The sequence below is a fragment of the Ranitomeya imitator genome, chromosome 4, assembly GCF_032444005.1.
Source record: "Ranitomeya imitator isolate aRanImi1 chromosome 4, aRanImi1.pri, whole genome shotgun sequence".
Classification (NCBI taxonomy): Eukaryota; Metazoa; Chordata; class Amphibia; order Anura; family Dendrobatidae; genus Ranitomeya; species Ranitomeya imitator.
Window position 1 is genome coordinate 716,782,999 of NC_091285.1, and position 72,089 is coordinate 716,855,087.

The window sequence follows — 72,089 nt, forward strand, 5'->3', positions numbered from 1 at the left end:
GGCACAGATAAATTAAACAGACGGCCCTTAGGAAACTTACTACCAGGAATCAAATCAATAGCACAGTCGCAATCCCTATGAGGAGGTAGGGCACCAGATTTGGGCTCTTCAAATACATCCCGGTAATCTGATAAAATCTCAGGGACTTCAGAAGGAGTGGAAGGTGAAATTGAGAGCAATGGAACATCACCATGTACCCCCTGACAACCCCAGCTGGACACAGACATAGATTTCCAATCCAACACTGGATTACAGACCTGTAGCCATGGCAACCCCAAAACGACCACATCATGCAGATTATGCAACACCAAAAAGCGAATATCCTCCTGATGTGCAGGAGCCATGCACATGGTCAATTGAGTCCAGTACTGAGGCTTATTCTTGTCCAAAGGCGTAGCATCAATTCCTCTCAATGGAATAGGATACTGCAAGGGCTCCAAGAAAAACCACAGCGCCTGGCAAACTCCAAGTCCATCAAATTCAGGGCAGCGCCTGAATCCACAAATGCCATTACAGAGTAGGACGACAGAGAGCAAATCAGAGTAACGGACAAAAGAAATTTAGACTGTACCGTACCAATGGTGGCAGACCTAGCGAACCGCTTAGTGCGCTTAGGACAATCGGAGATAGCATGAGTGGATTCACCACAGTAAAAACACAGCCCATTCCGACGTCTGTGTTCTTGCCGTTCAGCTCTGGTCAAAGTCCTATCACACTGCATAGGCTCAGGCCTATGCTCAGAGAATACCGCCAGATGGTGCACAGCTTTGCGCTCATGCATGCGCCGATCGATCTGAATGGCCAAAGACATAGACTCATTCAGACCAGCAGGCGTGGGAAATCCCACCATGACATCCTTAAGGGCTTCAGAAAGACCCTTTCTGAAAATTGCCGCCAGGGCACATTCATTCCACTGAGTAAGCACAGACCACTTTCTAAACTTCTGACAGTACACCTCCGCTTCATCCTGACCCTGACACAAAGCCAGCAAGATTTTCTCTGCCTGATCCACTGAATTTGGTTCATCATAAAGCAATCCAAGCGCCAGAAAAAACGCATCAACATCACGCAATGCCGGATCTCCTGGCGCAAGGGAAAATGCCCAGTCTTGAGGGTCACCACGCAACAAAGAAATAATGATTTTTACCTGTTGAACGGGGTCACCAGAGGAGCGGGGTTTCAAAGCTAGAAACAGTTTACAATTATTTTTGAAATTCAAGAACCTAGATCTATCCCCAGAAAATAAGTCAGGAATAGGAATTTTAGGCTCTAACATAGGATTCTGAACCACAAAATCTTGAATATTTTGTACCCTTGCAGAGAGATGATCCATACAAGAGGACAGACCTTGAATGTCCATATCTACACGTGTGTCCTGAACCACCCAAAGGTCTAGGGGAAAAGACAAAACACAGTGCAAAGAAAAAAAAATGGTCTCAGAAGTTCTCTTATTCCTCTATTGAGATGCATTAATACTTTGGGCCAGCTGTACTGTTATGACCTGGTGGTTAGGAGCACCCGGAATGACCTGATAGTTAAACCTCATACAGGACGAGCTCTGGGATGTGGGAGCTCTGCTGACCGCAAGCCCTAATCCTATCACACACACTAGAAATAGCCGTGGAGCGCTCCTGATCAGACCTAGGCGCCTCGTCACAGCCTAAGAACTATCTAGCCCTAGAGATAGAGATAGAGATCCAGAACCAATGCAAAAACATTGACAGCTGGCATGGAGTAACGATCTGAGAAGAGTTAAATAGAGCAGTCAACCAAAGGATAAACCACGTCACCTGTGTAAGGAACCTCAGAAGCAGCAGCTTCACTCACAGCCACCAGAGGGAGCCCATAGACAGAACTCGCCGAAGTACCATTCACGACCACAGGAGGGAGTTCGACAACAGAATTCACAACAGGATTTATTCAAAATTGAAGGCATACTGAACCAGCATGGCTACCACAGCATCTTGCAGCGGCATGCTATTCCATCCGGTTTGCGTTTAGTTGGACCATCATTTATTTTTCAACAGGGCAATGACCCCAAACACACCTCCAGGCTGTGTAAGGGCTATTTGACCAAGAAGGAGAGTGATGGGGTGCTACGCCAGATGACCTGGCCTCCACGGTCACCAGACCTGAACCCAATCGAGATGGTTTAGGGTGAGCTGGAACGCAGAGTGAAAGCAAAAGGGCCAACAAGTGCTAAGCATCTCTGGGAACTCCTTCAAGATTGTGGGAAGACCTTTCCCGGTGACTACTTCTTGAAGCTCATCAAGAGAATGCCAAGAGTGTGCAAAGCAGTCATCAAAGCAACAGGTGGCTACTTTGAAGAACCTAGAATATAAGACATAATTTCAGTTGTTTCACACTTTTTTGTTAAGTATATAATTCCATGTGTGTTAATTGATAGTTTTCATAGTCATGAAAATACAGAAAAATCTTTAAATGAGAAGGTGTGTCCAAACTTTTGGTCTGTACTGTATATAGCTGATGACTTGGCGGTCTGTCTCTTCAATTAATGTGTGATTGATTCACGAGTGATCACTCTGCATTCACAGTAAATCACTGATCTATTTTTGATCTCTCTGTATCTTCGTTTAGATTGATCCCTTTGTGATCTGTATCTTTAAATTGTATCTCGGAATCCTGAGTGATTTATCTGTGTCTATAGCACAACATCGGTCAGTAGGGAAACCGCACAAGAGAGAAAAAGATGGCGTTCAGCAATGTAAAATAAGAGCAGTCATGGGCAGAAGTGGAATGTGATGAGCCCTTCACACAGAAAGAGCGGCAGATAGAGTGGAGTTTAGAGAGACTGGTGGAAAAGTAGCTAAGACCTCCAGGCTCTCAAGCCCATCAGATGGCTTCCTAGTCAATCCTTACACTGCAAAAATGACAAGGACAAATTATCGCCATTCTGGTGGCTCATTGAGCCACTGGGTGCAAACAATCAAAAAAGATGTATCTCTGTTGTGAATTTTGTGGCAGAGCTCCCTCCTGTGGTCACAAGTGGTACTTCGGCTGGTTCTCTCTGTGAGCTTCCGTTGGTGGAGGAAAGTGGTACTACGGCTTCTGAGTTTCCTTCCTCAGGTGATGTGGTGAAGTCGTTGGGTGCTGCTCTATTTAACTCCACCTAGTGCTTTGATCCTGGCCTCCAGTCAATGTTCTAGTATTGGACCTGTTTCCTCCTGGATCGTTCCTGTGGCCTGCTGCTCTGCATAGCTAAGTTCCTCTTTGCTATTTGTTTGCTGTTTTTTTCTGTCCAGCTTGTCAATTTGTTTTTTACGCTTGCTGGAAGCTCTGGGACGCAGAGGGTGTACCTCCGTGCCGTTAGTTCGGTACGGAGGGTCTTTTTGCCCCCTTTGCGTGGTGTTTGTAGGGTTTTGTGTTGACCGCAAAGTTACCTTTCCTATCCTCGCTCTGTTCAGAAAGTTGGGCCTCACTTTGCTAAATCTATTTCATCTCTACGTTTGTCTTTTCATCTTAACTCACAGTCATTATATGTGGGGGCTGCCTTTTCCTTTGGGGTATTTCTCTGAGGCAAGGTAGGCTTATTTTCTATCTTCAGGCTAGCTAGTTTCTCAGGCCGTGCCGAGTTGCATAGGGAGCGTTAGGCGCAATCCACGGCTGCCTTTAGTGTGGTTTGAGAGGATTAGGGATTGCGGTCAACAGAGTTCCGACGTCTCAGAGCTCGTTCTTGTTTTTTGGGTTATTGCCAGGTCACTGTATGTGCGCTGACCTCTATGTCCATTGTGGTACTGAATTACCTTTCACAACATATCTCCCTGCTTCACAGACAGAACTGACCTATTGGTGGGATATCTAACCATAAGGTCGGCCCTGATGACTCCACTGCTAGTTATCCTAGACAATGCCCACTGATCGCACACCATACCTAGATTACTCTATCTGTCTCAAAGTTGAAATTTCAGTTCAGTGATAGTACCGGATAGACACGAAATGTCCCATATGCGGCTGCTTTAGTGTCCCAGTTGGCAGATGGTGGTCCCTGTAAGGCATGAAAGTTATGATATATGTCTGTCAAAGCACAGACAGACTCTGGTTCAAACTCCTGTGGTGGTCCATATCACAAAGCCTTAGGACGGCCCCATGGTACTACCGAGACTCAATTCCAACAATTGTAACCTTCTGTTTAACATGAAGATATTCTGTGATTGAAGAGTTAAAGGGGCTGTCCGGCAGGTCCAAAATGTAAAAAGCTCATTCTGATGCTGACCAGTCCCCCATCTCTCCTCTCCAATTCTGATGCTGACCAGTCTCTCGTCTCTCTTCTCCCATTCTGACTCTGCCCAATCCTCCATCTCTCCTCTTCGAATCTGATGCTGACCAGTCCCGCATCACTCCCAGTCTCCCCTAGTATCTACTTCCTACTATAGCAATGATGTCCTGGTCCTGTTAACCAATCCCCCATCTTGCTTCTCCTATTCGGATTGCGACAAATACCCCGTCTCTTCTCTCCCATTATGAGGCTGACCAGTCTCCTGTATCTCCTCTCCCATTCTGATGCTGATCAGTCCCCCATCTCCCCTCTCGCATTCTCATACTGACCAGTCCCATCTCTTCTCTCACTTTCTGATGCTGACCAGTCGACCTGTCTCTCCTATCCCATTTTGATGCTCACCAGTCCCCCATCTCTCACTCTGATGCTGACCAGTCCCCCATGTCTACTCTCCCATTCTGAAGCTGGCAAGTCCCCCATCTCTCTTCTCCCATTCTGATGCTGACCAGGCCCCCATCTCTCCTCTCCCATTCTGATGCTGACCAGTCCCCATCTCTCCTCTCTCATTGTGATGCTGACCAGTCCCTGTCTCTCCTCTCCCATTCTGATGCTGACCAGTCCCCATCTCTCCTCTCCCATTGTGATGCTGACCAGTCCCTGTCTCTCCTCTCCCATTCTGATGCTGACCAGTCCTTGTCTCTTCTCTCCCATTCTGATGCTGACCAGTCCCCGTCTCTCCTCTCCCATTCTGATGCTGACCAGTCCCCCATATGTCACTTTGATGCTGACCAGTCCCTCGTCTCGTCTCTCCCACTCTGATGCTGAGCAGTCCCGTGTCTCCTCTCCCATTCTAATGCTGACCAGTCCCCGTCTCTCCGCTTCTATTTTGATGCTGACCAGTCCCCATCTCTCCTCTCCCATTGTGTTCCTCATCAGTCCCCCATCTCTCCTCTCATTCTGATGCTCACCAGTCCCCCATCTCTCCTCCCATTCTGATGCTAACCAGTCTCCTGTCTCTCCTCTCCCATTCTGACTCTGCCCAATCCCCCATCTATCCTCTCCCATTGAGGCTGATCAGTCTCCTGTCTATCCTCTCCCATTCTGATGCTGACCAGTCCCTCGTCTCTCCTTTCTAATTCTGATGCTGACCAGTCCCCCGTCTCTCCACTCCCATTCTGATGCTGACCAGTCCGGCGTCTCTCCTCTCCCATTCTGATGCTGACCAGTCCACCGTGTCTCCTCTCCCATTCTGATGCTGACCAGTCCCCGTTTCTCACTCTGATGCTGACCAGTCCCCATGTCTCCTCTTCCATTCAGATGCTGACCAGTCCCCCATCTCTCCTCTCTCATTCTGAGGCTGACCAGTCCCGTCTCTCCTCTCCCATTCTGATGCTGACCAGTCATCAGTCTCTCCTCTCCCTTTCTGATTCTGACCAGTCCCCGTCTCTCCTCTCCCAGTCTCCCCTGGTATCTACTTCTTGCTATTGCAATGATGTCCAGGTCCTCTTGACCAATCCCCCATTTCGCCTCTCCCATTCTGACTATGCCCAATGCACCGTCTCTCCTTTCCCATTATGGGGCTGACCAGTCTCCCGTCTCTCCTCTCCCATTCTGATACTGACCAGTTCCCAGTCTCTCCTCTCCCATTCTGATGCTGACCAGTCATCAGTCTCTCCTCTCCCTTTCTGAATCTGACCAGTCCCTGTCTCTCCTCTCCCATTTTGATGCTGACTAATCCGTCTCTCCTCTCCCACTCTGATGCTGACCAGTCCCCAATCTCTCTTCTCCCATTTTGATGCTTACCATTCCCTCGTCTCGCCTCTCCCATTCTGATGCGGTCTAGTCCACTGTCTCTCCTTTCCCATTTTGATGCTGACTAATCCCGTATCTCCACTCCCATTCTGATGCTGACCAGTCCCTCATCTCTTCTCTCCCTCTGATGCTGACTAATCTGTCTCTCCTCTCCCATTCTGATGCTGACAAGTCCCTTGTCTCTCCTCTCCCACTCTCATGATGACCAATCCCCCATCACGCCTCTCCAATGCTGATGCTGAGCATTGCCCGATCTCTCCTCTATTTTGATGCTGACCAGTCCCCCATTTCCTCTCCCATTCTGATGCTGACCAGTCCCCCGTCTCCCTCTCTGATACTGACCAGTCCCCCATGTCTCCTCTCCCACTCTGATGCTGACTAGTCCCGTCTCTCCTGTCCCATTCTGATGCTGACCAGTCCCCCGTCTCTACTCTCCCATTCTGATGCTGACCAATCCTCTGTCTCTCCTTTTCCATTCTGACTCTGCCCAATCCCCCGTCTCCTCTCCCATTATAAGGCTGAACAGTCTCCCATCTATCCAGTTTGTCTCTCCGCTCCCATTCTGATGCTGATCAGTCTCTCCTCTCCCACTCTGATGCTGACCAGTCCCGTCTCTCCTGTCCCATTCTGATGCTGACCAGTCCCCCGTCTCTACTCTCCCATTCTGATGCTGACCAATCCTCTGTCTCTCCTTTTCCATTCTGACTCTGCCCAATCCCCCGTCTCCTCTCCCATTATAAGGCTGAACAGTCTCCCATCTATCCAGTTTGTCTCTCCGCTCCCATTCTGATGCTGATCAGTCTCTCCTCTCTCATTCTGACTCTGCCCAATCCCCTATTTCTCGTCTTCGAATCTGATGCTGACCAGTCCTGAATCACTCCCGGTCTCCCCTGGTATCTACATCCCTATATAGCAACGATGTCCTGATTCAGGACCGTTTCAGCCAGTTGCTGGCCCCGGTAGCTGATTACTCTGGTCAGTGATCCATTCTGAACATTTTATGAAAAAGTTTTACTTGACACAGAACAATCTTTGGCTAAAAATACAGCATAGAAGAGCGTGTCCATAATGCCACGAGATCATCACAGATCTCTTGACCACTCGGTCTCCTTAATCAGATATCTCTACAGATCCATGATCGGATTGTAACACTGACCATGTGTTGTGATGCCCACATATATCAGATAATTAACCATTGGTTTCAGTGTGGGTTATCCCGACTCTTCATCAAAGGCACATCAGATTGAGATGTTTGATGTCAACATGCACAATCTCTTGTTCTCATGAGAGATAAGCTGCCGCCATATTACTACCCGACTGTGAGTGATATCTCTCCCAGGTAGTATTTAACACCACCCAGAATGTTCTGTTCTTGTAGATTACGCCCTGAACATATTTGCTTAATGTGAGAAGACTATTAAATAACGCGGGAGCTCGAACAGCTGTGTCCTCCCTTCCTCCCCATCATAAAGCCACCGCACTGCCAAGCCCAGGTACACCGCCCTCCAGGGACGTGACAATAAATACAAAGATCAGTATTATATCTGTAAAAGTCGATTTTATTCTTTATTTCGATAACACATTCTTCTTTTTTTAAGCTCTTAACGTTACAGGTAATTTTCCTTCTAGAGAAACAGAAAATCATGATAAAAAAAAATCCTGATAAAACTAAACAAAAATATTTCTGTTCAATTTACCAACAGAGAAATTTACCACAGACACAAATATAGATATATTCAGCTAGAAGAATATAAAAAGTCAAAAAAAAACACAAACTTGGGCGGAGAAGACTAAAATGTTCAAAGGGCGATGAAAATGTGAAACAAATATAAATAAAAAAGGAAAAAAGATTGAGATTACATTCAGAATTAAGGATTTTCTGCATCGATTCAAGGTGCTTACCAATAATTACATTCATTAAATATGGTGTAAGAAAAACAAAATCGTAAAAAAAAAAAAACTTTTGTAAGATGAAAAGGCGTAACAAATAAAAAATGTGTTAAAAATACAATAAAAAAATTACGTAAAAAAGGGAAATGACAATTTCTTCCACTATAAATACAACATAAATGAAAAATCAATTTATGGAAATAACAAAAACTAAAATTTGTCAAATGTAAAAAGAAAAATGTGAAATAAATAAAAATATGCTAAACTAGAACATAAGATACGGTATATATATATATATATATATATAAACACAAATATATACACAAATAATTAAAAAATGCAAACATATCAGATACAAAACTGATAAATAAATCAAAATAAATTAAATTTGAAATGTTCTGCAAAGTAAATAAAAAAGTTAAATATTAAAAATGCATAAAAAATGTGAAATAAATATAATAAAATAATGAAAATTGCTTAAAAATGAATGAAAATATTTGAAAATATTAAAAATGCAAGTGTTAAATACAACAAAATGAGAAATAAATAAAAATAAAACATTTCTACAAATTAATAAAAGGACATGTAAAAAATGCAACTGTGTCAAACCTAAAAGGTAAAATTACAATTTCCTGTTAAATAAACAAAATACAAATATACAAAAATGATAAAAATTCAAATGTGTCAACAATAACATGAAAAATTTAAAACAAATAAAAAATAAATAAAAATCCCTCTAATTTAATACAAAATAAATAAAAAATAAAATATCTGAAAATAAAATAAATGAAAATATTTCGCGTTTAAAGAAAAAAAAAAGCAAAATAACTAAAAATTAATGATTAATGGATATTTCGGTTAATTTGTTAAATACAAAATAAAAAAATAGATAATCTAATAAATGGACTGTTCCACTAATAAAAGAATTTTAAAAATTAGGAAATTAAAATGCATCTTTCCTCTAATGTCTGAAATAAACGCATGTAAAATAGAATATAAATATTCTGTGAGAAGACTAAAATGTGGAGATCATTCCAATGTCAGAATCATGGCCTGTGATAAGGCTGGAAATCAAAAAAAGGTAAAAATATATTCTGATATTTAACAATAAATAAAAATGAAAAAGTAGAGGTGAAAAATACAGATGAAAATCAATAGATCTATAAATACATTTATGGAAATTTTCCCGAAAAATTTGTTAAAATAAATAATTTTGGAAAAGTTAAACGCATTTCGAAAGAAAAAGAAAAAATGTCAACTTTTTTTTAAAGAAATGATAAAATCTATCAGAGAGAACAGGAAACAATAAAGTGGAGCACAATAATGCACTTGATTTAATTTTTTTAAGTGTAAACTGATAAATAAATAAATCCTAAAAATGATCTGAAAAAAAGACGAGGTGAAGAGTTAACTACGAGAATGACACTGAAGCTACAATCGTTACGATCTCTTCTGCCTTCCATGTCCTCCTATATACAAAAAATGTTTATATACACCAATAAATATCTGAAATTTCATTATTACAGTTCAGAAAAATCACCCTAGAAAGTAAATGCGGCTTTTATGTGTCGATTGTTGGATTACGTGGAGATTCTGCATAAAAACTTCCAATTTTCCCCCTAAAGATTAACACATTAATGTTCTCGACAGTTTGGGGATTTTTACACTTTTTGTAATTAGTCAGCTGCCCGGTCATGGGGGTAATCGCTGATCTGTACGATCTGTCACCACCCCTAGTGGATGAACGTGTGCTCATCCAGTTTCTTAGTTGCCCATACACAAAGGATTCCTATTGGAATATCCCATTTTTGAGAAGGTGGGTTGGGGGGGCTAACCTACCGCTGAGTTTCCAGAACTTGACTTTGGTGACATCATGGACCAACATAACATTATAACCATTGCTCCAACCCAGAGCACATGATGTTATAAGGAAGACCTGGAACGGGAAAATGGGAGACTCGGTGGCCAAGAGGAAAAAGTTGGCAAACTCCAATTGTTTGTGGTTCTGTATTGTGAGGCGGAGAGACTCTGCATCTTACTATCATCCCTACTATAATGATGTGAGATTAGCGGAGCCAGTCATGAATCCCGTCTCTATAGGAAATGTCATGTCAACCGCTGATGATCTAGTGTGCACCATGACGGGCTTGAGGCTTGGTCACCACCTGGATCGTATAGTAACCACCAAATAGTATAGACAGCCCTTAAGAGTAGCTCCACCGAAAATGTGTCATCCCTCTCTGGAGTCAGCCATGTCCAGTGACGTAGCTTGGGTCGCCAGCGCCCGGGGCAAGTATTCTGCGCCTCTTCCATGGAAAATTAGCACTCCCTGATATCCTTCCAATATTCAAGTATTGAACCCCTTAACCCCCCCAAGTACATGTACTAAGAAAATAATTTTTGTCCATTGACTCTAGTTATTTTCTGTTGAACGATGATGTATTTTTAAAAATAAATTGATATACGTTGTTATATGTTTTTCACTTTTTACACATCTTTGTGTTTTTCATATGTAACTAATACATTTCCTTGACCTCAATCCTAACTTGAGCCCTAACCCTAATTCAAGCCTGCAGCATATTCTAGCCCTAACTATAAATCTAACCCTATCTCTTAGCCTAACGCTAATTCTAGCCCTAAATCTACCCCTAGCCCAAACTGTAAATCTAGCCCTAACCCTAATTCAAGTCTTCACTCCAACTCTAGCCGTAAACCTAATTCTAGCCCTAACTATAAATCTAGCCCTAACTCTTGGCCTAACCCTAATTCTAGCCCTAAAGCTACCCCTAGCCCTAAATATAAATCTAGCCCTAACCCTAATTCAAGTCTTCACTCCAACTCCAGCCGTAAACCTAATTCTAGCCCTAACTATAAATCTAGCCCTAACTCTTGACCTAACCCTAATTCTAGCCCTAAAGCTACCCCTAGCCCTAACTATAAATCTAGCCCTAACTCTTGGTCTAATGCTAATTCTAGCCCTAAATCTACTCCTAGCCCAAACTGTAAATCTAGCCCTAACCCTAATTCAAGTCTTCACTCCAACTCTAGCCGTAATCCTAATTCAAGCCCTAACTATAAATCTAGCCCTAACTCTTGGCCTAACCCTAATTCTAGCCCTAACTATAAATCTAGCTGTAACCCTAATTCAAGCCTGCACCCTAACTCTAGCTCTAAGCCTAATTCTAGCCCTAACTATAAATCTAGCCCTACCTCTTGGTCTAATGCTAATTCTAGCCCCAACTATAAATCTACCCCTAACCCTAATTCTAACCTGCACCCTAACTCTAACCCTAAAACTAATTTTATCCCTAATTATAAATCTAGCCTTTACCCTAAATCTAGCCTGCACCCTAACTCTAGCCCTAACCCTAATTCTAGCCCTGACTATAAATCTAACCGTTACCCTAACGTCAACTCTAGTCCTCAGTTTAGCTCTCGATAGAATTTGGCCCAAGGGGCGAGCACCCTGTGGCTTCCCCCACACTATGCCACTGGCTATATTTCCTTGTGATCAGGAGATCCAAGTTCACACACTGAAATAATAATGTATGAGTGGTGCCCACCATGCTCGGATGGAGAGCGTGTCACAGCCCCGTCTCCATCCATAGCAGTAGGTAGATAAATCTTTTAGGTCCCGCGGCCCACAGGACGGCAGCTGACTACTTGCATGGACTCGCCAATTGGATTTGGATGAATTGCCCTCGGATATGGGTGGGAAGTGTGAGCGGAGCCGCTCCGGTGGGCACGTGGACGGCTCAGCACAGTTCTGCCTGGTTAGCCCTTGCTGGCGAAGTGACCCTAATATTCCGGAGGATGGGGGGCTACTTCCGAAAGTAGAAACTCAATACCAACCATTGCTGCGGTCGACAAGAACGAGGTTGGACTATCACCCTCATCATCTTTTCTCTTCGCCCCCTACCGCCTTCATTCGCTCGTCCAGTCCCACTTTGCTGCAGATGATTGCCTCTTCCATGGCTGCAGACTATCCCTTTCCCACCATCCCCCACACCTCCTCTCCCACCCACCTCCACCTCAGGGTTTCGGCCAGCGCCCCTGGGAATATAGAGGGGGTGAGGATTTTCAGATGGCAGTGTCCCACAACACAGCCTGTTGCCGATGGCAAGGTGGAGTCCCCCCCTTCCGAACTTCAGACCCCCGCCTCCAGCTGGGCAGGATGGGCAGGCTTTCCTGTTTGCAGAGCCCCCTCTCCGCCCTTGGCTGACGTGACTTGATCTCGTGGCACAGAAATCTCTTCCTCTCGATCACCTCCTGTAATTTCCCATCACGCTCTCGGCCACCAGAGGGCAGCGTTGGGGTGGGGGATAAAACAGCCTGATGGAAGGAGAGAGAGGAGGTCAGGAGGTGGCGGTCAGAAGCCAAGGGTAATGAGCTGCCATGCATGCGGGAGTGATGCTCTGCAGGGTGGTCAGGTCATACGCATGAAGGTGTAATGCTCTGCAAGGTGAATGATATGCATGCAGTAGTAATGCTCTGCGGTATGATTAACTGATATGGATGCAGAAGTAATGCTCTGCAGATGGTTATTTGATATGCATGCAGTGGTAATGCTCTGCAGATGGTCTTTCATTTGATATGCATGCAGAGGTAATGTCTTGCTGTCTGAATTATTGATCTACATGCAGGAGTAATGTTCTGCAGTAGGCCTTAAACATGCATGCAGGAGTAATGCTCTGCAGTAGGCCTTAAACATGCATGCAGGAGTAATGCTCTGCAGTAGGCCTTAAAGATGCATGCAGGAGTAATGTTCTGCAGGCCTTAAACATGCATGCAGGAGTAATGTTCTGCAGGCCTTAAACATGCATGCAGGAGTAATGCACTGCAGTAGGCCTTAAACATGCATGCAGGAATAATGCTCTGCAGTAGGCCTTAAACATGCATGCAGGAGTAATGTTCTGCAGGCCTTAAACATGCATGCAGGAGTAATGCACTGCAGTAGGCCTTAAACATGCATGCAGGAGTAATGCACTGCAGTAGGCCTTAAACATGCATGCAGGAGTAATGCTCTGCAGTAGGCCTTAAACATGCATGCAGGAGTAATGCTCTGCAGTAGGCCTTAAACATGCATGCAGGAGTAATGCACTGCAGTAGGCCTTAAACATGCATGCAGGAATAATGCTCTGCAGTAGGCCTTAAACATGCATGCAGGAGTAATGCTCTGCAGTAGGCCTTAAACATGCATGCAGGAGTAATGCACTGCAGTAGGCCTTAAACATGCATGCAGGAGTAATGCACTGCAGTAGGCCTTAAACATGCATGCAGGAGTAATGCTCTGCAGTAGGCCTTAAACATGCATGCAGGAATAATGCTCTGCAGTAGGGCTTAAACATGCATGCAGGAGTAATGCTCTGCAGTAGGCCTTAAACATGCATGCAGGAGTAATGCTCTGCAGTAGGCCTTAAAGATGCATGCAGGAGTAATGTTCTGCAGGCCTTAAACATGCATGCAGGAGTAATGCTCTGCAGTAGGCCTTAAACATGCATGCAGGAATAATGCTCTGCAGTAGGGCTTAAACATGCATGCAGGAGTAATGCTCTGCAGCGCTTCCAGCTGATACAAATTCAGAGGTAATACTCTGCAGATTAGTGGACATGCACGCAGTTATTCTCTGCAGGGATGATATGAACGTGGGAGTAATACCCTGCAGAGTGCTGAGATAGTCTGTATGCAGGAGTAAAGGGCAGAGGAATGCCCCGAAAGGAAAAGATCTGACTTCAGTGACAGTGAGAGGACGGCCATGCGAGGGTCATGCTCTACAGACAGGCAAGATCATCTGCACACTTGGGGAGAGGGAAAAACAGCCAGAAAGAGTAATGCTCTGCAGAAACGCAGAATGGGTTTTGCTCTGCAGGGAGTAAAAGAATCTTAAAAGGAAATGAGGTCAGAAAACTGCACAAAGTAATCTGCATGGAGGCGTAGTGCTCTGCGGAGATGATCGCAATGCTCTGCAGAGAGGTGAGTGAACTCCATTTGGAAATAATGTTCTGCAGAGAGAGAGAATGATAAAATGATGTGATGAGTTTTGCACAATGGCAAGCTGGGCACATCTGCATGTAGTAGCAATGCTCTGCACAGAGGTGAGCGATCTGCATGCAGGAGTAATGCTCTGCAGCGTCGTGATCTGATGTGCACATACAGTAATGCTCTGCATGCCTCAATGTCTGGGCAGAACATGTGCAGTACCTGATTCTGCCTGGTGGAGGATGTCTGGCGCACCCCAGAGGTGGAGGCTGAGCGGCCCAGGCGATATCCACTTCCGAAATCTGCAGAAAGGACACAGGAAAACATCATCATCAGCCATGAACTTCTATCCACCCACCACCGGGGGCAGCAGAGCACAACGGTAATGATCGGAGTGAAGATCGATCGGCACGATTATCATCAGATTTATCATATAAATCAGGAAACATCATCATCAGCCATGAACTTCTATCCACCCACCACCGGGGGCAGCAGAGAACAGAACGGTAATGATCGGAGAGAAGATCGATCGGCACGATTATCATCAGATTTATCATACTAAGCATCATATAAATCAGGAAACACAATCATCAGCCATGAACTTCTATCCACCCACCACCGGGGGCAGCAGAGAACAGAACGGTAATGATCGGAGAGAAGATCGATCGGCATGATTATCATCAGATTTATCATATAAATCAGGAAACATCATCATCAGCCATGAACTTCTATCCACCCACCACCGGGGGCAGCAGAGAACAGAACGATAATGATCGGAGAGAAGATCGATCGGCACGATTATCATCAGATTTATCATATAAATCAGGAAACATCATCATCAGCCATGAACTTCTATCCACCCACCACCGGGAGCAGCAGAGCACAGAACGGTAATGATCGGAGAGAAGATCGATCGGCATGATTATCATCAGATTTATCATATAAATCAGGAAACATCATCATCAGCCATGAACTTCTATCCACCCACCACCGGGGGCAGCAGAGAACAGAACGATAATGATCGGAGAGAAGATCGATCGGCATGATTATCATCAGATTTATCATACTAAGCATCATATAAATCAGGAAACATCATCATCAGCCATGAACTTCTATCCACCCACCACCGGGAGCAGCAGAGCACAGAACGGTAATGATCGGAGAGAAGATCGATCGGCACGATTATCATCAGATTTATCATATAAATCAGGAAACATCATCATCAGCCATGAACTTCTATCCACCCACCACCGGGAGCAGCAGAGCACAGAACGGTAATGATCGGAGAGAAGATCGATCGGCATGATTATCATCAGATTTATCATATAAATCAGGAAACATCATCATCAGCCATGAACTTCTATCCACCCACCACCGGGGGCAGCAGAGAACAGAACGATAATGATCGGAGAGAAGATCGATCGGCACGATTATCATCAGATTTATCATACTAAGCATCATATAAATCAGGAAACACAATCATCAGCCTGAACTTCTATCCACCCACCACCGGGGGCAGCAGAGAACAGAACGATAATAATCGGAGAGAAGATCGATCGGCACGATTATCATCAGATTTATCATATAAATCAGGAAACATCATCATCAGCCATGAACTTCTATCCACCCACCACCGGGGGCAGCAGAGAACAGAACGGTAATGATCGGAGAGAAGATCGATCGGCATGATTATCATCAGATTTATCATATAAATCAGGAAACATCATCATCAGCCATGAACTTCTATCCACCCACCACCGGGGGCAGCAGAGAACAGAACGGTAATGATCGGAGAGAAGATCGATCGGCATGATTATCATCAGATTTATCATATAAATCAGGAAACATCATCATCAGCCATGAACTTCTATCCACCCACCACCGGGGGCAGCAGAGCACAGAACGGTAATGATCGGAGAGAATATCGATCGGCATGATTATCATCAGATTTATCATACTAAGCATCATATAAATCAGGAAACACAATCATCAGCCTGAACTTCTATCCACCCACCACCGGGGGCAGCAGAGAACAGAACGATAATGATCGGAGAGAAGATCGATCGGCATGATTATCATCAGATTTATCATATAAATCAGGAAACATCATCATCAGCCATGAACTTCTATCCACCCACCACCGGGGGTAGCAGAGCACAGAACGGTAATGATCGGAGAGAAGATCGATCGGCATGATTGCCATCAGATTTATCATACATCATACTGGCCTCCACCATTAGCATACTGGACGCCAAGTGTGGAGATACCATAGCAATAGCTATACGTTCAGTATAAAATGTATGTGATGTACCTGTACTCCTATGACATGCTGGAAATGTTTGGCATGGCACTGGAAGACTGGTCCGTCCCACCCCACGAGCAAGGGCACTGTCCAAGCTTTGTTGGCTCCGAACAGGGATCCCGGACACAGCTGTTCCATGACTGGTCTTTTCTGCTCTTCCTGGATTCCCGTTCCAAACACGGGGCACGTCGGTCAATGCTGGGAAAGGGAAGAAAGTTATAACTACATTAGTTGCTTACATGGTGGCACATTAGCTCCATGCTAACATAGACCAGATCATAGACAGCTGGCAGATAGACAATGCCACAAAAGTTGACTTACGTTCCCCGAGTTGGCTCCGTCGGCCACATGACATCCTTCTCTGTAATTCATATACAGACCCGGGCCTCTCCTCTTCTGCTGAACCTGCCCCACAACCTACACGATTATCGGAAGCCTGAACGACTGGTGGTCTTGAGCCCTTTATGCTGGTCTCATATGCTGGTGGTCTCTTGCCTGTAGGGTATGTCCAGATGACTGGAGAAGCCTGCTCCACTTGGACCTGATGGAGATGTGCTGAAGGAGGTCGACTTGGGAGTTGTGTGCCCGCCACACGGGATGTTGGGCAGATAAGACCAGCCAAGACTGAGATCTCCCTCTCTGTTTTCTCCTCAACCTGTGAGGCTGGTAAGAGAGAATGTGTCACCTTGACGGAAGAGTACACCATAGTATAAGAAAGGGCTTTGTCCCGATTATGTCCATGGGGAATAGGTAACATCGATGCCCCTTTTTCCTGTGAAAATGTTGACCCTCTTGGGGTTTCAGACTCTGGTCTGCGCTGGGCAGAGGTCTGTGGGGGTAATGGTGTTGAGTGACTGCGGGCACGACCAGACGGAGGAAGATGAACTGACGATGAGGAAGCTGCACTTGGCATCTCCTTGTGAGGAACCGGCAACTTAGATGATGAGGCCGACTGTGAAGGCTTTGTGACTTTTTGGCCCTTTCCGGATGGTGCCCCTAGAAGAGGAGGTCGATGCTGTAGGAGGTTAGGAAAAGGTGAAGGAATATCAACCTCCGGAGTTCTAGGTGGTGGAAGTCGGCGACGTTGAGGATGTCGTAGATGGGATGGATGCTCTTCATGAAGAGGGTATTTCATTTCCTCATAAATTGCCTCTTCTTCACCATCTGACTCTTCCTCTGGTGGGGCTGGGGTGGATGGGGGTGGGGGCCTTCTTGACGCATTGCCTACCATCTCTATGTAGACAGGCTCCTCTGGGGAGGGTGAAGATGCGCGTGTGCTGGAAGTGAGTATGGCAGATGTTGAGGCAGGTCGGTTCGCATAGGCTTCATCAAAGGAGGCAGAGAGATGTGTATGGGGGCTGCGTTGTGGCTTCTGTGGGGGCATCCGGCGAGAGTCAGAGGCACTTTTTATGGACCCTGTAAAACAAAAATAAGAGTTTGGCTTTTGGTGCAAAAGATGGACTGAGTTATTGCTATGACCAATGGTTGTGGTTCCATGAGGCACTTCTTACCTTCCTTCCTGATCCTACGTTCCTCTGCTGTCCTTCCCTCTCCACCAAGGCTGAGTTTTGTGCTGGGGTTTCTCTTAGGTTTAGCAGGGGGTCTCCTCCCCGGAGGACCCCCTTCATTTCCACTATCCTCTGGTGCACTGCCTACTGAGTGACAGGAAAGAGACCGAGGAGCCATAGCACTGGCACATGGGAGAGGGGCCCGCTCCTGAGAGGCTGGCATCGTCATGAAACCCATACGGAAGTGGCGACGGAACGAAGCCATGTCCCGAACTTTTCCCGAGCTATGGAAAGAAAGACATGCAGAATACAGAATTGTCCATTTATGATGCCATGCTTCTGCTCTTTTCGTGTATATATTTTATACCATGCCTGATGCAGAGACCTAAGAAGTCTTGAAAACTTATTTTGTAACATCATTTATTTTATTTTTGTTAGCCATTAAAAGGTATCTGCTGGAGCAAAATCTGACAACATGGAGGAACTGATAAAGCAACTCGTGCAGGCTAATCTCCAGCAACAACACCAGCAACAGATACAGCAGGAGACAAATAAACTCCTGATGCAACAAATTCAACAGCAGCAGAAGCATATGGAACTCCTGGAGGGAGATGTCCACAGCAGAGAGACCGCTCCAACCCCAAATCCAGGTGATGACTCTCACGTGAGGAAGATGTTAAGAAGAGCATTGCAAAAGATAACCCCGGGTGACGACTTCGAGGCGTTCCTGGCGGTGTTTGAAAGGGTGGCGGAGCGGGAGAAATTGCCTCTGGAGCAGTGGGCGGAGGTTTTGGCACCATATTTAACAGGTGAACCACAGAAGGCCTATTATGACTTGGCGATGCAGGACGCAAAAGAGAACGCCAAGTTAAAGGCTGAGATTTTGGCATACTTAGGAGTGACTCTGTCAAGGCGCAACGGCTGCACGAGTGGGCGTATCGCGGTGACAAACCTTCCCAGTCCCAAATGTTTGATCTCCTACACCTGGTCCAAAAATTGTTGCAACCTGAATCCTCCTCCCCAGCACAGATAATGGAGAAGGTAGTCAGGGACAGGTTAATACACTCCCTACCAAGGCCGATGCAATCCTGGGTTGCCCAGGGCGATCCCCGTAATGCCAATGACCAAGTGTGCCTGGTGGAGAGGTACCAAGAGGTTGAGAGGTAAGTGGGGAAGCAAGGGGGTGAAGCCTCCCCATACTGGAGGTCACAAAAGGGGCGGACACCAAAAAGGGGGTGGGATGTCCACGAACTCAGGAGGTATCTGAGTCAAGAGCCCCGTCCAGTACTATAATTTGTTGGAGGTGTCATACCCCAAGTCACAATTTTCACAATATCTCAAAAAATGAATTAATAAGAGTATTATCTGAAAAGGTCACCGCTGAACTCTTATGCATCAAATATAAAAAATAAAACTTTATTCGGATGTATTTAAAATATTAAAAAGTGAATACTACACCAACGCCAACACAAAAGACACCAAGGGGAGGTGCCTGTCCCTGAATACAGCCTGTTTTCACCCTGCTTAACAGCGGAGGTTGGCACCCTAGAACCTGCGCAGTGGCGCCCCCACTCGTTGGCGGCTCACCCTATCTGCCCTATATGTCTCTATCAATGGCAGAGGAGTGAGAAAAAATGAAAAAAGGGGTGAAAACGTAAAGTTTAGAGAATCTAGAGTATATGGAAATTATTTAAGTGGATCTTTATTAATCATATGAATAAACTGATCTCTATTAGTTGAAGATTCTTCCTTTTGTTGCTATGTTGCAAACTAAATCTCTCTCTAATTATGAGATTGCGGCGGTAAACACCCTGGAAAAAAGATAGATGTCTCCGCAACTAGATTATCGATTCCTTTCACCGAAAAGTGTATTAAGGTGCTCTGATATTTTAGCTTACACCTTAGGAATAAATGGAGAGATGGACGATTATTACAGGGTACAGTAAAACATGTATAGTGGTTCATGAAATGGAGCTAAAGGAGAGCAATAAAGACAGTATAGTCTATTTTCAAAACGAGAGATGCACTAATCAAGATATTTGGAAGATGCGGTTTAAATAATGATTCATGCAACAGAGCCAGAGAATAACAATCCCTGTACCTTTAAGAAATGTGTATCTTTTATTAATGAGCACATTAATGAGCACATTTCCCTGGTTGAACACAGTACATTGTGCATTGATTGTTATTCTCAGAGAATGCCCCCTTATGACCATCACCTTCCTTGGTATAAACAGAACCTCGGAGACATATTTGTATTGCCCCCTTATATATTTATACAATGGTCCTCTGGTACCGTTGCCCATCATCAAGGGGCCATTCGAGCGAATAGTGATGGACCTGTTGGGACCCCTTGTAAAATCCGCAAGAGGACATCAGAATATATTGGTGGTCCTGGATTATGTTACCCAGTACCCAGAGACGGTACCCTTAAGAAATGCCTCTGCCAAGTGTATCTCTGATCCATATCTTCTCCCGAACCGGGCTGCCAAAGGAGATACTAACGGATCAAGGGACCCCCTTCATGTCGAAAGTCAAGAGGGAGCCGTGGAAGTCCCTACAAATTTCCCAGCTCAGAACCTCAGTATACCATCCCCAGACGGATCGACTTGTCGAGAGGTTTAACAAAACCTTGAAGGTGATGCTAAAAAAAGCAGTGGAAAAGGACGACTGGGACTGTGTGCTTCCTTACCTGTTGTTATCCATCAGGGAAGTTCCCCAAGCGTCCACCGGCTTCTCTCCATTTGAACTGCTCTATGGATGCCACCCTCGAGGTCTCCTGGATGTGGCGAAGGAATCTTGGAAACCACCCCCTATACAAGCATGGTAGAGGATGTTACCCAGATGCAAGAGAGGATCGCCAACGTGATGCCAATTGTGAAGGAGCATCTCCTCAAAGGTCAGGAAGCACAATCTAGGGTGTATAAGAGGTCAGCCAGGGTGAGTCAGTTCAACCCAAGGGATTGAGTACTGGTGCCCACGATGGAGACTAAATTCCTGGCCAAGGAGCAGGGTCCCTAAAGTTGGTGGAGAAAGTTGGTGATGTCAACTACAATGCCTACCAACTGGGGAAGCGGAAGCCCCACCAGGTGTACCACGTGAACCTGATGAAGCCATGGCGAGATAGGGAGCCCATAGAAGCTCCGTGCTTGAAAGCAGATGTGGAAAAAGTTAAGGTGGCAGAGGTGCTGTCATGTGCCCAAAAGCAACAGTCTAGGGAACAGGAACCACTTCTCAGAACTTCCAGGTTGTACGAAGGTCATAGAGCATGACGTCCTGAAGGAGCCTCATGTCCGGGTTAACTTGAAGTCACACCGGATTCCCGAAGCACGTCGAAAGGTGATCTCAAAGGAGGTGAAGCGGATGCTGAGCCTGGGGGTCATCGAGGAAACCAATAGAGTGGCTGGTCCAGTCCGATAGTCCTAGTGCCGAAACCAGATGGGGAATGGCGATTTTGCAATGACAATCGGAAGCTGAATGAGGTTTTGAAAACCGATGCCTACCCTATGCTCCGGGTCGACGAATTACCTGAGAGGCTAGGGCCGGCTCGGTACATGACTAATCTTGACCTCACAAAAGGGTATTGGCAAATCCCCATGTCCCAAATGCCAAAGACAAGACTGCGTTCTCAACCCCCGATGGATGATTCCATACACTAGGATGCTGTTTGGGCTACAAGGAGCTCCACCAACGTACCAGAGAGCCATGGACCGAATCCTAGCTCCCCACAAGATGTATGCAGTATCCTACCTGGACGAAATTGTGATCTTCAGCCAGGATTGGGGAAGCCATCTGAGCAAGGTCCAGGCAATATTTGATGCTCTACGGAAGGCGGGTTTTCCATAAACCCAAAGAAGTGTGCCTTGGGAATGGAGGAAGCATGATACTTGGGCTATGTTGTAGACAGGGTCGAAATAAAGCCCCAGATAAATAAAGTTGAGGCATTCCAGTACTGGCCACAACCCCTCTCAAAGAAGCAGGTCAGGACATTCCTGGGCATTGTGGGCTATTACTGCCAGTTTATCCCAAACTTTGCCATGGTAGCTGCCTCTCTGACAGACCTCCTTAAAGGGACAAAGTCGGCTATGGCTAAATGGTCTCCAGAAGCTGAGACGGCCTTCCAGGAACTGAAGCTGACCCCGTGCAAACAACCGGTGCTGGTAGCACCAGATTTCTCCAAGGAGTTTGTGGTCCAGAGGGACGTGTTGGATGTCGGGCTGGGCACGGTCTTATCTCAAGAGGTGAACGGGGAAGAGCACCCCATCATGTATCTTAGCCGGAAGTTGTCATCCTGCGAGAAAAACTATTCCATAGTGGAAAAGGAACGTTTAGCCATCAAGTGGGCATTAGACACTCTAAGATACTACCTCTTGGGCAGGAAGTTTAGACTGGTGTCAGACCATGCACCACTGAAGTGGATGAGTGAGGAAAAGGGAACAATGCTCGAGTGACCAGGTGGTTCCTAGCACTTCAGGATTTTAACTTCCATGTGGAGCATAGGCCAGGAAAACTGCATGACAATGCTGATGCTCTGTCGAGAGTCCACTGTTTGTTGGTAGAAGGTGCCAAGCCCCCGGCTTTGGGAAGAGGGGGAGGGTATGTAAGATGGCCACCAGACGAGCCCTTGAGGGGAGATATAAGTCATAGCAGCTATTAGCTGCGGTGATGTGAGCTCGGAAGCATGCTCCAGCACATATGGTGCTGAGAGAGTTATGTGGCCATTCCAGTGTCGGGTTTTACGAGCGGTTATAAGAGATAGGTGGGCTTGACAGCTCACATATCCCAAGCCCCAGGGGCGTGGTTTGGCAGATAAAATGAAGGCAGAGTCTCTCTGTGTCTGTGGCTGGAGGTGTGAAGACCACCAGTTTGTGTTGTTGAGACACTGACCTAAGCGGGCGGACCCGCAGGGCTATATGGACTATTTACCTGCAGTTAGTATTTACCTTCAGTGTGTGTTGTGAAGGACGCTGACCTGAGCGGAAGGACCCGCAAAACCATATGGACTATTTATTTTCACTTTGTGCCAGAAAAGTCTCTGTTTTGTTCTGCCACCCTGAGCGGTTTATGAAATTAAAGTTACCTGGACTATTGCATGAAAACCACCTCCTGTGCCCACCTCAAGAGCAGCTGAGTACAAACCCCTATACCTCCCATATTGCTATATCGATGGTGTATGACTGCTGGTAGCATTGTAGGTAGAAGTAGAGCCCTCCTGCACCTATGGGGTTAACTGACGATTCCATGACTGTGGCTGATTAATCACCAGATGGAACCTACATAACCATCCATTTATAGTCGAAAAAGTCCAACCTGTCTGACCTGATGTCTAGTGAAAATCAGAGTGACATGGTCATCAACCACAAAAATACCATCAGCAGGTCTGGGCTAGGCTAATGTATGTGCCCATTACCTCGTGCACCCTCCACAACACACCACATCTCTACCTTTTCTTAGGTTCCTCCTCCTTCTGTCTCCACTCCACCCGACTCTTCCTGTACAGCAGATTCATGGCTCCAGCCTTTTCTATCCCAAGAAATGTCACAGTGTCAGAGGAGCTGGGGGTCATCTTCTGGAGACCAACCTTTAGACCCCGCTGAGGGTGGAGACTGTGTGAGGCAATGTAGAATATGTCATTATGAGGAAAACATGGAGTAAGAAGACAAGAGCCATGACCAGCTCATGGGTGGGATGTGATATAGAAGGGCGCTGACCCCATTTGGGGCCCAATAGAATTTGACCTGGGACCTCTTACATCAAAAGATGTTTAAATACCTGTAAAGTCAGATAAGACTTTTCTGCCCCTCCAGAATGTTCATTCTCATCCACCTTTCTCTACACTCCTGTCCTCTTGCATACTGTTTCCTAAAAATATCTGTTTCCCCCAGACCCCTTTGTCCTCATCAGATTAATCTACCTCCTCTCCAGACCTCTCAATCCCTCTCCAAACTGCACTGCTCCCCATTGTCTTTGTCCTTCCCTATACCTCTGTATCCCAAACCAGGCCACTCTTTCCCCTCTAGGTCACTGTGATTCCCTACAGGCCACTCTTTCCACTGCAGGCCAATCTGGTCCTCTCCAGACCACTCTGTCTCCTTCCATACCACTCTGTAACCCTCCAGACCTCTCAGTCTCCTCTATATTTCCTTTTCCCCAACAGACTCTTATGTCCTTCCAATCTTTCTGTTGTGCTCCAGACACGTCTGTCCCCTCCAGACCAGTTTCCTCCAACAGACCCTTCTATCCTCTCCACACGCCTGTCTCCTTCACATGCTTTTGTCCTTCTCTAAACTCCTCCAGACTCGTGTCTCTTCCATCCTCCTCTATACACCTCTGTCCCCCCAGACTCCTCTGTCCTTTTCCATCTTCATCTGTTTCTGCAGACTCCTTTGTCTTCCACCAGATTCTCTACGCTCTCTAGACTCCTTTGTCCTCCTCACAATTCCTCTGTCATCTTGACAACACCTCTGTTCTCCTCCAGACTCCTCTGTCCTCTTCCAAATGCCCCAGTCCCACACAGTGTCCTGTCCTACTCTAGATGTCGCTGTCCACTCCAGAATTATTTGCCTCCTCTAGACTTCTCTCCTCCTTTAGACTCCTTTGCCCTCTTGTAGACTTGCTCAGTTCCCTTCCCACTCCTGTTTCTCGGTGCCCATCAGTCTAGCTCCAGACCCCTCTGTCCCACTCAAGACCCCTCTGTCCTCTTCCAAATGCCCCAGTCCCCCAATGTCCTCTGTCCTCCTCTAGATGTTGCTGTCCACTCCAGAATTATTTGTCTCCTTGCTCAGTTCCCTTCCCACTCCTGTTTCTAGGTGCCCATCAGTCTAGCTCCAGACCCCTCTGTCCCACTCCAGACCCCTCTGTCCTGCTCTGGGTCCATTTGTCTTGCTCCAGACTCTTCTAGCAACGTTCAGCTCCAATGAGAATAAAAGGCTGGGCATGGAGAATCTTCTGTCCATTAACATCAGAGGTGAGTCTGAACACCTCCATATACAATAGATCGTTGACCTTTCCCACTGAAATCAATAGGTTCTGCTTACGTTAATCTCAAGATAATGAGCATCTTCAGTGTGTAATCTTAAGCCTTCCAGGTCCACCTCCTGGAGATGTAGCAATAGCATAATGTATGTCTGTGGGTAATGATGCCAGAATTTTAACTATTAAAGGGGCTGTCCATAAAAAAAATCCTCTGGTGTGTTGAACTTATTCAGTAAATATTTACAACCAACATACTTATATTAACAAAGGTCCTAAGTGCCGCCCATGTGTCTCAGCAGCACCACTTTGGGTTTGTTTTTGAACCTCTTGTTTTGGTACATCATATGTGCTGTGCGTGAAGGGGTCTTTCTGACTGACAAATTTCAATACGTAAGTCAAACCCCTTCCCTTTCTTCTCTAATTTTATTAGCTTAAGTCTAGGCATCGGTGGTAACCGAAGAGGCATCTGGTTTAGCTACTGGAGAGAGCCTATCAGCCAGCCCCCTTCACACACAGATATGATGCTCTGCTTTATACTGTGTGGAACACAAATCAGAAGTGGAACGGGCGCTAATGTACTGTACAGTAATATTGTACAATAAGATTAGATACCTTAAACATGATCGCCATGCTTTCTATACCATACCTTGGGTTGTCTCACTTCAGTAAGTTCATCCCACAGCCATGTCTTCTGATCTTGCATGTGGGTCAAGTTAAATAAACTGACCTCACGTTGTCTACAATGACTGTCTAGAGACAATCATGTGGGAATCCGCTCCTGTCCCAAGTCAGGAATCAATCCATAAAGTCTGTTCTGAAAACCTCTTCACAAACGTTTCGAGCCTTCGTCCTACATTTCACAGTTAGTGCGGGAAGCTTCCTCTTCCAATGAAGACGTCGCCAGTTTCACATGAATATGACAGCTGACCATATGGAGACGTTAGTTGGCATGCATCTCCTCCACTGAAACACTGTCTCAAAGGATGGAGACAAAATATAATATAGGTGTAATCTACACTGGAAGATGATCCATCAGCAACAAAAGTCATCTACAAAACCTCCAACATGGTTTAACCTCGGAAAGAAAGGTGGGTTACTAGCTATTTTACAGGACAAACAAAAAGAATATGTACAAAGCATAAATCTTAACAGGTCAGTGTTTACGTCTTGTCTTCGGAATAAGGAAGAACTCAATCCTGACACAAGTCAGTTGTGGATGATGTCTTGGCCGCCAGAGGTACGCTGATGAACAGCCCATAGGTAGGTCATACAAACTGCTTCAACACAGAGAAGACGTCCTGAATATGCTGTTGCATCTACTTTTTCCCATAGTAAGGTCATCACAAAGAAACAATGGGCGTCAATATTTTGGGCACAAATTTGCTCATAGAACATGGAGACTGGAAGACATCTTCACAGATAGCTCTCTAGAAGAAAACAAAATAGGAACCTTGGAGCATCAAGATATCCAGAGAGCACATGTAGTAACAGAGAAAGGTAGTAACAATAAAGATGCAGTAAGAGATAAGATGTAGTAACAGAGAAAGGTAGTAACAATGAAGATGCGGAAACAGATAAGATGTAGTGACAGAGAAGATGTAGTGACAGAAAAGATGTAGTAACAGAGAAAGGTAGTAACAATGAAGATGCGGAAACAGATAAGATGTAGTGACAGAGAAGATGTAGTAACAGCGAAAGGTAGTAACAATGAAAATGCGGAAACAGATAAGATGTAGTGACAGAGAAAGGTAGTAACAATGAAGATGCGGAAACAGATAAGATGTAGTGACAGAGAAGATGCAGTAACAGATAAGATGTAGTGACAGAGAAGATGTAGTGACAGAAAAGATGTAGTAACAGCGAAAGGTAGTAACAGAGAAGATGTAGTGACAGAGAAGATGTAGTGACAGAGAAGATGCAGTAACAGATAAGATGTAGTGACAGAGAAAGGTAGTAACAATGAAGATGCGGAAACAGATAAGATGTAGTAAGAGAGAAGATGTAGTAACAGATAAGATGTAGTGAAAGAGCACAGGGAGTAACAGTGAAATGTAGTAACAGAGCACAAGTAGAAATGAAAAGAAGTAGTGACAGAGAAAATGTAGTAACAGCGAGCACAGGTAGTAAGAGAAGGGCAGTAACAGTGAAGATGCAGCAACAGACAGCACAGATATTAAGAGACAGCACAAGAAGTAACATCAGTGAAGGTGTGGTACCAGAAAACACAGGTAGTAACAGACAAAGGTATTAATAAAGAATATGCAGTAGCAAAGAGGAAAGGTAGTAGCACAGGAAGGTAGTAATAAAGGAAATGTAGTAACAGAGCATACAGATAAAGAAGATAAAGTTACAAAGAGCACTAGTAGTAAGAGAGAAAGGTAGTAAACAGCACAGGTAGTAACAGAGGTAATTACAGATAATGTAGTGAAAAAAACAGAAAGATATTAATAGAGAACAAGGAGTAAATGGGAGTACAGGTAGTAACAGAGATGTCAGGTATTAACAGAGAAAAGTGGTAGTAACAGGAAAGAGCAGTAGCAAAAAGATAGAGTGGTATTTACATAAAGTTGATGTAGTAAAAGAGAGGAGATGCAATAAAAGCAAGGAGAGGTAGTATCAGAGAGGAAAGTAACAGAGGGAAAGTAGTACCACAAAGGTGACTTAGCAACAAAGGGAAAGGAGGTAATGGAGATAAAAGGTAGCCATAAGGGTAGCAGGAAGGTAAGGTAGTATCCGGGACATGAGGTAGTAGCAGGGAGGGGAGGTAGTAGCAGGGAGGTGAGGTAGTAGCAGGGAGGGGAGGTAGTAGCAGGGAGGTGAGGTAGTAGCAGGCAGGTGAGGTAATAGCAGAGAGGTGAGGTAGTAGCCGGGAGGTGAGGTAGCAGCAGGGAGGTAATAGCAGGGAGATAAGGTAGTAGCAGGGAGGGGAGGTTGTTACAGAACCCCCCAGCACCAATAATATGTTATGCAGTATATATTATGTATAATAGGTTCCATGTGAAATGCATCAGTCCACAGGCTGCGCCCCTGGTCAGAGGGGACAAGATATTCTCCTTCTGTCCTCCCCCACCTTTGTAATTCCCACAGTAAATATCAGCAGGCTCCGGCCCCCTGCGGCTATTGTAATGTATGTCTGGCCTGCTTTTTCTATTGGCCTGCCCTGTGTATCTGTGTTATATATTCTGTGTGCTGTAAATAAAGGGTGTTCTTTTAGACTGGAAATACGTGGAGTAGCAGTCAGCTTTTATATGCTCTCACGTAATCAAGGAATTCCAGCCAGCGTCCTTCATTCAGAATCCAGCAAAAGCAGAGTGGACCTCCTGAAACACGGGGGGTTCTGAAAGAGGTACTACAGCACAGTAGACCCCGTTACAGAGGTAGTAGCTGGGAGGTGAGGTAGGAGCAGGGAGGGGAGGTAGTAGCCGGGAGGTGAGGTAGTACCTTGGAGGTGAGGTAATAGCAGGGAAATAAGGTAGTAGCAGGGAGGGGAGGTAGTACTTTGGAGGTGAGGTAGTAGCAGGGAGGTGAAGCAGTAGCTGGGAGGTAAGGTAGTACCTTGGAGGTGAGGTAATAGCAGGGAGATAAGGTAGTAGCAGGGGAGGGAGGTAGTAGCCAGGAGGTGAGGTAGGAGCTGGGAGGTGAGGTAGTAGCAGGGAGTTGAGGTAGTAGCAGGGAGGTGAAGCAGTAGCTGGGAGGTAAGGTAGTACCTTGAAGGTGAGGTAATAGCAGGGAGATAAGGTAGTAGCAGGGAGGGGATGTAGTAGCTGGGAGGTGAAGTAGGAGCAGGGAGGGGAGGTAATAGCCGGGAGGTGAGGTAGAACCTTGGAGGTGAGGTAGTAGCAGTGAGGGGAGGTAGTACCTTGGAGGTGAGGTAGTAGCAGGGAGGTGAAGCAGTAGCTGGGAGGTAAGGTAGTACCTTGGAGGTGAGGTAATAGCAGGGAGATAAGGTAGTAGCCGGGAGGTGAGATAGGAGCAGGGAGGGGAGGTAGTAGCCGGGAGGTGAGGTAGGAGCAGGGAGGTGAGGTAGGAGCAGGGAGGTGAGGTAGTAGCCGGGAGGTGAGGTAGGAGCAGGGAGGTGAGGCAGTAGCAGGGAGGTGAGGTAGTAGCAGGGAGGGGAGGTAGTAGCAGGGAGGTGAAGCAGTAGCTGGGTGGTAAGGTAGTACCTTGGAGGTGAGGTAATAGCAGGGAGATAAGGTAGTAGCAGGGGAGGGAGGTAGTAGCCAGGAGGTGAGGTAGGAGCTGGGAGGTGAGGTAGTAGCAGGGAGGTGAGGTAGTAGCAGGGAGGTGAAGCAGTAGCTGGGAGGTAAGGTAGTACCTTGAAGGTGAGGTAATAGCAGGGAGATAAGGTAGTAGCAGGGAGGGAAGGTAGTAGCAGGGAGGGGATGTAGTAGCTGGGAGGTGAAGTAGGAGCAGGGAGGGGAGGTAATAGCCGGGAGGTGAGGTAGTACCTTGGAGGTGAGGTAGTAGCAGGGAGGGGAGGTAGCACCTTGGAGGTGAGGTAGTAGCAGGGAGGTGAAGCAGTAGCTGGGAGGTAAGGTAGTACCTTGGAGGTGAGGTAATAGCAGGGAGATAAGGTAGTAGCCGGGAGGTGAGGTAGGAGCAGGGAGGTGAGGTAGGAGCAGGGAGGGGAGGTAGTAGGCGGGAGGTGAGGTAGGAGCAAGGAGGTGAGGTAGTAGCAGGGAGGGGAGGTAGTAGCAGGGAGGGGAGGTAGTAGCAGGGAGGTGAAGCAGTAGCTGGGTGGTAAGGTAGTACCTTGGAGGTGAGGTAATAGCAGGGAGATAAGGTAGTAACAGGGAGGGAATGTAGTAGCTGGGAGGTGAAGTAGGAGCAGGGAGGGGAGGTAGTAGCCGGGAGGTGAGGTAGTACCTTGGAGGTGAGGTAGTAGCAGGGAGGTGAAGCAGTAGCTGGGAGGTAAGGTAGTACCTTGGAGGTGAGGTAATAGCAGGGAGATAAGGTAGTAGTAGGGAGGGAAGGTAGTAGCCGGGAGGTGAGGTAGGAGCAGGGAGGGGAGGTAGTAGCCGGGAGGTGAGGTAGTACCTTGGAGGTGAGGTAGTAGCAGGGAGGGGAGGTAGCACCTTGGAGGTGAGGTAGTAGCAGGGAGGTGAAGCAGTAGCTGGGAGGTAAGGTAGTACCTTGGAGGTGAGGTAATAGCAGGGAGATAAGGTAGTAGCCGGGAGGTGAGATAGGAGCAGGGAGGGGAGGTAGTAGCCGGGAGGTGAGGTAGGAGCAGGGAGGTGAGGTAGGAGCAGGGAGGGGAGGTAGTAGGCGGGAGGTGAGGTAGGAGCAGGGAGGTGAGGTAGTAGCCGGGAGGTGAGGTAGGAGCAAGGATGTGAGGTAGTAGCAGGGAGGTGAGGTAGTAGCAGGGAGGGGAGGTAGTTGCAGGGAGGTGAAGCAGTAGCTGGGTGGTAAGGTAGTACCTTGGAGGTGAGGTAATAGCAGGGAGATAAGGTAGTAACAGGGAGGGGATGTAGTAGCTGGGAGGTGAAGTAGGAGCAGGGAGGGGAGGTAGTAGCCGGGAGGTGAGGTAGTACCTTGGAGGTGAGGTAGTAGCAGGGAGGGGAGGTAATACCTTGGAGGTGAGGTAGTAGCATGGAGGTGAAGCAGTAGCTGAGAGGTAAGGTAGTACCTTGGAGGTGAGGTAATAGCAGGGAGATAAGGTAGTAGCAGGGAAGGGAGGTAGTAGCCGGGAGGTGAGGTAGGAGCAGGGAGGGGTGGTAGTAGCCGGGAGGTGAGGTAGGAGCTGGGAGGTGAGGTAGTAGCCAGGAGGTGAGGTAGTAGCCGGGAGGTGAGGTAGGAGCAGGGAGGGGAGGTAGTAGCCGGGAGGTGAGGTAGTAGCAGGGAGGTGAGGTAGGAGCAGGGAGGGGAGGTAGTAGGCGGGAGGTGAGGTAGGAGCAGGGAGGTGAGGTAGTAGCCGGGAGGTGAGGTAGGAGCAGGGAGGTGAGGTAGTAGCAGGGAGGTAAGGTAGTAGCAGGGAGGTGAAGCAGTAGCTGGGTGGTAAGGTAGTACCTTGGAGGTGAGGTAGTAGCAGGGAGGGGAGGTAGTAGCCGGGAGGTGAGGTAGGAGCAGGGAGTGGAGGTAGTAGCCGGGAGGTAAGGTAGGAGCAGGGAGGTGAGGTAGTAGCAGGGAGGTGAGGTAGGAGCAGGGAGGTGAGGTAGGAGCATGGAGGTGAGATAGTAGCAGGGAGGTGAGGTAGGAGCAGGGAGGTGAGGTAGGAGCAGGGAGGTGAGGTAGTAGCAGGGAGGTGAGGTAGGAGCAGGGAGGTGAGGTGGTAGCCGGGAGGTGAGGTAGTAGCAGGGAGGTGAGGTAGTAGCCGGGAGGTGAGGTAGTAGCAGGGAGATAAGGTAGTAGCCAGGAGGTGAGGTAGTAGCCGGGAGGTGAGGTAGTAGCAGGGAGGTGAGGTAGTAGCAGGGAGGTGAAGCAGTAGCTGGGAGGTAAGGTAGTATCTTGGAGGTGAGGTAATAGCAGGGAGATAAGGTAGTAGCAGGGAGGGGCGGTAGTAGCAGGGAGGAAAGACTAATAGGAAGTAACAAGGTAGAGGTAGTTATAAAAAGTACAGGTAGTTACACAGAGAAGTATCAGCAAGGCAGTAGCAACAGGAAAGAGACAAGAAGGGAAGTAATATAGAGGGTAGCTAGGAGCAAAGAACTTACACAGAAGTGAGGTAATAACACGGAGAAGGGGTAGTAACAGAGAAGAGAGGTAATAACCGAAAAAAGAGATGACAAATAATGCATAGATGGGTATAGAGAGTAGTAATAGAAAGGTAGTAACCGAAAGAATTAGGAAGTGATACAATAACGGAAAAAAGAGGTAATAAAGAAAAGCAATAGGGAAGAGAGACAGTAAAAGCAATATGAAGTGGTACAAAGAATGGGAAGTAACAGAGAGAAGGTAGTAAAAGGGAGACGACACTATATAAGTGATAGTAACAGAGAGAAGTAGTAAAGGAAAAAAGTAATAACAAAAAAGAAGTAGTGACATAAAAGAGAGGTAGTAACAGAGGAGAAGTAATAACAAGGAGAAGTGATGGGAACAAGGCGTAAAGCTAGTAACAAAGCGGAGAGACAGTGTCAAGAAGAAGAGGAAGCAACAGAGAGAAGTAACAAAGGAGAGATAGAAAGAAAAACAAGGGTAATTAAAGAAACAGAATGAAGAAGCAGGAGGAAATATGGAATGTTGTAGGCAAGACTGGAAAAATGTAGACGAGTGGCCAGAAGAATGGAACAAGGAAGACTGGAAGAAAACTGGAGAATAACAGAAACAGAGAAAAGTAAATAGAATCCAGGAAAGACTGGAAGAAATATAGAGGAGTGGAGGGAAGGTGAGAAAGAAATAAGGAATGTGGATGGAATAAGGGAGATAGAAAAATAAAAGAGTAGCTGCTAAAAAGGAATATAGAAGTGAGGAAGGAAGAGAGGAAGAATATGGAAGTGTGGAAAGAAGAGAGGAACAAATACAGACAGGTCAAAAGAAGTAACACAGATGTGCGAAATTAAGAGAGAAACAATAGGTGGGTAGAATCATAGACATGTGTCATCTATGGAAAATATCACATCTATTATCTATCTATCATCTATCTATCTATTAATTATTTATTTTATCTATTTATTATCTAGCTAGTATCTATCAATTATCTACAGTATCTTAACTATACATCTAAAATCTTTCTATTATCTATGTAAAATATAAGACATAATTTCAGTTGTTTCACACTTTTTTGTTAAGTATATAATTCCACGTGTTAATTCATAGTTTTGATGCCTTCAGTGTGAATGTACAATTTTCAGTCATGAAAATACAGAAAAATCTTTAAATGAGAAGGTGTGTCCAAACTTTTGCTCTGTACTGTATCTATCTATCTATGTAATATTCATCTATTATCTATCTATTATTTATTTATGTTATCCATTATCTATTTATCTAGCAGTATACAGAGCTCCTGTGTATAATGTCCCTGGTGATCACTGTATTACCTGTACACTGACACTATATACAGAGCTCCTGTGTATAATGTCACTGGTGATCACTGTATTACCTGTACACTGACACTATATACAGAGCTCATGTGTATAACGTCACTGGCGATCACTGTATTACCTGTACACAATACATTGTAAACAAAGCTCCTATGTATAATGTCACTGGTGATCACTGTATTACCTGTACACTGACACTATATACAGAGCTCCTGTGTATAATGTCACTGGTGATCACTGTATTACCTGTACACTGACACTATATACAGAGCTCATGTGTATAACGTCACTGGCGATCACTGTATTACCTGTACACAATACATTGTAAACAAAGCTCCTATGTATAATGTCACTGGTGATCATTGTATTACCTGTACGCTATATACTATATACAGAGCTCCTGTCTATGTCACTGGTGATCATTATATTACCTGTATACTATACACAGAGCCTCTGTGTATAATGTCACTGGTGATCACTGTATTACCTGTACACTGACACTATATACAAAGCTCTTGTGTATCATCCACCACAGCTATCTACCTCATCGCGTATCACAAGCCCCTAACGGAATTCTTGTACTATTTGTGCACAATTTCTCTTCATGACCTTCCATATGAGCAAGGTTTGAAAAAGACCCAAGATAGGGTCAAAACGGTACCTTTGCCTTCCTCAATTGACCTGACTGCGGTGAATTTATTGCACTTTTTGTGATTGAAATAAATCTTTTTCTACACTACAGATAAGATTTTTTGAGTGCGGCTGTTTATCTTTATGATGTCGTTTGTGGATTAACCCCTTAGCGACCGCCGATACGCCTTTTAACGGCGGCCGCTAAGGGTACTTAAACCACAGCGCCGTTAATTAACGGCGCTGTGGAAAAAGTCCATAGCGCCCCCCAGAGGCCGATTTTCTCCGGGGTCTCGGCTGCCGAGGGTAGCCGAGACCCCAGAGAACATGATTCGGGGGTTTTTTAACCCACCCCGCATTTGCGATCGCCGGTAATTAACCGTTTACCGGCGATCGCAAAAAAAAAAAAAAAAAAGATCTCTTTTTCATTTCTCTGTCCTCCGATGTGATCGCACATCGGAGGACAGAGAAAAGGGGTCCCAGGAGGCCCCCCAATACTCACCTAGCTCCCCCGATGCTCCTCGTGTCTCCCGGTGGGCGCCGCCATCTTCAAAATGGCGGGCGCATGCGCAGTGCGCCCGCCGGCCGGCACCGGGAGAATCTTTGGGGTCTCGGCTGCCGGGGGTAGCCGAGATCCCAAAGAGCACGATCGGGGTCGGTATTACCGACCCCTGTTTTGCGATCGCCGGTAATTAACTGTTTACCGGCGACCGCAAAAAAAAAAAAAAAAAAAAGTAAAGTGTAATTCTCTGTCCTCTGATGTGATCGCACATCAGAGGACAGAGAAATAGGGGGATTCGGGGACCCTGCAATACTCACCTAGGTCCCTGGATCCTCTTGCTGCTCCTCCTGGCCGCCGGCAGCAGAACATGGCGGACGCATGCCCAGTGCGCCCGCCATCTGTCTCCATCTGCCGGCCGGCAGGAGAACAGCAGTTGGGGCTAAAATTAGGGGTAGGGTTAGGGGTAGGGTTAGGGGTAGGGTTAGGGTTAGGGGTAGGGTTAGGTTAGGGTTAGGTTAGGGGTAGGGTTAGGGGTAGGGTTAGGGGTAGGGTTAGGTTAGGGTTAGGGGTAGGGTTAGGTTAGGGGTAGGGTTAGGGGTAGGGTTAGGTTAGGAGTAGGGTTAGGGGTAGGGTTAGGTTAGGGTTAGGGGTAGGGTTAGGGGTAGGGTTAGGGGTAGGGTTAGGGTTAGGTTAGGGTTAGGGGTAGGGTTAGGGGTAGGGTTAGGTTAGGGGTAGGGTTAGGTTAGGGGTAGGGTTAGGGGTAGGGTTAGGTTAGGGTTAGGGGTAGGGTTAGGGGTAGGGTTAGGTTAGGGTTAGGGGTAGGGTTAGGGGTAGGGGTAGGTTAGGGGTAGGGGTAGGGTTAGGTTAGGGGTAGGGCTAGGGTTGGGGCTAAATTTAGGGTTAGGGTTGGGGCTAAATTTAGGGTTAGGGTTGGGGCTAAACTTAGGGTTAGGCTTCTTTCACACTTACGTCGGTACGGGGCCGTCGCAATGCGTCGGCCCGACATACCGACGCACGTTGTGAAAATTGTGCACAACGTGGGCAGCAGCTGTAGTTTTTCAACACATCCGCTGCCCAATCTATGTCCTGGGGAGGAGGGGGCGGAGTTACGGCCACGCATGCGCGGTCAGAAATGGCGGATGCGACGTACAAAAAAACGTTTCATTGAACTTTTTTTGTGCCGACGCTCCGCCAAAACACAACTGATCCAGTGCACGACGGACGCGACTTGTGGCCATCCGTCACGATCCGTCGGCAATACAAGTCTATGGGCAAAAAACGCATCCTGCGGGCACATTTGCAGGATCCGTTTCTTGTCCAAAACGACGGATTGCGACGGAATGCCAAACGACGCAAGTGTGAAAGTAGCCCTAGGGCTAGGGTTAGGGTTGGGGCTAAAGTTAGGGTTAGAGCTGGGATTAGGGTTTGGATTAGGGTTCGTATTAGGGTTAGGGTTGGCATTAGGGTTACGCTTGGGATTAGGGTTAGGTTTGGGATTAGGGTTAAGGTTAGGGTTGTGATTAGGGGTGTATTGGGATTAGGGTTAGGTTTGAGGTTAGGGTTGAGATTAGGATTAGGGGTGTGTTGGATTTAGGGTTTTGATTAGGGTTATGGTTAGGGTTGACATTAGGGTTGTTTTGGGGTAAGGGTTGTGATTATGGTTAGGGTTAGTGATTAGGATTATGGATGAGGTTGGGATTAGGGTTAGGGGTGTGTTGGGGTTAGGGTTGGAGCTAGAATTGGGGGGTTTCCACTGTTTAGGTACATCAGGGGGTCTCCAAACACGACAGCCAATTTTGCGCTCAAAAAGTCAAATGGTGCTCCCTCCCTTCTGAGCTCTGCCGTGCGCCCAAACAGTGGGTTACCCCCACATATGGGGCATCAGCGTACTCGGGATAAATTGGACAACAACTTCTGGGGTCCAATTTCTCTTGTTACCCTTGTGAAAATAAAAACTTGGGGGCTACAAAATCTTTTTTGTGAAAAAAAAATATTTTTTATTTTCACGACTCTGCATTCTAAACTTCTGTGAAGCACTTGGGCATTCAAAGTTCTCACCACACATCTAGATAAGTTCCTTGGGGGGTCTAGTTTCCAAAATGGGGTCACTTGTGGGGGGTTACTACAGTTTAGGTACATCAGGGGCTCTGCAATCGCAACATAATGCCCACAGACCATTCTATCAAAGTCTGCATTCCAAAAAGGCGCTCCTTCCCTTCCGAGCTCTGCCGTGCGCCCAAACAGTGGTTTACCGCCACATATGGCGCATCAGCGTACTCGGGATAAATTGGACAACAACTATTGCAGTCCAATTTCTCCTGTTACCCTTGTGAAAATAAAAACTTGGGGGCTACAATATCTTTTTTGTGGAAAAAAAAATATTTTTTATTTTCACGACTCTGCATTCTAAACTTCTGTGAAGCACTTGGGCATTCAAAGTTCTCACCACACATCTAGATAAGTTCCTTGGGGGGTCTAGTTTCCAAAATGGGGTCACTTGTGGAGGGTTTCTACTGGTTAGGTACATCAGGGGCTCTGCAAACGCAACATAATACCCGCAGACCATTCTATCAAAGTCTGCATTCCAAAACGGCGCTCCTTCCTTCCGAGCTCTGCCGTGCGCCCAAACAGTGGTTTACCCCCACATATGGGGTACCAGCATACTCAGGACAAATTGGACAACAACTTTTGGGGTCCAGTTTCTCTTGTTACCCTTATGAAAATAAAAATTTGGTGGCTAAAAAATCTTTTTTGTGGAAAAAAAAATATTTTTTATTTTCACGGCTCTGCATTATAAACTTCTGTGAAGCACTTGGGCATTCAAGGTTCTCACCACACATCTAGATAAGTTCCATGGGGGGTCTAGTTTCCAAAATGGGGTCACTTGTGGGGGATTTCTACTGTTTAGGCACATCAGGGGCTCTCCAAACGCGACATGGCGTCCGATCTCAATTCCAGCCAATTCTACATTGAAAAAGTAAAACGGCACTCTTTCTCTTCCAAGCTCTGCGGTGCGCCCAAACAGTGGTTTACCCCCACATATTGGGTATCGACGTACTCAGGAGAAATTGCACAACAACTTTTGTGGTCTAATTTCTCCTGTTACCCTTATGAAAATAAAAATTTGTGGGCAAAAAGATCATTTTTGTAGAAAAAATGCAATTTTTTTTTTCACGGCTCTACGTTATAAACTTCTGTGAAGCACATGGGGGTTCAAAGTGCTCGCCACACATCTAGATAAGTTCCTTAAGGGGTCTAGTTTCCAAAATGGTGTCACTTGTGGGGGGTTTCCACTGTTTAGGCACATCAGGGGCTCTCCAAACGCGACATGGCGTCCAATCTCAATTCCAGCCAATTCTACATTGAAAAAGTAAAACGGCACTCCTTCTCTTCCAAGCTCTGCGGTGCGCCCTAACAGTTGTTTACCCCCACATATTGGGTATCAGCGTACTCAGGAGAAATTGCACAACAACTTTTGTGGTCTAATTTCTCCTGTTACCCTTGTGAAAATAAGAATTTGTGGGCAAAAAGATCATTTTTGTGTAAACAAAAGCGATTTTTTATTTTCACGGCTCTACGTTATAAACTTCTGTGAAGCACTTGGGGGTTCAAAGTGCTCACCACATATCTAGATAAGTTCCTTAAGGGGTCTAGTTTCCAAAATGGTGTCACTTGTGGGGGGTTTCCACTGTTTAGGCACATCAGGGGCTCTCTAAACGTGACATGGCGTCCGATCTCAATTCCAGCCAATTCTGCATTGAAAAAGTCAAAACGGCGCTCCTTCACTTCTAAGTTCTGCGGTGCGCCCTAACAGTGGTTTACCCCCACATATGGGGTATTGGCGTATTCAGGAGAAATTGCATAACAAAATTTATGGTTACATTTCTGTTTTTACACTTGTGAAAATAAAAAAAATGGTTCTGAATTAAGATGTTTGCAAAAAAAAGTTAAATGTTCATTTTTTCCTTCCACATTGTTTCAGTTCCTGTGAAGTACGTAAAGGGTTAATAAACTTCTTGAATGTGGTTTTGAGAACCTTGAGGGGTGTAGTTTTTAGAACGGTGTCACACTTCATTATTTTCTATCATATAGACCCCTCAAAATGACTTCAAATGTGATGTGGTCCCTAAAAAAAAATGGTGTTGTAAAAATGAGAAATTGCTGGTCAACTTTTAACCCTTATAACTCCCTAACAAAAAAAAATTTTGTTTCCAAAATGGTGCTGATGTAAAGTAGACATGTGGGAAATGTTATTTATTAACTATTTTTTATGACATATCTCTCTGATTTAAGGGCATAAAAATACAAAGTTTGAAAACTGCAAAATTTTAAAAATTTTCGCCATATTTCCGTTTTTTTCATAAATAATCGCAAGTAATATCGAAGAAATGTTACCACTAACATGAAGTACAATATGTCACGAAAAAACAATCTCAGAATCAGCGGGATCCGTTGAAGCGTTCCAGAGTTATAACCTCATAAAGTGACAGTGGTCAGAATTGCAAAAATTGGCCTGGTCATTAAGTACCAAATTGGCTCTGTCACTAAGGGGTTAAATCCACGTCCAGTCTGCACCTCCATTTTAGCAAGTCTTTCTCTCCCTTGTATAATGTCACAGGTGATCGCTGTATTACCTCTACACAGACACTGCACACTAAGTACAGATCTCCTGTGAATAATGGCACTTATGGTGATATTAGTATTATTGAGTTTTTTATTAATGATCAGTATTGTAGTATTCAGTCACTATGTGGTGGTAATAAGTCGTCCGGCCATGGTGTGGCGGTATTTATTCCTTGTATGTGGTATTATAGGTCTCTATGTGGTGGTAATATGTGGTCTGGACATGGTGTGGTAGTATTTGTCGCTTGTAAGTGATATTATTTAGGCACTGGAGTGGTAATATGTGGTCTGGACATGATGCTGTGGTATTTGTTCCTTGTATGTGGTATTATTGGTCACCATGTGGTGGTAATATGTGGTCTGGACATGGTGTGGCGGTATTTGACCCTTGTGATATTATTCGGTGACTATGGTGGTAATATGTGGTCTGGACATGGTGTGGCGGTATTTGTTCCTTGTATGTAGTATTATTTGGTCACTATGTGGTGGTAATATGGTGTCCGGCCATGGTGTGGCGGTATTTGTTCCTTGTATGTGCTATTATTTGGTCACTATGTGGTGGTAATATGTTGTCTGGTCATATTGTGTTGGTATTTGTCCCTTGTATGTGATATTGTTCTGTCACTGTGGTGGTAATATGTGGTCTGGACGTGGTGCAGTAGTATTTGTCCCTTGTATGTGATATTATTCTGTCACCGTGGTGGTAATATGTGGTCTGGACATGGTGTGGCGGTATTTGTTCCTTGTATGTGGTATTATAGGTCTCTATGAGGTGGTAATATGTGGTCTGGACATGGTGCGTTAGTATTTGTTCCTTGTATTTGATATTATTCAGTCACTGTTGTGGTAATATGTGGTCTGGAGATGGTGTGGCGGTATTTGTTCCTTGTATGTGGTTTTATAGGTCTCTATGTGGTGGTAATATGTGGTCTGGATATGGTGCGGTGGTATTTGTCCCTTATATGTGATATTATTTGGTCACTGGTGGTAATATGTGGTCTGGCCATGGTGTTGCAGTATTTATTCCTTGTATGTGGTATTATAGGTCTCTATGTGGTGGTAATATGTGGTCTGGTCATGGTGCAGTAGTATTTGTCCCTTGTTTGTGATATTATTCTGTCACTGTTGTGGCAATATATGGTCTGGACATGGTGTGGCAGTATTTGTTCCTTCTATGTGGTATTATAGGTCACTATGTGGTGGTAATATGTGGTCTGGTCATGGTGTGGTGGTATTTGTTCCTTGTATGTGGTATTATAGGTCACTATGTGGTGGTAATATGGTATCTGGTCATGGTGCGATGGTATTTTTCCTTTGTATGTGATATTATTGGCTATTTTAAAAATTGAAAAATAAATAAAAATATACCAAAATTGTATTGGATATTTTAACAAATGATTAATAGGATAGAGTATAGTAGTGCTTGGCCAAAAGAGTCTACCTTGTCGTGGTGGCGGCTTAAAAAATCTTTTGGCCAAAACAAAAGAAGCTGGCTATATGTGTGATCTGGTGATGGGAACTGTCAATGTGTGATTGGTGAGAAGTGGAGTTTGCCCAGAGAGAGCGGTGGGACTGTGGACAGTTCGAGGGGTGGAATCTGGGCGGTGTCAAAAGGGGGCCCTGAAAATTTTGCCAGTATAGGGCCCTGAAACTCCTGGCAGCACTGATGTGTGTATATGTACATGTATGTGTGTGTGTGTGTGTGTATGTATGTGTGTGTATGTACATGTATGTGTGTGTATGTATGTATGTAAATGTACATGTATGTGTATATTATGTATATGTATAGATACATGTATGTGTGCATTATGTATGTATATGTGTATTATGTATGTGTGCATGTAGGTGTATATTATATGTGCATGTGTGTATTATGTATATGTATAAATAAATGTATGTGTGTATGTATGTGTATTATGTGTGTGTATGTATATGTGCATGTATTTGTATAGATACATGAATGTGTGTATATGTATTTATGTATATGTACATGTATGTGTGTATTATGTATGTATTTATGTATATGTACATGTATGTGTGTATTATGTATGTATTTATGTATATGTACATGTATGTGTGTATTATGTATGTATATGTACATGTATGTGTGTATTATGTGTGTATTTATGTATATGTACATGTATGTGTGTATTATGTATGTGTGTACATGTATGTGTGTATTATGTATGTATGTGTATGTGTATATGTGTATGTATGTGTGTATTATGTATGTATGTGTATGTATATATGTGTATGTATGTGTGTATTATGTATGTGTGTATGTATATGTACATGTATGTGTGTATTATGTATGTGTGTACTATGTATGTATGTATGTGTACATGTATGTGTATTATGTATATGTATAGATACATGTATGTGTGCATTATGTATGTGTATTATGTATGTGTGCATGTAGGTGTATATTATGTATATGTGCATGTGTGTATTATGTATATGTATAGATAAATGTATGTGTATTATGTATTATGTGTGTGTATGTATATGTGCATGTATTTGTATAGATACATGAATGTGTGTGTATATGTATGTGTGTCTATATGTACATGTATGTGTGTATATTATGTGTGTATATGTGTATTATGTATCTGTGTGTGTATTATATATGTGTATATGTGCAGCACACATAATGTATGAGGACAGACATCACACACCGTCCGTCACCCACAGACATCACACGCCGTCCGTCACACACGGTGTGGAGCAGGTGCGGTGACCTCTCCTCCATCCTCTGCCGCCATGCCCGTGATGCAGTGTGATGTACGGGGATAATGAGGGCGGTGTGCTGACGGTGCGGGCCTGACACCGGTGCCTACAGCCGGCCGTGCGTGCGGTGATGGAGGTGTCCGGTCCCCGCCGCCGCCTCCCCCCGCCCGTCGTTCCTCTCTCCCATTTTTCCGGTCTGTCCCCCCCTCTCTTACCTCCGTTACCGGCAGGCGGAGAGATGGAAGCAAGGCTGAGGGCTGGGAGGGGGTCTGTGTGACGGGGAGGGTGGAGGAGGGGAGGGAGGAGAGAACACCACACTGCGGCTGTCTGAGCTCCACGCGTGGCCTGTGCGTGTCAGGACGTCTGTGTGCAGGTACGGACGGTGTCTGCTCCTCACCTCAGGGTCTGCAGGGGGATCAGACACACGGAGGACTGTGTGTATCCAAGACTAACCTGAGAGTGTAACATCACAGGTGTAATACAGACCCTGCATGTAACATCACAGGTGTAATACCGGCCCTGCATGTAACATCACAGGTGTAATACAGACCCCTGCATGTAACATCACAGGTGTAATACCGGCCCTGCATGTAACATCACAGGTGTAATACCGGCACTGCATGTAACATCACAGGTGTAATACAGACCCTGCATGTAACATCACAGGTGTAATACCGGCCCTGCATGTAACATCACAGGTGTAATACAGACCCTGCATGTAACATCACAGGTGTAATACAGACCCTGCATGTAACATCACAGGTGTAATACCGGCCCTGCATGTAACATCACAGGTGTAATACAGACCCTGCATGTAACATCACAGGTGTAATACCGGCCCTGCATGTAACATCACAGGTGTAATACAGACCCTGCATGTAACATCACAGGTGTAATACAGACACTGCATGTAACATCACAGGTGTAATACAGACCCTGCATGTAACATCACAGGTGTAATACAGACCCTGCATGTAACATCACAGGTGTAATACAGACCCTGCATGTAACATCACAGGTGTAATACAGACCCTGCATGTAACATCACAGGTGTAATACAGACCCCTGCATGTAACATCACAGGTGTAATACCGGCCCTGCATGTAACATCACAGGTGTAATACCGGCCCTGCATGTAACATCACAGGTGTAATACAGACCCTGCATGTAACATCACAGGTGTAATACAGACCCTGCATGTAACATCACAGGTGTAATACAGACCCTGCATGTAACATCACAGGTGTAATACAGACCCTGCATGTAACATCACAGGTGTAATACAGACCCTGCATGTAACATCACAGGTGTAATACAGACCCTGCATGTAACATCACAGGTGTAATACCGGCCCTGCATGTAACATCACAGGTGTAATACAGACCCTGCATGTAACATCACAGGTGTAATACAGACCCCTGCATGTAACATCACAGGTGTAATACAGACCCCTGCATGTAACATCACAGGTGTAATACAGACCCCTGCATGTAACATCACAGGTGTAATACCGGCCCTGCATGTAACATCACAGGTGTAATACCGGCCCTGCATGTAACATCACAGGTGTAATACCGGCACTGCATGTAACATCACAGGTGTAATACAGACCCTGCATGTAACATCACAGGTGTAATACCGGCCCTGCATGTAACATCACAGGTGTAATACAGACCCTTCATGTAACATCACAGGTGTAATACAGACCCTGCATGTAACATCACAGGTGTAATACAGACCCTGCATGTAACATCACAGGTGTAATACAGACCCTGCATGTAACATCACAGGTGTAATACCGGCCCTGCATGTAACATCACAGGTGTAATACAGGCCCTTCATGTAACATCACAGGTGTAATACAGACCCTGCATGTAACATCACAGGTGTAATACAGACCCTGCATGTAACATCACAGGTGTAATACAGACCCCTGCATGTAACATCACAGGTGTAATACAGGCCCTGCATGTAACATCACAGGTGTAATACAGACCCTGCATGTAACATCACAGGTGTAATACAGACCCTGCATGTAACATCACAGGTGTAATACCGGCCCTGCATGTAACATCACAGGTGTAATACAGACCCTTCATGTAACATCACAGGTGTAATACAGGCCCTGCATGTAACATCACAGGTGTAATACAGACTCTGCATGTAACATCACAGGTGTAATACAGACCCTGCATGTAACATCACAGGTGTAATACAGACCCTGCATGTAACATCACAGGTGTAATACAGACCCTGCATGTAACATCACAGGTGTAATACAGACCCTGCATGTAACATCACAGGTGTAATACAGGCCCTGCATGTAACATCACAGGTGTAATACAGACCCTGCATGTAACATCACAGGTGTAATACCGGCCCTGCATGTAACATCACAGGTGTAATACAGGCCCTTCATGTAACATCACAGGTGTAATACAGACCCTGCATGTAACATCACAGGTGTAATACAGACCCTGCATGTAACATCACAGGTGTAATACAGACCCCTGCATGTAACATCACAGGTGTAATACAGGCCCTGCATGTAACATCACAGGTGTAATACAGACCCTGCATGTAACATCACAGGTGTAATACAGACCCTGCATGTAACATCACAGGTGTAATACAGACCCTGCATGTAACATCACAGGTGTAATACCGGCCCTGCATGTAACATCACAGGTGTAATACAGGCCCTTCATGTAACATCACAGGTGTAATACAGACCCTGCATGTAACATCACAGGTGTAATACAGACCCTGCATGTAACATCACAGGTGTAATACAGACCCCTGCATGTAACATCACAGGTGTAATACAGGCCCTGCATGTAACATCACAGGTGTAATACAGACCCTGCATGTAACATCACAGGTGTAATACAGACCCTGCATGTAACATCACAGGTGTAATACAGACCCCTGCATGTAACATCACAGGTGTAATACAGACCCTGCATGTAACATCACAGGTGTAATACAGGCCCCTGCATGTAACATCACAGGTGTAATACAGACCCTGCATGTAACATCACAGGTGTAATACAGGCCCCTGCATGTAACATCACAGGTGTAATACAGACCCTGCATGTAACATCACAGGTGTAATACAGGCCCCTGCATGTAACATCACAGGTGTAATACAGACCCTGCATGTAACATCAAAGGTGTAATACAGGCCCTTCATGTAACATCACACGTGTAATACAGACCCTGCATGTAACATTACAGGTGTAATACAGACCCCTGCATGTAACATCACAGGTGTAATAAAGGCCCCTGCATGTAACATCACAGGTGTAATACAGACCCTGCATGTAACATCACAGGTGTAATACAGACCCTGCATGTAACATCACAGGTGTAATACAGGCCCTGCATGTAACATCACAGGTGTAATACAGACCCTGCATGTAACATCACAGGTGTAATACAGGCCCCTGCATGTAACATCACAGGTGTAATACAGACCCTGCATGTAACATCACAGGTGTAATACAGACCCTGCATGTAACATCACAGGTGTAATACAGGCCCCTGCATGTAACATCACAGGTGTAATACAGACCCCTGCATGTAACATTACAGGTGTAATACAGACCCTGCATGTAACATCACAGGTGTAATACAGGCCCTGCATGTAACATCACAGGTGTAATACAGGCCCCTGCATGTAACATCACAGGTGTAATACAGACCCTGCATGTAACATCACAGGTGTAATACAGACCCTGCATGTAACATCACAGGTGTAATACAGGCCCTGCATGTAACATCACAGGTGTAATACAGACCCTGCATGTAACATCACAGGTGTAATACAGACCCTGCATGTAACATCACAGGTGTAATTCAGACCCTGCATGTAACATCACAGGTGTCATACAGGCCCTGAATGTAACATCACAGGTGTCATACAGACCCTGCATGTAACATCACAGGTGTAATACAGGCCCTGCATGTAACATCACACGTGTAATACAGTCCCCTGCATGTAACATCACAAGTGTAATACAGACTCCTGCATGTAACATCACAGGTGTAATACAGGCCCCTGCATGTAACATCACAGGAGTAATACAGGCCCCTGCATGTAACATCACACGTGTAATACAGTCCCCTGCATGTAACATCACAAGTGTAATACAGATTCCTCCATGTAACATCACAGGTGTAATACAGACCCTGCATGTAACATCACAGGTGTAATACAGACCCTGCATGTAACATCACAGGTGTAATACAGACCCCTGCATGTAACATCACAGGTGTAAAACAGGCCCTGCATGTAACAGCACAGGTGTAATACAGACCCTGCATGTAACATCACAGGTGTAATACAGACCCTGCATGTAACATCACAGGTGTAATACAGACCCCTGCATGTAACATCACAGGTGTAAAACAGGCCCTGCATGTAACATCACAGGTGTAATACAGGCCCCTGCATGTAACATCACAGGTGTAATACAGACCCTGCATGTAACATCACAGGTGTAATACAGACCCTGCATGTAACATCACAGGTGTAATACAGACCCTGCATGTAACATCACAGGTGTAATACAGGCCCTGCATGTAACATCACAGGTGTAATACAGGCCCTGCATGTAACATCACACGTGTAATACAGACCCTGCATGTAACATCACAGGTGTAATACAGGCCCTGCATGTAACATCACAGGTGTAATACAGGCCCTGCATGTAACATCACAGGTGTAATACAGACCATGCATGTAACATCACATTTGTAATACAGGCACTGCATGTAACATCACACGTGTAATACAGTCCCCTGCATGTAACATCACAAGTGTAATACAGACTCCTGCATGTAACATCACAAGTGTAATACAGACCCTGCATGTAACATCACAGGTGTAATACAGACCCTGCATGTAACATCACAGGTGTAAAACAGGCCCTGCATGTAACATCACAGGTGTAATACAGGCCCCTGCATGTAACATCACAGGTGTAATACAGACCCTGCATGTAACATCACAGGTGTAATACAGACCCTGCATGTAACATCACAGGTGTAATACAGACCCTGCATGTAACATCACAGGAGTAATACAGGCCCCTGCATGTAACATCACACGTGTAATACAGTCCCCTGCATGTAACATCACAAGTGTAATACAGACTCCTGCATGTAACATCTCAGGTGTAATACAGACCCTGCATGTAACATCACAGGTGTAATACAGGCCCTGCATGTAACATCACAGGTGTAATACAGGCCCTGCATGTAACATCACAGGTGTAATACAGACCCTGCATGTAACATCACAGGTGTAATACAGACCCTGCATGTAACATCACAGGTGTAATACAGACCCTGCATGTAACATCACAGGTGTAATACAGGCCCCTGCATGTAACATCACAGGTGTAATACAGACCCTGCATGTAACATCACAGATGTAATACAGACCCTGCATGTAACATCACAGGTGTAATACAGGCCCCTGCATGTAACATCACAGGTGTAATACAGACCCCTGCATGTAACATCACAGGTGTAATACAGACCCTGCATGTAACATCACAGGTGTAATACAGGCCCTGCATGTAACATCACAGGTGTAATACAGGCCCCTGCATGTAACATCACAGGTGTAATACAGACCCTGCATGTAACATCACAGGTGTAATACAGACCCTGCATGTAACATCACAGGTGTAATACAGGCCCTGCATGTAACATCACAGGTGTAATACAGACCCTGCATGTAACATCACAGGTGTAATACAGACCCTGCATGTAACATCACAGGTGTAATACAGACCCTGCATGTAACATCACAGGTGTAACACAGGCCCTGAATGCAACATCACAGGTGTCATACAGACCCTGCATGTAACATCACAGGTGTAATACAGGCCCTGCATGTAACATCACACGTGTAATACAGTCCCCTGCATGTAACATCACAGGTGTAATACAGACCATGCATGTAACATCACATTTGTAATACAGGCACTGCATGTAACATCACACGTGTAATACAGTCCCCTGCATGTAACATCACAAGTGTAATACAGACTCCTGCATGTAACATCACAGGTGTAATACAGACCCTGCATGTAACATCACAGGTGTAATACAGACCCTGCATGTAACATCACAGGTGTAAAACAGGCCCTGCATGTAACATCACAGGTGTAATACAGGCCCCTGCATGTAACATCACAGGTGTAATACAGACCCTGCATGTAACATCACAGGTGTAATACAGACCCTGCATGTAACATCACAGGTGTAATACAGACCCTGCATGTAACATCACAGGAGTAATACAGGCCCCTGCATGTAACATCACACGTGTAATACAGTCCCCTGCATGTAACATCACAAGTGTAATACAGACTCCTGCATGTAACATCTCAGGTGTAATACAGACCCTGCATGTAACATCACAGGTGTAATACAGGCCCTGCATGTAACATCACAGGTGTAATACAGGCCCTGCATGTAACATCACAGGTGTAATACAGACCCTGCATGTAACATCACAGGTGTAATACAGACCCTGCATGTAACATCACAGGTGTAATACAGACCCTGCATGTAACATCACAGGTGTAATACAGGCCCCTGCATGCAACATCACAGGTGTAATACAGACCCTGCATGTAACATCACAGATGTAATACAGACCCTGCATGTAACATAACAGGTGTAATACAGGCCCCTGCATGTAACATCACAGGTGTAATACAGACCCCTGCATGTAACATCACAGGTGTAATACAGACCCTGCATGTAACATCACAGGTGTAATACAGGCCCTGCATGTAACATCACAGGTGTAATACAGGCCCCTGCATGTAACATCACAGGTGTAATACAGACCCTGCATGTAACATCACAGGTGTAATACAGACCCTGCATGTAACATCACAGGTGTAATACAGGCCCTGCATGTAACATCACAGGTGTAATACAGACCCTGCATGTAACATCACAGGTGTAATACAGACCCTGCATGTAACATCACAGGTGTAATACAGGCCCTGAATGTAACATCACAGGTGTCATACAGACCCTGCATGTAACATCACAGGTGTAATACAGGCCCTGCATGTAACATCACACGTGTAATACAGTCCCCTGCATGTAACATCACAAGTGTAATACAGACTCCTGCATGTAACATCACAGGTGTAATACAGGCCCCTGCATGTAACATCACAGGAGTAATACAGGCCCCTGCATGTAACATCACACGTGTAATACAGTCCCCTGCATGTAACATCACAAGTGTAATACAGACTCCTGCATGTAACATCACAGGTGTAATACAGACCCTGCATGTAACATCACAGGTGTATTACAGACCCCTGCATGTAACATCACAGGTGTAATACAGGCCCCTGCATGTAACATCACAGGTGTAATACAGACTCTGCATGTAACATCACAGGTGTAATACAGACCCTGCATGTAACATCACAGGTGTAATACAGACCCTGCATGTAACATCACAGGTGTAATACAGGCCCTGCATGTAACATCACAGGTGTAATACAGGCCCTGCATGTAACATCACAGGTGTAATACAGGCCCTGCATGTAACATCACACGTGTAATACAGGCCCTGCATGTAACATCACAAGTGTAATACAGACTCCTGCATGTAACATCTCACGTGTAATACAGACCCTGCATGTAACATGACAGGTGTAATACAGGCCCTGCATGTAAAATCACAGGTGTAATACAGGCCCTGCATGTAACATCACAGGTGTAATACAGACCCTGCATGTAACATCACATTTGTAATACAGAATCTGCATGTAACATCACAGGTGTAATACAGGCCCTGCATGTAACATCACAGGAGTAATACAGGCCCCTGCATGTAACATCACACGTGTAATACAGTCCCCTGCATGTAACATCACAAGTGTAATACAGACTCCTGCATGTAACATCTCAGGTGTAATACAGACCCTGCATGTAACATCACAGGTGTAATACAGGCCCTGCATGTAACATCACAGGTGTAATACAGGCCCTGCATGTAACATCACAGGTGTAATACAGACCCTGCATGTAACATCACATTTGTAATACAGGCACTGCATGTAACATCACAGGTGTAATACAGGCCCTGCACGTAACATCACAGGTGTAATACAGACCCTGCATGTAACATAGTAACATAGTAACATAGTTAGTAAGGCCGAAAAAATACATTTGTCCATCCAGTTCAGCCTATATTCCATCATAATAAATCCCCAGATCTACGTCCTTCTACAGAACCTAATTGTATGATACAATATTGTTCTGCTCCAGGAAGACATCCAGGCCTCTCTTGAACCCCTCGACTGAGTTCGCCATCACCACCTCCTCAGGCAAGCAATTCCAGATTCCAGGTGTAATACAGACCCCTGCATGTAACATCACAAGTGTAATACATACCCTGCATGTAACATCACAGGTGTAATACAGGCCCTGCATGTAACATCACAGGTGTAATACAGGCCCTGCATGTAACATCACAGGTGTAATACAGACCCTGCATGTAACATCACAGGTGTAATACAGACCCTGCATGTAACATCACAGGTGTAATACAGGCCCTGCATGTAACATCACAGGTGTAATACAGACCTTGCATGTAACATCACAGGTGTAATATAGGCCCCTGCATGTAACATCACAGGTGTAATACAGACCCTGCATGTAACATCACAGGTGTAATACAGGCCCCTGCATGTAACATCACAGGTGTAATACAGGCCCCTGCATGTAACATCACAGGTGTAATACAGACCCTGCATGTAACATCACAGGTGTAATACATACCCTGCATGTAACATCACAGGAGTAATACAGGCCCCTGCATGTAACATCACACGTGTAATACAGTCCCCTGCATGTAACATGACAGGTGTAATACAGACTCCTGCATGTAACATCACAGGTGTAATACAGGCCCTGCATGTAACATCACAGGTGTAATACAGGCCCTGCATGTAACATCACAGGTGTAATACAGACCCTGCATGTAACATCACAGGTGTAATACAGGCACTGCATGTAACATCACAGGTGTAATACAGGCCCTGCACGTAACATCACAGGTGTAATACAGACCCTGCATGTAACATCACAGTGTTGTGAATTCTGTGGCCAAGCTCCCTCCTGTGGTCGTGAGTGGTACTTCGGCTGGTTCTGTCTATGAGCTTCCTTTGGTGGATGAGAGTGGTACTGCGGCTTCTGAGTTTCCTTCCTCAGGTGATGAGGTTAAGTTGTTAGGTGCTGCTCTATTTAACTCCACCTAGTTCTTTGTTACTGGCCTCCAGTCAATGTTCTAGTATTGATCTTGCTTCCTCCTGGATCGTTCCTGTGGCCTGTCTATCCTGCATAAGCTAAGTTTTGCTTGTGTTATTTTTGTTTGCTATTTTTTCTGTCCAGCTTGCTATATTGGTTTTTCTTGCTTGCTGGAAGCTCTGGGACGCAGAGGGAGCACCTCCGTACCGTTAGTCGCTGCGGAGGGTCTTTTTGCCCCCTCTGCGTGGTTGTTTGTAGGGTTTTGTGTTGACCGCAAAGCAATCTTTCCTATCTTCGGTCTGTTCAGTAAGTTGGGCCTCACTTTGCTAAATCTATTTCATCTCTGCGTTTGTATTTTCATTTCAACTCACAGTCATTATATGTGGGGGGCTGCCTTTTCCTTTGTGGTTTTTCTCTGAGGCAAGGTAGGCTTATTTTTCTTTCTTAGGGCTAGCTAGTTTCTCAGGCTGTGCTCGAGGCGCATAGGACTGGTCAGGAGCGCTCCACGGCTACCTTTAGTGTGGTTGGATAGGATTAGGGATTGCGGTCAGCAGAGTTCCCACGTCTCAGAGCTCGTCCTATGTTTTTGGTAATTGTCAGGTCACTTTGTGTGCTCTGAACTTCAAGGTCCATTGTGGTTCTGAATTACCTGTTCATAACACACAGGTGTAATACAGGCCCTGCACGTAACATCACAGGTGTAATACAGACCCCTGCATGTAACATCACAGGTGTAATACAGGCCCTGCACGTAACATCACAGGTGTAATACAGACCCCTGCACATAACATCACAGGTGTAATACAGGCCCTGCACGTAACATCACAGGTGTAATACAGACCCCTGCATGTAACATCACAGGTGTAATACAGGCCCTGCATGTAACATCACAGGTGTAATACAGACCCCTGCATGTAACATCACAGGTGTAATACAGGCCCTGCATGTAACATCACAGGTGTAATACAGACCGTGCATGTAACATCACAGGTGTCATACAGGCCCTGCATGTAACATCACAGGTGTAACACAGGCCCTGCATGTAACATCACAGGTGTAATACAGGCCCTGCACGTAACATCACAGGTGTAATACAGACCCCTGCATGTAACATCATAGGTGTAATACATGCCCTGCACTTAACATCACAGGTGTAATACAGGCCCCTTCATGTAACGTCACAGGTGTAATACAGGCCCTGCACGTAACATCACAGGTGTAATACAGACCCCTGCATGTAACATCACAGGTGTAATACAGACCCTGCATGTAACATCACAGGTGTAATACAGGCCCCTGCATGTAACATCACAGGTGTAATACAGGCCCCTGCATGTAACATCACAGGTGTAATACAGGCCCTGCATGTAACATCACAGGTGTAATACAGACCCTGCATGTAACATCACAGGTGTAATACAGGTCCCTGCATGTAACATCACAGGTGTAATACAGACCCTGCATGTAACATCACAGGTGTAATACAGACCCTGCATGTAACATCACAGGTGTAATACAGACCCCTGCATGTAACATCACAGGTGTAATACAGACCCTGCATGTAACATCACAGGTGTAATACCGACCCTGCATGTAACATCACAGGTGTAATACAGACCCCTGCATGTAACATCACAGGTGTAATACAGGCCCTGCATGTAACATCACAGGTGTAATACAGACCCTGCATGTAACATCACAGGTGTAATACAGACCCCTGCATGTAACATCACAGGTGTAATACAGACCCCTGCATGTAACATCACAGGTGTAATACAGGCCCTGTATGTAACATCACAGGTGTAATACAGGCCCTGCATGTAACATCACAGGTGTAATACAGACCTCTGCATGTAACATCACAGGTGTAATACAGACCCCTGCATGTAACATCACAGGTGTAATATAGGCCCTGCATGTAACATCACAGGTGTAATACAGACCCCTGCATGTAACATCACAGGTGTAATACAGGCCCCTGCATGTAACATCACAGGTGTAATATAGGCCCTGCATGTAACATCACAGGTGTAATACAGACCCTGCATGTAACATCACAGGTGTAATACAGACCCTGCATGTAACATCACAGGTGTACTACAGACCCTGCATGTAACATCACAGGTGTAATACAGACCCTGCATGTAACATCACAGGTGTAATACAGGCCCCTGCATGTAACATCACAGGTGTAATACAGGCCCGTGCATGTAACATCACAGGTGTAATACAGGCCCGTGCATGTAACATCACAGGTGTAATACATACCCTGCATGTAACATCACAGGTGTAATACAGGCCCCTGCATGTAACATCACAGGTGTAATACAGGCCCCTGCATGTAACATCACAGGTGTAATACAGACCCTGCATGTAACATCACAGGTGTCATACAGGCCCTGCATGTAACATCACAGGTGTAATACAGGCCCCCGCATGTAACATCACAGGTGTAATACAGGCCCCCGCATGTAACATCACAGGTGTAATACAGGCCCCCGCATGTAACATCACAGGTGTACTACAGACCCCCGCATGTAACATCACAGGTGTAATACAGGTCCCTGCATGTAACATCACAGGTGTAATACAGGTCCCTGCATGTAACATCACAGGTGTAATACAGACCCCTGCATGTAACATCACAGGTGTAATACAGACCCCTGCATGTAACATCACACATGTAATACAGACCCCTGCATGTAATATCACAGGTGTAATACAGGACCACACACTCGTATAATATCACACCTGTAATACAGACACTCCCCCTTGTAATATCACATGTGTAATACAACCAAGAAACTGTAAGAGAAATCAACGCAAATAGGATCTTATCCGAGAAATACAATTAGTTTAGCACTCAGGTTAAACTCACCTGTTCAATCTGTTAATATAATGTGAAAATCAGCCGCAGCGGATCCACGGGTCAGTAAGTGACCATCAGACATCAGACTGTAACCGGAGTTAGTGGACAATATTCCTCGCTGCCAACAGAATGGAGACGCACAGTACAGGCCAAAAGTTTGGACGCACCTTCTCATTTAACCCCTTCATGACCTTGGGATTTTTCGTTTTTCCATGTTCGTTTTTCACTCCCCTCCTTCCCAGAGCGATAACTTTTTTATTTTTCCTTCAATTTGGCCATGTGAGGGCTTATTTTTTGTGGGACAAGTTGTACCTTTGAACGACATCATTGGTTTTAGCATGTCGTGTACTAGAAAACGGGAAAAAAATTCCAAGTGCGGTGAAATTGCAAAAAAAGTGCAATCCCACACTTGTTTTTTGTTTGTTTTTTTTGCTAAGTTCACTAAATGCTAAAACTAACCTGCCATTATGATTCTCCAGGTCAGTACGAGTTCATAGACACCTAACATGACTAGGTTATTTTTTATTTAAGTGGTAAAAAAAAATTCCAAACTTTGCTAAAAAAAAAAAAAAATATTGCGCCATTTTCCGATACCCATAGCGTCTCCATTTTTCGTGATCTGGGGTCGGTTGAGGGCTTATTTTTTGCCTGCCGAGCTGACGTTTTTAATGATAGCATTTCGGTGCAGATACGTTCTTTTGATCGCCTGTTATTGCATTTTAATGCAATGTTGCGGCGACCACAAAAACGTAATTCTGGCGTTTTGAATTTTTTTCCCGCTACGCTGTTTAGCGATCAGGTTAATGCTTTTTTTTAGTTGGTAGATCGGGCGATTCTGAGCGCGGCGATACCAAATATGCGTAGATTTTATATTTTTTTTATTGATTTATTTTGATTGGGGCGAAAGGGGGGTGATTTAAACTTTGATATTTTTTTTATTTTTTTAACATTTTTTTCAACTTTTTTTTTTAACTTTTGCCATGCTTCAATAGCCTTCATGGGAGGCTAGAAGCAGGCACAACTCGATCGCCTCTGCTACATAGCAGCGATCTGCTGATCGCTGCTATGTAGCAGAAATGGAGGTGTGCTGTGAGCGCCGACCACAGGGAGGCGCTCACAGCCACCGGTGATCAGTAACCATAGAGGTCTCTAGGACCTCTATGGTTACCATCCTGATGCATCGCCAACCCCCGATCATGTGACGGGGGTCAGCGATGACGTCATTTCCGGCCGCCCGGCCGGATGCGGTAGTTAAATGCCGCTGTCTGCGTTTGACAGCGGCATTTAACTAGTTAATAGGTGCGGGCAGATCGCGATTCTGCCCGCGCCTATTACGGGCACATGTCAGCTGTTCAAAACAGCTGACATGTCCCGGCTTTGATGCGGGCTCACCGCCGGAGCCCGCATTAAAGAGGGGCTTCTGACCTCGGACGTACTATCCCTTCCGAGGTCAGATAGGGGTTAAACATTTTTCTGAATTTTCATGACTATGAAAATTGTACATTCACACTGAAGGCATCAAAACTATAAATTAACACATGTGGAATTATATACTTAACAAAAAAGTGTGAAACAACTGAAAATATGTCTTATATTCTAGGTTCTTCAAAGTAGCCACCTTTTGCTTTGATGACTGCTTTGCACACTCTTGGCATTCTCTTGATGAGCTTCAAGAGATAGTCACCGGGAATGGTTTTCACTTCACAGGTGTGCCCTGTCAGGTCTAATAAGTGGGATTTCTTGCCTTATAAATGGGGTTGGGACCATCAGTTGTGTTGTGCAGAAGTCTGGTGGATACACAGCTGATAGTCGTGCTGAAATATGTAATATGTGCACACGTCAGGATTATTTGCAGAAATTTCCTGAACAAAAACGGACTTTTTCCACAGGAAATCCGCATTCGTTTTTTGCGCGTTTTTTGTGCGGAATGTTCGCATTTTTTTCCGGAGCTTCCCAATGCATTAAATAGCGGGAAATCCACAAAATATCCGCAAAATTAATGAACATGCTGCGTTTTTTTCCGCAATGCATTTTTTTAGAAGAAAAAAACGCAACATATGCACAAAAAATTGTGAATTGCATTCTATTAATAGGATGCTTAATAGATGCGTTTTTTTAGCGTTTTTATAGTGGAAAAAAACGTGAAAAATCCGGAATGTGTGCACAGAGCCTTAATAGCGGGAAATCCGCAAAATTAATGAACATGCTGCGTTTTTTACCATGATGTGTTTTTTTGCGGAAGAAAACGCAACATGTGCACAAAAATTGCGGATTGCATTCTATTAATAGGATACTTAATGGATGCATTTTTTGTTGGCGGTTTTATAGCAAAAAAAGTGAAAAATCCGGAACGTGTGCTCACAGCCTTAATAAGATGCAGTCCGCAATTTTTGTCCACATGTTGCATTTTTTTCCTCAAAAAAAACGCATCGCGGTAAAAAACGCAGCATGTTCATTAATTTTGCGGATTTTTCTCAGATTTCCCGCTGTTTAATGCATTGGGAAGCTCCGGAAAAAAAAACGCAAAAAATCCGCACAAAAAAACGCATGCGGATTTCCTGCAGAAAAAGTCCAGTTTTGTTCAGGAAATTTCGGCAAAGAATCCTGACGTGTGCACATAGCCTGAAAGTGTCCCCAAGTGCAGTGGCAAAAACCATCAAGCGCTACAAAGAAACCGGCTCACATGGGGACCTCCCCAGGAAAGGAAGACCAAGAGTCACCTCTGCTTCTGAGGATAAGTTTATCCGAGTCACCAGCCTCAGAAATTGCTGGTTAACAGCAGCTCAGATTAGAGACCAGGTCAATGCCACACAGAGTTCTAGCAGCAGACACATCTCTACAACTGTTAAGAGGAGACTTTGTGCAGCAGGCCTTCATGGTAAAACAGCTGCTAGGAAACCACTGCTAAGGACAGGAAACAAGCAGAAGAGAGTTGTTTGGGCTAAAGAACACAAGGAATAGACATTAGACCAGTGGAAATCTGTGCTTTGGTCTGATGAGTCCAAATTTGAGATCTTTGGTTCCAGCCACCGTGTCTTTGTGCGACGCAGAAAAGGTGAACGGATGGACTCTACATGCCTGGTTCCTACCGTGAAGCATGGAGGAGGAGGTGTGATGGTGTGGGGGGGCTTTGCTGGTGACACTGTTGGGGATTTATTCAAAATTGAAGGCATACTGAACCAGCATGGCTACCACAGCATCTTGCAGTGGCATGCTATTCCATCCGGTTTGCGTTTAGTTGGACCATCATTTATTTTTCAACAGGACAATGACCCCAAACACCTCCAGGCTGTGCAAGGGCTATTTGACCAAGAAGGAGAGTGATGGGGTGCTACGCCAGATGACCTGGCCTCCATAGTCACCAGACCTGAACCCAATCGAGATGGTTTGGGGTGAGCTGGACCGCAGAGTGAAGGCAAAAGGGCCAACAAGTGCTAAGCATCTCTGGGAACTCCTTCAAGATTGTTGGAAGACCATTCCCGGTGACTACCTCATGAAGCTCATCAAGAGAATGCCAAGAGTGTGCAAAGCAGTTATCAAAGCAAAAGGTGGCTACTTTGAAGAACCTAGAATAGAAGACATAGTTAGTAAGGCCGAAAAAAGACATTTGTCCATCCAGTTCAGCCTATATTCCATCATAATAAATCCCCAGATCTACGTCCTTCTACAGAACCTAATTGTATGATACAATATTGTTCTGCTCCAGGAAGACATCCAGGCCTCTCTTGAACCCCTCGACTGAGTTCGCCATCACCACCTCCTCAGGCAAGCAATTCCAGATTCTCACTGCCCTAACAGTAAAGAATCCTCTTCTATGTTGGTGGAAAAACCTTCTCTCCTCCAGACGCAAAGAATGCCCCCTTGTGCCCGTCACCTTCCTTGACAATTTCAGTTGTTTCACACTTTTTTGTTAAGTATATAATTCCACATGTGTTAATTCATAGTTTTGATGCCTTCAGTGTGAATGTACAATTTTCATAGTCATGAAAATACAGAAAAATCTTTAAATGAGAAGGTGTGTCCAAACTTTTGGTCTGTACTGTATATCCCAGTATGGTACAGTAAGGTGGTGGTTAATACAGACACACCCCGTGTAATATCACACGTGTAATACAGATGTAAAGGGAAGAAACCAATTAGGTATGTCTCCATAACGGGTCCGGAACCGTCGGGGCTGTCACCTAAATTACAGGAGGGAAAGCTTAAATTGCGGGACCACTCACTGGACTCGAGTAAAGGAGGCGTGGTCAAGCTGAGAGAACGTTTACACTTGAGGATTCAAACAGTTTGGGCGGGAACGTCGAGCGCGTGAGACGCCTGTGAGGTAAAATCATCCATTTTCTCCCTGCGCTGAGTATCTGTTGTTAAATAAACCCCTGTTAACCCTTGGATGCCTCCTGTCCATCACTGGATCCCGCAACCTGCTTACACTTGGCGTAGTCGGCAGGATCTGGGGCGTCTGGGGAGGGCCTTAGATCCAGTATCTCTCTGGGAGCAATGTTAAATAACCTTCCGAAGTTTAATGGGAATAACACCATGTTATGGAGCTGGACTGAGCGTATAAAGTGAATGATGGGAGTGCACCCCATGGTACCTGCCTTGCAGGCAGAGGTAGCCATGATGGCTTTAGACGGGGAGGCAAGACATTCAGTTATGTTGCGGCCCCTCCGGGGTACGAGATACCCTTGACAAAGTATTACAAATACTGGAGGAGACTTAAGGGGACCCAACGGACGTAGGCGAGTTACGCATGCGGCTATTTCGTCAGGGTCAAAGAGAGGGGGAAACGGTGACCCAGTATATGAACGCGCTGCAAGAAATCCACACTGCCATAGTCAGAAAAGATAACTTGGGAGTAGGGCCAACTGATGTGGTGTTACAAGACCAATTAGTGACCGGGATGAGAGATGTGTTGCTTAAGCAGGCCCTGTGAGAATGCTTGCGCGTGAACCCACACATGATCTTTGCAGAGGAGGGAAGCGAGGCGCGTGAACAGGAGCAGGGGGTGACAGTCCCTGCGGCGAAGGTCCGGAGAGGGAAGGAGGCCGTGAATGCAGCCACTGAACCAAGATGGGTGAAAGATTTACGGAAAGAAATCCAATCCATGAGGGAGGAACTGACCAAAACTAAAAGGAAGGTGACTTCTTTACATACCCCCTGGAAGGAGAACCTTCTCAGAACCACGACGGGGTGGAAGAGGATCTCGTCGGGAAGAGCCCTCAACGTGTTACCTCTGTGGAGAATTAGGACATGTGGTCTGGGCCTGCCCGCAACGTGGGCGGCCACTACAGCGTCGCCAGTTAAACTAAGGGGCACCGAGGCTGGGGGACGCCGCTCAGAGCCAGTACAGCCCAAATGGTGCACCAATAGTCCTACCAATTTAGTATCGGTGAGTCCATTAGTATGGGCCGAAATAGATGGACGGAACGTACGCTGCTAGGTAGATACAGGCTCTCAAGTAACCACGATGCCTGAGACATACTTTAAATGATACTTCCCAGAAGCCATGAGGCCTGAGTTTTGGCCAGTGATCAAGTTGACGGCTGCCAATCAACTGCCTATCCCTGTCGCAGGGGTGGCCTGGATGCAGATTAAGGTCTGTGGCAAAGACCTGGGCCGTAAGGTAGTGGTGTTAACTGAGGGTGACCCCATGCAAGGACATAATGTCACACTAGGAATGAATGTACTCAAATAGTTTGGAAATCTGATTAACGAGACTCCAAACGCGTTCCTGAAACAATGGAGCCCTGGAGCCCCCATACACCACAAAGGAGAGTGTTTCAGCAATTGATCCGGACGGCCCAGACACAAGAGGTCTCCTGTGAAGGAAAGGTGTTGGGGAAAGTGATCATTCTGGCTACAACCAACCTAGACTTACCTCCGGGTCAAAATGTGCTGTTATTATCTCCACCCTGCTGGAGGGGGTCGAAGTACAACTAGAACAAGCTACGGTGGAAAGTCTACCATCAGGGCTCTTAGTAGCTAGGACATCAGCTACCGTGTGTGATTGGAAAGATACCTGTGCGGTGTGTGAACTTAAGGTAAGACATTCTGTCGCTTACCCCAGAAGAGAAATCGGACAAATTGTAGGCATGCCAGATGAGTTGATACTGTCACAGGCCGTCCAATTAAAGGCAAAGAGCGAGGACCCATGGACTGTAGCTGTGGAGGTAGCCCCTGTATTCGAACCACAACCACAGAAAAGGGGGCATCACATCCTAGACCAAACCCGAGCTGAGTTGACAGAACTCACACTGCAACAGGTGGAAACCATACTAGGACGTTATCAGGAAGTGTTCGCTCGACATGAGGATGGTTTCGGTTGTATGACTGCTATCACACATGAGATTCCAATGGGTAATGCTGCGCCTGTGAAAGAGCGTTATCGACAGATTCCTCAACAAATGTACCAGGAGGTAAAAGGAATGCTCACACAAATGCTACAGAACGGTGTCATTCGGAAAAAAGATGGTACTCTGCGGTTCTGTGTGGACTATCACAAATTAAACGCCTGTACGGTGCGAGACTGGTATCCATTGCCCCGTATTGAAGAATCTTTGTCCGCTCTGGGGAATGCAAGATGCTTCTCCACTCTAGACCTAGCTTGTGGGTACTGGCAAGTGCCGATGTCAGAATGTGACCGATCTAAGATGGCCTTTATACTTCCTATGGGCTTGTACGAGTTCAACAGAATGCCACTCAGCTTAGGTAATGCTCCCGAAACTTTTCAATGGAAAGATGTTTGGGAGATCTAAACTTTGAAGCCACTCTCATCTACCTGGATGACATAATTGTGTTTGCCCCCATGTTCAAAGAGCATTTATAAGTACTCAGCCGACTCCAGAAGCATGGGCTGCAAGTGAAACCATCTAAATGTCATCTGTTCTGCACTCAGATTGAATACCTGGGGCATGTGGTCTCAGCAGAAGGCGTACAACCATCCCATGAGAGGATTGCGGCAGTGCAAGACTGGCCTACCCCGAGAACCTTAGAGGATGTTCAAACCTTCTTAGGGCTGACTGGGTATTATCGACGGTTCATGAAAGACTTCACCCATATTGTGACTCTTACTAGAACTGTTGAAAGGAGTACCAGCAGGAACAAAAAAAAATATTCAGTGGGGAGAGTGTCAGGAGAAAGCGTTCCAAGCCTTGAAAATGGCTCTGACAGAAGCCCCGATCCTGGCCTACGCTGGTTTTTCTCAACCCTTCATTCTCCATACAGATGGGAGCTTACATGGACTCGGAGTCATACTGTTGCAGATCCAAGATGGGAAAGAGAGAGTGATTGCCTATGCGAGTCATTCCCTCCATAACTCTGAACGGAATCCAGACAACTACGGCTCTTTCAAACTAGAATTGTTGGCACTGGTATTTGCCATGACAGAAAAGTTTGCAGAATACCTATCCGGGTCTGAGGTACTGGTGCGCATGGACACCAACCCACTGGCCCACTTGGAGAACGCAAAGTTAGGGGCTCTGGAGCAGCGCTGGGTCCCTAGAATGGCCAAATACCGGTACAAAATAGCCTACAAACGGTGGGCTGAAAACTCTCATGCAGATGCGTTATCCAGGGTTCCATATAAGCAGCCCGGCCCTAACCGAGATGAAGAGCTGGAGGATGACGAAGTGCTGGAGTTCTGAGGATCTGCCAGGACATTTGCAGCTACGGGGGAACAAGATCGGGCAGAATATCAAGAAGGTGTGCTGGGACAGCCCCGTGATGAGTGGGTACGGATTCAGAAAGAGGATGGAGAGCTCTCCCGTCTTTGTCAGTGGGTGGCTCTCAAGCAACTGCCTAGCCAGGAGGAGAGAGATAACCTCCCTCCAGGTATGAAACATCCTACGTGTAACAACTCTGCTGGCATCACGGCATGGCCTCACATCTCTCACACAATCTTACCCACTGCTCCAGGCCATGATGTGGTTTCTGTTTCATGCCAGCTTCATGTTCTGTGTCTCTGCTCTCTGCATGCCTCATGGCTATGTGTATAGGGGGCCGGCGCCTGAACTCTCTGGTTCTTATAGGAATCAGGTGCATCTGTCTAATCAGTTCCTGACTAGTGTTGAGCATTCCGATACCGCAAGTATCGGGTATCGGCCAATACTTGCGGTATCGGAATTCCGATACCGAGTTCCGATATTTTTGTGATATCGGGAATCGGTATCGGATCCATATCAATGTGTAAAATAAAGAATTAAAATAAAAAATATTGATATACTCACCTCTCCGGAGGCCCCTGGACATCACCGTTTGTAACCGGCAGCCTTCTTTGTTTAAAATGAGCGCGTTGAACAAAGAAGACCCAGGAAAACATACTCAGAAGGGAGGTAAGAACATTTCTAAAACAATCCACAGCGAGGAGATTGGAACAAAACAAAATCCTCTAAACTGCATGCTCGCAAATGCCAGAAGCCTGACAAACAAGATGGAAGAACTAGAAGCAGAAATATCTACAGGTAACTTTGACATAGTGGGAATAACCGAGACATGGTTAGATGAAAGCTATGACTGGGCAGTTAACTTACAGGGTTACAGTCTGTTTAGAAAGGATCGTAAAAATCGGAGAGGAGGAGGGGTTTGTCTCTATGTAAAGTCTTGTCTAAAGTCCACTTTAAGGGAGGATATTAGCGAAGGAAATGAGGATGTCGAGTCCATATGGGTCGAAATTCATGGAGGGAAAAATGGTAACAAAATTCTCATTGGGGTCTGTTACAAACCCCCAAATATAACAGAAACCATGGAAAGTCTACTTCTAAAGCAGATAGATGAAGCTGCAACCCATAATGAGGTCCTGGTTATGGGGGACTTTAACTACCCGGATATTAACTGGGAAACAGAAACCTGTGAAACCCATAAAGGCAACAGGTTTCTGCTAATAACCAAGAAAAATTATCTTTCACAATTGGTGCAGAATCCAACCAGAGGAGCAGCACTTTTAGACCTAATACTATCTAATAGACCTGACAGAATAACAAATCTGCAGGTGGTCGGGCATCTAGGAAATAGCGACCACAATATTGTACAGTTTCACCTGTCTTTCACTAGGGGGACTTGTCAGGGAGTCACAAAAACACTGAACTTTAGGAAGGCAAAGTTTGACCAGCTTAGAGATGCCCTTAATCTGGTAGACTGGGACAATATCCTCAGAAATAAGAATACAGATAATAAATGGGAAATGTTTAAGAACATCCTAAATAGGCAGTGTAAGCGGTTTATACCTTGTGGGAATAAAAGGACTAGAAATAGGAAAAACCCAATGTGGCTAAACAAAGAAGTAAGACAGGCAATTAACAGTAAAAAGAAAGCATTTGCACTACTAAAGCAGGATGGCACCATTGAAGCTCTAAAAAACTATAGGGAGAAAATACTTTATCTAAAAAACTAATTAAAGCTGCCAAAAAGGAAACAGAGAAGCACATTGCTAAGGAGAGTAAAACTAATCCCAAACTGTTCTTCAACTATATCAATAGTAAAAGAATAAAAACTGAAAATGTAGGCCCCTTAAAAAATAGTGAGGAAAGAATGGTTGTAGATGACGAGGAAAAAGCTAACATATTAAACACCTTCTTCTCCACGGTATTCACGGTGGAAAATGAAATGCTAGGTGAAATCCCAAGAAACAATGAAAACCCTATATTAAGGGTCACCAATCTAACCCAAGAAGAGGTGCGAAACCGGCTAAATAAGATTAAAATAGATAAATCTCCGGGTCCGGATGGCATACACCCACGAGTACTAAGAGAACTAAGTAATGTAATAGATAAACCATTATTTCTTATTTTTAGGGACTCTATAGCGACAGGGTCTGTTCCGCAGGACTGGCGCATAGCAAATGTGGTGCCAATATTCAAAAAGGGCTCTAAAAGTGAACCTGGAAATTATAGGCCAGTAAGTCTAACCTCTATTGTTGGTAAAATATTTGAAGGGTTTCTGAGGGATGTTATTCTGGATTATCTCAATGAGAATAACTGTTTAACTCCATATCAGCATGGGTTTATGAGAAATCGCTCCTGTCAAACCAAGCTAATCAGTTTTTATGAAGAGGTAAGCTATAGGCTGGACCACGGTGAATCATTGGACGTGGTATATCTCGATTTTTCCAAAGCGTTTGATACCGTGCCGCACAAGAGGTTGGTACACAAAATGAGAATGCTTGGTCTGGGGGAAAATGTGTGTAAATGGGTTAGTAACTGGCTTAGTGATAGAAAGCAGAGGGTGGTTATAAATGGTATAGTCTCTAACTGGGTCGCTGTGACCAGTGGGGTACCGCAGGGGTCGGTATTGGGACCTGTTCTCTTCAACATATTCATTAATGATCTGGTAGAAGGTTTACACAGTAAAATATCGATATTTGCAGATGATACAAAACTATGTAAAGCAGTTAATACAAGAGAAGATAGTATTCTGCTACAGATGGATCTGGATAAGTTGGAAACTTGGGCTGAAAGGTGGCAGATGAGGTTTAACAATGATAAATGTAAGGTTATACACATGGGAAGAGGGAATCAATATCACCATTACACACTGAACGGGAAACCACTGGGTAAATCTGACAGGGAGAAGGACTTGGGGATCCTAGTTAATGATAAACTTACCTGGAGCAGCCAGTGCCAGGCAGCAGCTGCCAAGGCAAACAGGATCATGGGGTGCATTAAAAGAGGTCTGGATACACATGATGAGAGCATTATACTGCCTCTGTACAAATCCCTAGTTAGACCGCACATGGAGTACTGTGTCCAGTTTTGGGCACCGGTGCTCAGGAAGGATATAATGGAACTAGAGAGAGTACAAAGGAGGGCAACAAAATTAATAAAGGGGATGGGAGAACTACAATACCCAGATAGATTAGCGAAATTAGGATTATTTAGTCTAGAAAAAAGACGACTGAGGGGCGATCTAATAACCATGTATAAGTATATAAGGGGACAATACAAATATCTCGCTGAGGATCTGTTTATACCAAGGAAGGTGACGGGCACAAGGGGGCATTCTTTGCGTCTGGAGGAGAGAAGGTTTTTCCACCAACATAGAAGAGGATTCTTTACTGTTAGGGCAGTGAGAATCTGGAATTGCTTGCCTGAGGAGGTGGTGATGGCGAACTCAGTCGAGGGGTTCAAGAGAGGCCTGGATGTCTTCCTGGAACAGAACAATATTGTATCATACAATTATTAGGTTCTGTAGAAGGACGTAGATCTGGGGATTTATTATGATGGAATATAGGCTGAACTGGATGGACAAATGTCTTTTTTCGGCCTTACTAACTATGTTACTATGTTACTATGTTACTATGTTTAGGGACTTCCATGACGTCACGGCTTCTGATTGGTCGCGTGCCGCTCATGTGACCGCCACGCGACCAATCACAAGCCGCGACGTCATTCTCAGGCCCTAAACTCCTCATTCTAGGAATTTAGGACCTGAGAATGACGTCGCGGCTTCTGATTGGTCGCGTGGCGGTCACATGAGCGGCACGCGACCAATTCTTTATTTTACACATTAATATGGATCCCAGGGCCTGAAGGAGAGTTTCCTCTCCTTCAGACCCTGGGAACCATCAGGATACCTTCCGATACTTGGTGTCCTATTGACTTGTATTGGTATCGGGTATCGGTATCGGCGATATCCGATACTTTTCGGGTATCGGCCGATACTATCCGATACCGATACTTTCAAGTATCGGACGGTATCGCTCAACACTATTCCTGACCAATTACCAAGAGGCCTCCTGTATATAGTGCAGCTCCACCCTGTGGTCTGGGCCTGTGCAACTTACTCCCTCAGTCAGTTCTTGCTGCTGAGGTGCCAGGTCCTGTCTCGGTTACTCTCTCTTGTCTGCCACCCAGGGGGGCGTTGTACCCTGGTCTCTGTTTTGTGTAGCCACCCAGCGGGGCTTCGTACCCTGGCCTATGTCTGCCACCCAGAGGGGCATCATACACTGGCTTGTGTCCATGTCTCTGTGTCTTGTCTTGTTCCTGACTCTGTCTTAGTCTAGTCCTATTCCACTGTCTGTTTATATCTGTCTTGGTTTGTCTTTTCTGCTCTGTTTGCCACTGTCTGTGGCTCTGCTTCTCTTTGCTCAGTTCTATTTCAACCTGTGCTTCTGTGTCTCTCAGCTTCTCCCTCAGCTCTGCTCTCTGTAACTTTGCTCTGCACTCTGACCTTGCTTTACACTCTGTGGCTTTGCTCTGTGGCTCCGCTCTTTGCGGTTCTACCTGGCTCTGCTCTTTGCTGTTCTACCTGGCTCCGCCTCCTGTGTTTCTGCACTTGGCTCCGCTTCCAGCGTCTCCGCTCTTGGCTCTGCCTCCAGCGTCTCCGCTCTTGGCTCCGCCTCCAGCATCTCCGCTCTTGGCTCCGCCTCCAGCGTCTCCGCTCTTGGCTCCGCCTCCAGCGTCTCCACTCTTGGCTCCGCCTCCAGCGTCTCCACTCTTGGCTCCGCCTCTTGTGGCTCCGTCCTTGGCTCCGCCTCCAGCATCTCCGCTCTTGGCTCCGCCTCCAGCGTCTCCACTCTTGGCTCCGCCTCCAGCATCTCCGCTCTTGGCTCCGCCTCCAGCGTCTCCGCTCTTGGCTCCGCCTCCAGCATCTCCGCTCTTGGCTCCGCCTCCAGCGTCTCCGCTCTTGGTTCCGCCTCCAGCTTCTCCACTCTTGGCTCCGCCTCCAGCGTCTCCGCTCTTGGCTCCGCCTCTTGTTGCTCCGTCCTTGGCTCCGCCTCTTGCTGCTCCGCCCTTGGCTCTGCCTTCTTCTCTTCTCTTAGTTCCACCTTCTATTCGTACTCAGCCTCCTGCGTTTCTGTACTTGGTTCTAGCTCCTGTGCTTTCGCTCTGCATCCTCTCTTGCAGTCTTTCTCTACTTGTTACTTAGTCCTCCTGTCTGAACGGGTTCCTGCCTGTTTCACATACCTGCCTGCAGACCGGTCCCTACCGGTTCTTCCTATGTTCCAGCCGTACCCGCCTGCCTACCAGAGAGCCAGCCGTGTCTGCCTGCCCGCCAGTGTCTCTGTTGTACCCGTCTGCCTGCCTGTGTCCCAGCCGTGCCCGCCTGTCAGCCAGGGTGCCAGCCGTGCCCGCTCCGTTCCTTAGTGGGATCAGCTGCCACAGCCAGACATCACCCTGGAGTGGCACCTGGTAGCTTCCTATTGCACAAGTCTGACCTCACCATCAGAGGCTCCAGCGAACACCTAGGAAGCTACTTAGTTACGCCCCTTCCAGGGAAGTTTGGTCTGTGGTCCAGTGGGGCCACACCCCCGTATGCCCGCGCCAACCAGTCTGCGCGCGTGCGTGACACTACGGCAATGGGAGAGACCTAAGAGAAGGATTGCTGTATAGAAAAGTCCAGCTACAGCACGCCCCCATCTTCATCCATTCAGCCTGCTTGTACTACTCAAGAAGAACCAATAAGTATTCCCAGTTTATGATGTACAGAAGGTTCGACAGCAGGAAAACCCCCTCACCAATTTTGTCATGATCATTTTGTTTGGCAACAAGTTGTTCGAAACATAGAAGAATGTCAACGCATGCTACAAGAACTTACGCCTGTGGAATGGCAAGCACAAAGAGAGGGGGAATGTAAGGGGAAGAAAACAATTAGGTATGTCTCTTCCGTAACAGGTCCGGAACCGTCAGGGCTGTCAGCTAAATTACAGGAGGGAAAGCTTAAAGTGTGGGACCGCTCCCTGGACTCGAGAAAAGGGGGCGTGGTCAAGCTGAGAGAGCGTTCGCGCATGAGAATTCAAACAGTTTGGGCGGAAACGTCGAGCTCGCAAGATGCCTGTGAGGTAAAAACAGCGGTGAGGTGACAGGGCAGAGTGGAGCAGAGCCTGGGATGGAAAAGCGCTTTGACAGGAGACTGCTGACGGAGTACCGCTCAGACACCCAGGGTCGCCATCAGGGCATGACAGCCGTGACTGGCGTATGGGGCCCGGTGAGCAGAGGGGGCCCGCATGCAGGCGCTGCGGCAGCGGCACACTATTGACGTGCGGGCCCGCGCCCGCACTTCAATAGTTAACAGCCACCAGCCAGTCTGAGGCTGGCAGCTGAATAGGGCCACAGTGCGCACTCTGACATCATTGTCAGCTGCCGGCGGGCCCGGCGAGTGCGTCTGTGTGGAGCCTGGGGGGATCTTCGCCCGGCGCACGAGCATGGCCAGGTAAGAAGTCGTGTTTTTTTTTTTTCTTTGAGAGCTGCGATCCAGGGGGGCCCGGGGGGCAGGATGATGGACACACAGGGGCAGAAATGCTGGACACAGTGGGGCAGAAATGCTGGACACAGTGTGGCAGAATGGTGGACACACAGGGGCAGAAATGCTGGACACAGTGGGACAGAATGGTGGACACAGTGGGGCAGAATGGTGGACACAGTGGGGCAGAAATGCTGGATACAGTGGGGCAGAAATGCTGGACACAGTGGGGCAGAATGCTGGACACAGTGGGGCAGAAATGCTGGACACAGTGGGGCAGAATGGTCGACACACAGGGGCAGAAATGCTGGACACAGTGGGGCAGAATGCTGGACACAGTGGGGCAGAAATGCTGGACACAGTGGGGCAGAAATGCTGGACACAGTGGGGCAGAAATGCTGGACACAGTGGGGCAGAATGGTGGACACAGTGGGGCAGAAATGCTGGACACAGTGGGGCAGAATAGTGGACACAGGGGCAGAAATGCTGGACACAGTGGGGCAGAATGCTGGACACAGTGGGGCAGAAATGCTGGACACAGTGGGGCAGAATGGTGGACACAGTGGGGCAGAATGGTGGACACAGTGGGGCAGAAATGCTGGACACAGTGGGGCAGAATGGTGGACACGGGCAGAAATGCTGGACACAGTGGGACAGAATGGTAGACACACGGGCAGAAATGCTGGACACAGTGGGGCAGAATGCTGGACACAGTGGGGCAGAATGCTGGACACACAGGGGCAGAAATGCTGGACACAGTGGGGCAGAATGCTGGACACACAGGGGCAGAAATGCTGGACACAGTGGGGCAGAATGCTGGACACACACAGGGGCAGAAATGCTGGACACAGTGGGACAGAATGGTGGACACACACAGGGGCAGAATGCTGGACACAGTGGGGCAGAATGCTGGACACAGTGGGGCAGAAATGCTGGACACAGTGGGGCAGAATGCTGGACACACAGGGGCAGAAATGCTGGACACAGTGGGGCAGAATGCTGGACACACAGGGGCAGAAATGCTGGACACAGTGGGGCAGAATGGTGGATACACAGGGGCAGAAATGCTGGACACAGTGGGACAGAATGGTGGACACAGTGGGGCAGAATGCTGGACACAGTGGGGCAGAATGGTGGACACACAGGGGCAGAAATGCTGGACACAGTGGGGCAGAATGCTGGACACAGTGGGGCAGAATGCTGGACACAGTGGGGCAGAATGCTGGACACACAGTGGGGCAGAATGCTGGACACACAGTGGGGCAGAATGCTGGACACACAGTGGGGCAGAATGCTGGACACACAGTGGGGCAGAAATGCTGGACACAGTGACAGGGGCAGAATGCTGGACACAGTGACAGGGGCAGAATGCTGGACACAGGGGCAGACTGTGAGACCCAGGGGCAGAATGCTGGACACACAGTGGGGCAGAATGTTGGAGACAGTGGGGCAGAATGCTGGAGACAGTGGGGCAGAATGCTGGACACAGTGACAGGGGCAGAAATGCTGGACACAGTGGGGCAGAATGCTGGACACAGTGACGGGCAGAATGCTGGACACAGGGGCAGAATGCTGGACACAGTGGGGTAGAATGCTGGAGACAGTGGGGCAGAATGCTGGAGACAATGGGGCAGAATGCTGGACACAGTGACAGGGGCAGAAATGCTGGACACAGTGGGGCAGAATGCTGGACACAGTGACAGGGGCAGAATGCTGGACACAGTGACAGGGGCAGAATGCTGGACACAGTGGGGCAGAATGCTGGACACACAGTGGGGCAGAATGCTGGAGACAGTGGGGCAGAATGCTGGACACAGTGGGGCAGAAATGCAGGACACAGTGACAGGGGCAGAAATGCTGGACACAGTGACAGGGGCAGAATGCTGGACACAGTGACAGGGGCAGAATGCTGGACACAGGGGCAGACTGTGAGACCCAGGGGCAGAATGCTGAACATTGGGGCAGAATGCGAGACACGGGGCAGAATGGAGATACGGGGCATGATTGGAGACACGGGGCAGGATGAAAGACATGGGGGCATGACTGGAGACAGATGGGGCAGGATTGGAGACAGATGGGGCAGAATGGAGACACAGGGGGCATGATTGGAGACAAGTGTCAGGATTGCAGACATGGGGGCATGGTTGGAGACGGGGCAGAATGGAGACATGGGGCATGATTGGAGACACTGGGGGCAGAATTGGAGACAGATCGTGCAGGATCATGGGGCAGGATGGATATGATGGAGACAGATGGGGCAGGATGGAGAGATCACATGGGGCGATCATATGGGGCAGGATGGGGAGATCATATGGGGCAGAATGGATACTCATGAGGGCAGGATGGGAGAACATCTGGCTGACGCCAGGAATGAGACACACGGGGCCAGGCTGGGGGATATTATTAATACCATAGGGGCTAATTTAGGGATATTATTACTGCAGTGATGTATTTATTTTATTTTTTGAGTATACTGTTTTAAATGGGGGGCGGTCCTGTTACTGTATAGAGTGATACTATGTCGCCTTCTTCATGTGGTGTAATGTAGAAGTTGTGAAAAATTAAGTAATGTGTTCTGCAAGTGGAGCTCGAGATAACTGTGTTATTTCCTGCAGAGAGAAGTCCTGGCTGGATGAAATGATGGTGGTCTGTGCTGGATGAAAGATGAAGGACTTCACCTAGAGACGTCACTGGTGAGTCAGTGTGTTACCTATACACTGACACTATACACTGTATACTATATACAGAGCTCCTGTGTGTAATTTCACTAGTGATCACTATATTATCTGTACACAGACACTGCATACTAAGTACAGATCTCCTGTGTATAATGGCACTTATGGTGATAGTATGGTGCTTTTTTTAAATTACTGATCAGAATTGTAGTATTCAGTCACTATGTGGTGGTAGTATGTGATCTGGACATGGTGTAGCGGTATTTGTTCCTTGTATGTGCTATTATTCGATCACTGTGGTGGTAATATGTCATCTGGTCATGATGTTGTGGTATTTGTTCCTTGTATGTGCTATTATTCGATCACTGTGGTGGTAATATGTCATCTGGTCATAGTGCTGTGGTATTTGTTCTTTGTATGTGATATTATTGGGCATTTTAAAAATTGAAAAATAAATAAAAATATACCTAAATTGTATTGCATATTTTAACAAATATTTAATAGGTTACAGTATAGTATAGTATAGTAAGGCCGAAAAAAGACATTTGTCCATCCAGTTCAGCCTATATTCCATCATAATAAATACCCAGATCTACGTCCTTCTACAGAACCTAATAATTGTATGATACAATATTGTTCTGCTCCAGGAAGACATCCAGGCCTCTCTTGAACCCCTCGACTGAGTTCGCCATCACCACCTCCTCAGGCAAGCAATTCCAGATTCTCACTGCCCTAACAGTAAAGAATCCTCTTCTATGTTGGTGGAAAAACCTTCTCTCCTCCAGACGCAAAGAATGCCCCCTTGTGCCCGTCACCTTCCTTGGTATAAACAGATCCTCAGCGAGATATTTGTATTGTCCCCTTATATACTTATACATGGTTATTAGATCGCCCCTCAGTCGTCTTTTTTCTAGACTAAATAATCCTAATTTCGCTAATCTATCTGGGTATTGTAGTTCTCCCATCCCCTTTATTAATTTTGTTGCCCTCCTTTGTACTCTCTCTAGTTCCATTATATCCTTCCTGAGCACCGGTGCCCAAAACTGGACACAGTACTCCATGTGCGGTCTAACTAGGGATTTGTACAGAGGCAGTATAATGCTCTCATCATGTGTATCCAGACCTCTTTTAATGCACCCCATGATCCTGTTTGCCTTGGCAGCTGCTGCCTGGCACTGGCTGCTCCAGGTAAGTTTATCATTAACTAGGATCCCCAAGTCCTTCTCCCTGTCAGATTTACCCAGTGGTTTCCCGTTCAGTGTGTAATGGTGATATTGATTCCCTCTTCCCATGTGTATAACCTTACATTTATCATTGTTAAACCTCATCTGCCACCTTTCAGCCCAAGTTTCCAACTTATCCAGATCCATCTGTAGCAGAATACTATCTTCTCTTGTATTAACTGCTTTACATAGTTTTGTATCATCTGCAAATATCGATATTTTACTGTGTAAACCTTCTACCAGATCATTAATGAATATGTTGAAGAGAACAGGTCCCAATACTGACCCCTGCGGTACCCCACTGGTCACAGCGACCCAGTTAGAGACTATACCATTTATAACCACCCTCTGCTTTCTATCACTAAGCCAGTTACTAACCCATTTACACACATTTTCCCCCAGACCAAGCATTCTCATTTTGTGTACCAACCTCTTGTGCGGCACGGTATCAAACGCTTTGGAAAAATCGAGATATACCACGTCCAATGACTCACCGTGGTCCAGTCTATAGCTTACCTCTTCATAAAAACTGATTAGATTGGTTTGACAGGAGCGATTTCTCATAAACCCATGCTGATATGGAGTTAAACAGTTATTCTCATTGAGATAATCCAGAATAACATCCCTCAGAAACCCTTCAAATATTTTACCAACAATAGAGGTTAGACTTACTGGCCTATAATTTCCAG

The 72,089-nt window shown here is 46.0% G+C and overlaps 1 protein-coding gene across 1 annotated transcript; it reads right to left on the reverse strand.

Moving 5' to 3' along the window:
* Positions 1–8,256: 8,256 nt before the first annotated feature.
* On the reverse strand, positions 8,257–41,435 carry NYAP1 (neuronal tyrosine phosphorylated phosphoinositide-3-kinase adaptor 1). The gene is made up of 8 exons (XM_069767525.1): positions 41,377–41,435; positions 25,350–26,130; positions 23,173–23,334; positions 17,732–18,012; positions 16,542–17,636; positions 16,230–16,418; positions 14,141–14,220; positions 8,257–12,271 (listed from the first exon to the last, which is right to left on the reverse strand). The coding sequence occupies exons 3-8, from the start codon at positions 23,292–23,294 to the stop codon at positions 12,020–12,022; spliced, it is 2,019 nt and encodes a 672-aa protein (XP_069623626.1). The 5' UTR covers positions 23,295–23,334; positions 25,350–26,130; positions 41,377–41,435; the 3' UTR covers positions 8,257–12,019.
* Positions 41,436–72,089: the final 30,654 nt, after the last annotated feature.

Excerpts from the sequence above, each read along its gene's own strand:
- NYAP1 (XM_069767525.1), bottom strand. The coding sequence starts at position 23,294 with ATGACCCCCAGCTCCTCTGACACTGTGACATTTCTTGGGATAGAAAAG. Across the intron at positions 17,637-17,731 it reads ACGTAGGATCAGGAAGGAAG|GGTCCATAAAAAGTGCCTCT; the intron begins GTAAGAAGTGCC and ends TTTGTTTTACAG. Across the intron at positions 14,221-16,229 it reads AGCATGTCATAGGAGTACAG|ATTTCGGAAGTGGATATCGC; the intron begins GTACATCACATA and ends TCCTTTCTGCAG.